The 72,089-nt window shown below is 34.1% G+C and overlaps 2 protein-coding genes across 3 annotated transcripts; both read left to right on the forward strand.

The window, feature by feature from the left end:
* Positions 1-22,500: 22,500 nt before the first annotated feature.
* On the forward strand, positions 22,501-43,316 carry LOC120122085 (E3 ubiquitin-protein ligase BOI-like). 2 transcript variants are annotated; one of them, XM_039141326.1, is made up of 8 exons: positions 22,501-22,629; positions 22,732-22,789; positions 23,643-23,821; positions 23,948-24,309; positions 24,718-25,269; positions 29,437-29,443; positions 34,285-34,288; positions 43,303-43,316. In XM_039141326.1, exons 3-5 carry the CDS (start codon positions 23,710-23,712, stop codon positions 25,258-25,260), a joined length of 1,017 nt encoding a protein of 338 aa, XP_038997257.1. In that variant the 5' UTR covers positions 22,501-22,629; positions 22,732-22,789; positions 23,643-23,709; the 3' UTR covers positions 25,261-25,269; positions 29,437-29,443; positions 34,285-34,288; positions 43,303-43,316. The 2 variants fall into 2 exon arrangements, with proteins under 2 accessions (XP_038997257.1, XP_038997258.1); XM_039141327.1 differs by lacking the exons at positions 29,437-29,443; positions 34,285-34,288; positions 43,303-43,316 and having other exon boundaries at positions 24,718-25,418.
* Positions 33,789-35,810, forward strand: LOC120122160 (protein GAMETE EXPRESSED 1-like). Its single transcript, XM_039141383.1, has 4 exons — positions 33,789-34,252; positions 34,352-35,253; positions 35,333-35,480; positions 35,552-35,810. Exons 1-4 carry the CDS (start codon positions 33,819-33,821, stop codon positions 35,808-35,810), a joined length of 1,743 nt encoding a protein of 580 aa, XP_038997314.1. The 5' UTR covers positions 33,789-33,818.
* Positions 43,317-72,089: the final 28,773 nt, after the last annotated feature.

The following is a 72,089-nucleotide window of genomic DNA, read 5'->3' on the forward strand; positions in this document are numbered from 1 at the left end:
TTAATTAATGTCCAATATGTATTAACATTATATTATTATAAACTAAAATATTTTTTTATTATAAAGTTCTTATCAACTTTATTGTTTTATATCATAACTTGTCTATTAAATGTATGTAATAAATATTTTAATAATTATATTAAAATATAATTATTTAAAAACTATTATTTATCTCTATTTTTAAAACATAGATGCCGACTATATTTTAACTATTTTCGTTTTTGAATTGAAATTTTCATTTATATTAACCAAATTTGTTTCTTAATGTTTATAAAAAATGAAAATTATTTTTAAAAATAAAATAGAAAACAAAAAAAATATTTTTTAGAACTGAACGAGCATTTAGAATTTCAATTTATTATTTTCTAAAATATCAACTCATTAAAAATTTATTCTAAACTAACGGAAAATTTTCTTTAATCAAAGAAACTAACGAAAGAGTAATTCTTAACGATTCTCATAACAAAGCGTTTGTTTATAGAGATTTTCTTTTAATTTTTTTTATCGTTATATTGTTTATGATTTTTTTGTTTGGATTATTTATATATATTTAATAGATAATATTATTCAAACTTAAATTACAGATTAAAAATATATCACTCTGTATCAATTGAGATCACTCATTAGATTTCAATTCATAGAAATATTTAACGTTGTTGTCATTTTTTCTCTATTGTTAAGTTGAGATATAAATGAAATGTTTATTATTTTTATTGTATATATTAGATTTTATCATATTTATATTATAAGTGAAAAATATTCTATATGAAAATATATTTATTAAAAATTTATTACAAAAAAATCTTTGATAAGGTGATGACTAATTTATATCCAAATATATTAATTTCATATACAATACTTAAATAAAAATGTAGTTTATTTAAAAATAAAAAATAAATTATCATTAAAATATAGATTATATCCTTAAAAATAATTTCATGATATAAAATTAATTATGGTTCAATTAATCAACGATCTAATTAAAAATATTGATCATGACATTATTTTAATTGAATTTCAATTGTTTTACAAATTTTTTATTAATTTAAAGTGATTACTAAGTAGTATCTGTTCTAAATATTCAACCATTTGACAATGATTTTTTCTATAAAAAAACCATTTGACAATGAACGCTCAATCATCTTGTTATAGTTGTTGGTGCTCATCCAAAACCTCTAAAAATAATAATCATTCCTTTAACTATTGAAATGATTAAAAGTAATAACATAAAACAATTATCAATTATAATTAAATTATCGTGATTTTAAGATAAATATTAATTAAACCATTTACTTTTTATGACACTAATATAACAATTCATTGAATTCGTGATTTAAAAAGTCAATTTATTATAAAGTAATACAAGTTAATTAGATTATAGTATTGACAAGAATTAATTTAAAAAAGTAAGAATAAAGTAAAATAAAAAATGACCAAATTAATAAAAACATAAATCTTGAGTATTAAACTTATAATTAAATGTTTAAAAAAATGAATTCGAATTGGCGAAACAACTGTTTAATCGATATTTGGTTTAAATAAATTAATCCAAATAAAAACGTTTAAAACTGGCAGTGTTTTCTTTGGTAACTTCAAAAAAGTTGTATTTACTTAAAACAAAAACTACTTTGCTTCCCCACTCCCCATTGTTTCTACCACCCAATATTTATTTATTTTTAAATAATTCTATGCCCTCTCCAGCTTCCATCATCTCCTTTTTCCCCTTTCTCTTTTTTTTTTTTTTTTTGGCTTAAGAGTCACAGATACTTTTATAATAGTCTAAATTTATTGATTTCGTTCCTATCATATTTTCGCATCAATTTTATACTCGAAATTGTTAAATGTCATCAATATATATTTGATCGTTTTAACTAACAGAACCGCTAGTTTATATTGACGTGGACACCAATTGTTTCTACCTCAGATAAGAGTGTTGATTTGTCTAGTTGATGACGGATTGTCGTGACCGTATTTCGGGTGGGCCCGGAATTGAGCTTCGACTTGAATGAAATATGTTAGAGTCTCCACCAATCATTTTGAAAACACTTAGATGGATCGGACACCATCTTACATGATCTGCGTTTTACTAGAAATGTGTCGAGTTCGGGAGTCGGTTATAGTCAAGGAAGGATTAGCACCCTTGTACTGCCCTTTCGGTACCAATTAATTTATCGGATGTCTTAGTTGCGAAAATTAAAATTAAAATTGAAATTTAAAAAAATTCAATTCAAAATAATTACCTTTATAACATCCCGAAATCCGGGTCAGTGACTAAAATTAGAATTTTTGAAATTTGGAGATTAATTTAAGAAATATTTAAAAGTTCAAGGACTTAAATAGTAATATTTCATAATTGGATTAAATTGTAATTATGGAAAGATTGAAAGGCTATTATGGTCTTTTTCTTTTAAAAGATATTTTCCCCTTAAATAAGAGTTAAACACGTGGGGGAGAGTTATCTAGAAGTTGTCTTCTTCTTCTTCTTGCTTTCTTCTTCATGTTCGCTCCAGCTTTAAAAGGTGAGTTTAATTTTGTTGTTTAATTCTTGGAATTCTAGGTGGGTTTTGATTATTTGGGTGTTATATAAGCTTAAGGAAAGCTTATATATGATTTAAACAATAAGATGAGTGAATTATAAAGGGATTTGTAAAACGAGTTTTAAGATGAATTGTTGATATAGTTTGGTTTTTAGAGTTTTGATGAGATTTTTGACTTGTCATAAGAAGGATTAAGAAGTCTAAAGTATTAGAATTGGATTTAGAATACATGCAAAGTTGATGAAAATATTTGATTCAAGAGTTATGGTGAGATATTAAAGATAATGAAGTATTATAGTGTTTAAAGAGGGTTTACATGTGTATGGATAAGTTTAAGGGCACGAGGAGAGGTAAATAATTAGAATTTGGGGTAAAGTGTTGGAAATTTTTGGGCTAAGAAGCATTTTCTGGGTAAGGGGTATCTGTACCTGTTGAATGGTTATCGATACTACAAGGCCATTTATGAGGAATTGATGCATAGGGTATCGATACCTTTATGAACAATATTGATACCATATGGAAGAGGTATCGATACCTATGTGGAGGGTATCGATACCAGGGAACATCGAATCTAATTTTGGTATCGATACCTAAGAGGGGTATCGGTACCTAAGAGGGGTATCGGTACCCTAGAGTAGAGGTATCAGTACTGTGCTTGTAGTACCGATAACCCTTAAGTTGGAAAGTTGAATTGGAGTTTTATTTAGTTTGTATTGATATGAATCGTATCAAGTAATTCAAATCTTGACATTCATTAAATTTTGTATTCGTGTAGGCATCGATCGGAAGCAAAGATCGGATAGGTCGTCAAAGTAAGATTCACAAGAAAGAACAAGAGCTTGGTAGTGTCCATTGAGACCAAGGTGAGTACATGATTTTAAGATTTGGTTATGTAAGGGAATAAAGACTTGTGATAAGTCTAATTCCGATTTTAGGCTATATGGATACTGGAACATAAGCATGTAGTGTTATGATGTTAGATGTATATAAGTAAATGCATATGTCTAGATGTTAAGTGCATATGTATATGTGGTCTATGTGAATGTATGTATTTGTGATAAATGATGTGACTCTATTAGAATGTTACATGATATGCTATGTATTTTAAATGAGTTATGTGAATATATATCAGTGTAATAAGCTACGTTAAATGATATAATTGAATTATGTGATTGTATAAGAAATTATCTGAATTATATGAGAACATGTATATGTGAATATATGTTTATGAGATAAGAACCATGACCATGAGCTATGTGAAAAATAATACAAGTAAATGTGAGAAGCTATGTGATACGTGAATGTGAAGTATATGGAAATGCTCTACATGAAAGTAAACTATGTGCCTATGTGAATATATGAAATGATATAACAGATAATGCCCATGTTATGTGTTATGAGTGCTATAGGTATAGTTGGCATGCCAAGATTCGAGGATTCTATGTGGTCCTTCGGTACATATGTGTTATATATGGTCCTTCGAGATATAGTGGTCCTTCGGGACAAATTCTATACGGCCCTAGTGGGAATTATACGAGCTGTGGTGACAGCATATGTGCACAACCTCTATATACTCACATATCTTAAGTTCTCAGAAGTATACATGGGCTTTAAAGATAATAAATAACTTGCTATGATATTATGTGTGTTCCTTTGTGAAATGGTATATGTGTTATATGATATGTATAAATGATAAGCTCAGGTCATATGGTAATAGAAATCAAAATAATAATATAAGTGCATATGTGTATTTCTTATATGAGATGATATGTGTTTGTGTATGATATGATAGTAGTAAGTGTTCATGCATTATTGTGATTTAGAGTTTACATTATATGTTTATGTCAAGTATATGCTCATATGATAAAAAGAAATCAGTGATTGATAATAAAATAAGTAATGATAGACATATTAATGGTGATTTATGTATGTATACAAGAATTGTGTTGTGTTACATGATATGTACATGCATCTGTTAATTAGTTATAGTTCCATTAGTTATTTACATATCTCACTAAGTCTATGACTTAACGTGTGAGTGTTTCACACATAGGTTTCGAGAGGTAGCAAAGAGAAGGTAGATAGCAGAGATAGCATAACCTCAATGAAGATCAGATCAGAAGAATTGCTATCAATATGTCTTTTTGTTGTAATATGTACATATATAATGTTGGTTGTATAAGCTCTGAATAGTTTTGTAAACTTTTGAGTAATATATCTAAATTATTTAGTATGTTTTAAATTGAGTTTGAATATTTCTTCTATTTTGATATAACAAATAGTTTGAAAAGTTGATGCGATATCTCAAACTCGTATTCGGGTCAAATAAGAGTTGGGGGTGTTACATTTAATGGTATCAGAGCTAAGGTTTAGCAAATTCTAGGCTTAAACTGAATTTTAAAGTGTTTTGAAAAGGTATACATGCCAACAGAAAGTGAAAGTTTTTGATCTGATAGAGTCATGAGTATTATGTCTTCTAATATAGTTATACAGTTATGTCTTAGATGTTTGATCTGGAGAGTTCCCGAAGTGAAAGGAGAAGTGATAGACCTGAAAGTAGTAGCAATTCACCTGCCCTGGCCAGGCAGGGTGAAGAGAGAACACCTCCAGTAGTGTCAGGGAGAGATCAATGGTTGTTTTCCGAGATGTTAAACGTTATTTTGTTGTACTTTCAACCTCCTGTTCCCTCAACTCCTCGAATGACTATAACTAAGGAATTGAAATGTTTAGGAACACCTGAGTTTAAGGGTGAAGCTAAGGAAGATCTGATTGTTGCGGATCTTTGGTTGAATGATGTTAAGATAATGTTAGATGGACTCCATTGTTCTAAAGTGGAAAAATTAGATGGAATAGTTTCTCTGTTACGTGGTCAAACGAGAATATGATGGATAAATGTCACCATGATATTGAGAAGTGACCAAGTAACATGGTTATTCTTCTTGGAAGAATTCAAGCGTAAGTATATTGGTAACAAATTTATTAGGTAGATGAAACAAGAATTTCTGAAAGTGAGTTTAATAAGTTAAGACGTTTTGCTGCTGAGCTTATTCCAACTGAGAAGTATGTATGTGATTGGTTTGTGCCCTAGGCTAAGAGAGTTGTTGATAGCCTTGAATTTGTCATCGTTTCAAGAAGTGGTGAATCGAGCTAAAGCTTTGGAAAGAGCTCAAAATAAGAGATTTAAAGAGCATAATGTTCAGAAGTCTAAGAGAATGGGTACTTCGTCGAGTTACTTGCAATCAAAGAAAAGTAGAGAATTGGATTCTCCAACTCAAGATATGTTGGAACCAGCTGCTTCTACTGCTAGAAGATCAAATATAAGTCAATCCAGGCAATGTTCATATTGTGGAAAGAATCATATAGGAGTCTGTAGAGTGATTTCATAAGCCTCTTTTAGATGCGGTAATGTTGGACAATTTATTCGAGATTATCCACTTATGACTGATGAGACGGTATAGAGAGAGAGGTTTGTTACGGTATCTCAGAGAAGTAGAGGTAGAGGTTGTTTGGACCGTCGGCGCACCCCATGGCGCAGCAGAAACAAAACTCGACGGTCTCACCAGCGATCCAAGTACGAAAAACCAAAATCGGGAGGAAGAGATGCAAATACTTACAATGGTTTCCTTTTAAAATAGCAAGAACAACAGTGAATACGGTGGTGTAGATCGATTCGAATCGAAAGTCTCCATAAAATCACGTCTCGGCCTCTACTCAGTTCACCCGATTGAGAGCAATATTTGTTTTCCCCAAAACTATTTTGAGAGAAAACGGCTGAAGGGTTTGTGTGTGTGTTGCAAAAACGGTTGCTAGACCTAAAACACCCTTTTATAACCAAGTTACCCTAATCATATTAGGGTTTTATTATTTCAAATTAATTAATTTCAAATTAATTAAATCTATATTTAATTAATTGAAATTTAATAATCCTCTTATATCCAAGTTACCCTAATCATATTGGGGATTTTATTATTTCAAATTAATTAAATCTATATTTAATTAATTAAAATTAAATATTCAGGATTATTAAAACATATATATTTAATTAACTCTAGATATATATTTTAGTAACGTACAACAAATTGTACATTTTTGCTCATTTCAATCTTAGGGTGTGACCTTGTAGGTTTTTGTAACGTTAGCAGTAATTATTAGAACAATTATAATATCACATACAATGAGTGACATCTAGCAATATATCATTGTCACCTAAGTTACAATAAAATATGATTCGACGTATCATCTTGGTGATTACTCTTTTATGTATTACATCCTTATGTCCTTTATATCTAGAATAGGCACAAGTCTTGGAATAGTCATACTTGTATAACCCATCTATTATTTCTTGATATCTAGAGTAGACTTTAATTAACGAATAGTTTATGATATCTCATATCAGTTTATACGAGCATGGCCATGCGTTTCTATTCTTACTCAATCAAGTGGCATGTGATATATTTTCCTATTATGTAGGAAGGACAAATCCTATCTTAATCATACACACCCACTACATATATTGAGATATATTCAATAACAGTCTTTATAGAGCAACCAGTTACGGAGCTTGTTTAGCTCCATCAAAACATACAACAATATATGTTGGGATAGTATTGATCTCAAGTCTGAGGATCATACATATAGTCATCACCATGAACAATGTTATGACTGTCACATAATAATCCAAGACATATGCTCATGGTCGGTCAATCCAATACATTGTTCTCTAACAATATAATCATGTATCAATTCTGAAATCTCTATGTCAATGACAACTCATTGTCATCAATCAATAACATGTTAGTCTTAAGCATATTATTATTGTCCATGCCCATAATAATACTTGACTAGGGATCTTTTAATAATAACAATTATGTCATTATATGGACTTTATTATCTTCCAGTTTATGTTAAACACATATATATAAAATGAAAATAATAGCGACAATGCCTTTATTCAATAAAATCGGTAAATAAAAGTATTATTACAATCATCATATGATTGGTCTTTGGGCATACTCTAACAGAGGTAGTAGAAGAAATTAATCTAAGTCATTCACTCTACATGATATGCAACCAACTGCACGAGTTTATAATTTAAGGACCGATGAAGATTTCGAGGATCTAGAGATTTTGGCAGGTAAATTTCAATAATATGGTAAAGTAGTTGGTTTTAATAGATTTCGGAATTAAGTAGCAATTAGAAGGACAATTAAAAGATTTAGTTTGAAGCAATAAGTAATGAATTGTTAAGAATTAATAGGATATGGTTTCCAAGTGAATAGGTTGTGTTGAGTTTGTATATAGTATGAGTAGAAGAGATATGTATTGAATTTCGAGGGATGACTATATATGAGTATAAGGTTAATAGTAAAAATAAACCGAGATTTGTAGAATATCATAAAAGGATTGCTTCATCTTGCTATGAAGTGAAAATTTGAGGACGAATTTTCTTATAGGGGGAGATTTGTAACATCCTAAAATCCAGGTCAGTGACTAAAATGAGAATTTTTGAAATTTGGAGATTAATTTAGGAAACATTTAAAAGTTCAAGGACTTAAATAGGAATATTTCAGTATTGAATTAAATTGTAATTATGAAAAGATTGAAAATGTATTATGGTCTTTTCCTTTTAAAAGATATTTTCCCTTTAAATAAGAGTTAAACACGTGGGGGGAGAGTTATATGGAAGCTCTCTTTTTATTTTCTTGCTTTCTTTTTCATATTGGCTCCAGCTTTAAAAGGTGAGTTTAATTTTGTTGTTTAATTCTTGGAATTTTAGGTGGGTTTTGATTCTTTGGGTGTTATATAAGCTTAAAGAAAGCTTATATAGGATTTAAACAATAAGATGAGTGAATTAGGAAGGGTTTTGTAAAATGAGTTTTAAGATGAATTGTTGATATGGTTTGGTTTTTAGAGTTTTGATGAGATTTTTGACTTGTCATAAGAAGGATTAAGAAGTCTAAAGCATTAGAATTGAATTTAGAACACATGAAAAGTTGATGAAATTCTTTGATTCAAGAGTTATAGTGAGATATTGAAGATAATGAAGTATTATAGTGTTTAAAGAAGGTTTACATGTGTATGGATAAGTTTAAGGGCATGACGAGAGGTAAATAATTAGAATTTGGGGTAAAATGTTGGAAATTTTCAGGATAAGAAGCATTTTCTGGGTAAGGGGTATCGGTACCTGTTGAGTGGGTACCGATACTACAAGGCCATTTATGAGGAATTGATGCATAGGGTATCGATACCTGTATAAACAATATTGATACCTATGTGGAGGGTATCAATACCAGGGAATATCGAACCTAGTTTTTGTATCGAGACCTAAGAGGGGTATCGGTACCCTAGAGTAGAGGTATCAGTACTGTGCTTGTAGTACCAATACCCCTTAAGTTGGAAAGTTTAATTGGAGTATTATTTAGTTTGTATTGATATGAATCATATCAAGTAATTCGAATCTCGACATTCATTAAATTTTGTATTCGTGTAGACATCGATTGGAAGCAAAGTTCGGATAGGTCGTCAGAGTAAGATTCACAAGAAATAACAAGAGCTTGGTAGTGTCCATTGAGACCAATGTGAGTACATGATTTTAAGATTTGGTTACGTAAGGGAATAAAGACTTGTGATAAGTCTAATTCTAATTTTAGGCTATATGGATATTGGAATATAAGCATGAAGTGTAATGATGTTAGATGTATAGGAGTAAAGGAATATGTCTAAATGTTAAGTGCATATGTACATGTGGTCTATGTGAATGTATGTATGTGTGATAAATGATGTGACTCTATTAGAATGTTACATGATATGCTATGTATGTGTAATGAGTTATGTGAATATATGTCAGTGTAATAAGCTATGTTAAATGATATAATTGAATTATGTGATTGTATAAGAAATGATATAAATTATATGAGAACATGTATATGTGAATATATTTTTATGAGATAAGACCCATGACCATGAGCTATGTGAAAAAGAATACAATTAAATGTGAGAACTATGTGATACGTGAATCTAAAGTATATGGAAATGTTCTATGTGAAAGTAAACTATGTGCCTTTGTGAATATGTAAAATGATGTAACAGATAATGCCCATGTTATATGTTATTAAAGCTATAGGTATAGTTGGCATTCCAAGAGTTGAGGGTTCTATGTGGTCCTTCAGGACATAGTGGTCCTTCGGGACAAATTCTAAGCGCCCCTAGTGGGAATTATAGGAGCTGTGGTGACAACGTATATGCACAACCTCTATGTACTCGCATACCTTAAGTTCTCAGAAGTATACATGGGCTTTAAAGTTAATAAATAACTTGTTATGATATTATGTGTGTTCCTTTGTGAAATGGTATATGTGCTATGTGATGTGTATAAATGATAAGCTCATGATCATATGATAATAGAAATGAAAATAATAATATAAGTGTATATGTTTATTTGTTATATAAGATGATATGTGCTTGTGTATGATATGATAGTAGTAAGTGTTCATGCATTGTTGTGATTTAGAGTTTATATTATATGTTTATGTCAAGTATATGCTCATATGATAAAAAAGAATTGGTGATTGGTAATAAAATAAGTAATGATAGGCATATTAATGGTGATTTATGTATGTATACAAGAATTGTGTTGTGTTACATGATATGTGCATGCATTTGTTAATTAGTTATAGTTCTATTAGTTATTTACATGTCTCACTAAGTCTATGACTTAGCGTATGAGTGTTTCACACGTAGGTTCCGAGAGGTGGCAAAGAGAAGGTAGATAGCGGAGATAACATAACCTGATTGAAGATCATATCAGAAGAATTGTTATCAGTATGTCGTTTTCTTGTAATATGTACATATATAATGTTGGCATGTATTTCAAGTATTAAAATTATATAAGCTCTGAATAGTTTTGTAAACTTTTGAGTAATATATCTAAATTATTTAGTATGTTTGAAATTGAGTTTGTATATTTCTTCTATTTTGTTATAACAAATGGTTTGAAAAGTTGTTGTGACATCTCGAACTCGTATTCGTGTTGGATACGGGTAGGGGTGTTACAACATTTGATAGATTGAAAATAAATATTACATAAATCGAAGAGAGGAAAAAATAAATAAATTGAGAAAATAAAAATAAAAAATGTTAAGAAGGAAAAAAATAAAAATAAAAATGAAGAAAAATGTTCAGTCTTTAAAAAAAATAAAGGGTTAAAAGATAAGGAAGACCTATTTTAAAGATATCCCATGCGCAAGATTTGCTGACTGGACCTCCATGAAAAGGCATCGTTTTGTGCATGTTATATAAATGATAATCCACAACCAAAATCAATCTCATTCCCCATTTGTTTCATTTTTCAACTGAGAGGAGGGATAGAGAAAAAGAGAGTTCTAGAGAACTCTCAGGAAACCGGTGAGGAACCGCCGTGCCGGTCACGTTGATCGACGATAAATGCCACCCGTCAACACCGAAAGAGAAAGAAAATGACATTGTCAGGAGCGTCTTTTGGCCCTGAGCATGAATCGGGCATTGTTTAGCCTGAAAATAGCCCCAACGCCTTAGATCTAAAAATAAAACCCTTCGGTTTCTTCGACTCCAGTGACCTTTGTGAGTCTCCGATGCCTCAACAGAGGTATGTTTTTATTTTTATTTTTTTGGTTCGAATGCTTCTGTCTGAATACTTCCCCTCATTTTTCCTCATCTCATGCTTGCTGCCGTTGGGTATGTATTTATAATGCTCCAAAAACCTATTTTTAGGTTCGGTTTAGAGTCATGTTTGGACCGATATACTTCGTTTGTTTGGTTGTTTTTGACTTGGTTGTTTTCTGTTTTGAGTTGGTATCAAGAACTCTAGGTTGTTTTGTTGCGGCTGGAAGAGGGAGTCTCCAAGGTTGAAGGTGTGGCAGCAGAGAGTTGATGGAAAGCTAGGGTTTCAAACCCTAGCTAATTCGGGTCTAGACCAGTTCAGGTTTGGACCTGTTCGGGTTGCTCCAATGTATCCGGGTCGGCTACTACTGGGCTATGGGTTACTGGTTTCTGTTGGGTTAGACTGCTGGGCCAACTAGGTTTCGAGCTGTGAATAAAAAAAGTAAAATAACTAGATATGTGTTGTAAATGTATAATGTACATATGTAATATACAGGCGCAATGTACATGCCTCGCATAGTATATTATAATATATAGTATAATATATATAATATAAATGTAACACATATATTTATACAACACAAAATATTATATAATATAATAGATTAATATATTTAAATACAATAACAAGGCGACGAAAATATGTGTCTACAACTGCCCCTCTTTGTTCTTTTTTGTGTAACGAAAAATAGGACAATGATAAAAAGGACACAAATTTTCGTTCGGTATGAAGGGGTTTATGAGTCTAATATCCTCCCTTGTGGAGTTGAAAATTGACTCTTCTATTGCAATTAGGAATAACTCCCTGTTAAATTGAGTTACGAATGACTCCTCCGTCACGAAGTCGAGTCCGTCTTGAAATGATATGAAATTAAAGTCGTAGTTCAAAATTTGAATCAGAATGTGGCTTCTTGTTGTTGAATCGTAGCCAACTTGGGTTTTCTTCTTGATTTAAATACCTCGGTTTAGAAATTTAACCGGAAAGTAGTTCATTTACAGTACCATGTGGTTAATAGGCCCTCGAGCTTAATGGAATCTCTCTGCTGTGAACAACCTTCTTATTGACTATATCCCAAAGTCAATAACTAAATTCATCCTTAGGTGAACGAAGGTAGATGCATTCCTTCATTTTTACGTCAAGCTTAGCTCTCTCATCTTTGGGTATATGAAGAAATGCCCTGTACCCGAATATATTGAGATGATTGTATGAAGCACTTTTACCCGTTCAAACTTCTTCTGGGATGCCCCCATTCAAGGGAACTGATGGTGTGAGGTTGACATTGTTAATCACTGCCATTATAGCTTTTCCCCAAAATGATTTGGGTAACTTATCATGAGAAAACACACATTGAACTCTTTCTTTAATAGTTTTATTCATTCTCTCAGCTAGTTCATTCAATTATGGTGTTTTGGGTGGAATCTTCTCTAGTCTAATGCCATATTTCTTGCAATATGTTTCAAAAGGACCTCTATACTCACCTTCATTGTCAGATCTTACACACTTATTCTTCCGTTCGGTCTCACACTCCATTAGGGCATGAAATTATTTGAATGCGTCAACCACTTGATCATTTGATTTTAATAGGTGCACCCACACCTTCCTTGCATGGTAATCAATAAAGGTGACAAAATACAATGCACCACCTATTGATATCTCAGACATCGAACACACGTCGGTGTATACGAGGTCTAGGATGTTTTTTCTCCTTGTAGGAGGAGAAGATCTTTGAAAAGTAACTCTATATTGTTTTTTAGCTAAATAGTGAGCAAAAGGATCAAGTGGTTTACCTTTCACGTCAGGTAGGAGTTGTTTCCGAGCGAGCATGTGAAGACCCTTCTCACTGATGTGCCCAAGTCGTTTATACCATATCTCCACATCTTCAGTGGTGATATTTACCTCTCATTTGCAGTGCTTAGCTTGCATCACGTTCAATGACCATTCTTTCTTTCCTCTAGCCATTATTAGGCTTCCTTTAGTGAGTTTCCACTTTTTTTTCACCAAAGTAATTTATCATACCAGCATAATCTAGCTTCCCAGCAGAGATAAGATTGAGGCGTATGGCCAGAACATGCCTCACATCTTTTAAGATAAGCTTGCATCCAGTGCTTGCCATCAGGATGATGTCTCTTATCCCGATGATCTTGCTCCTATCTTGATTTCCCATTTGCATCGTACCAAAATCACCGCTTCAATAGGATGAGAATAAACTTTCATGTGGAGTAACATGGAATGAAGCACCATAATCGACAATTCAAGAGTTATCATCATAAGAAATGTTCAGGATATTACCTTCATCAATGAGATATAACAGATCTTCTTTTGATACTACAGCAGTAGTACTATTCTCTTCTTGCTTCTTCGTTGGGTTGATTTGGTGTGGCTTAACATTACCGGCATTCTGGTCTCTCTTGAAGGATCAACATTCCATTTTCTTGTGGCCCATCCTTTCACACAATAGCAAGTAATCTTATAGCGTGACTTGGATCTACCCCGAGATTGATGCGGATCTCAACTTTTGTTGCATCCACGAGTTTCATTCCTATTCCTATTCTCAACAATATTAGGTTCAGGATAAATAGACTCACCTCGTTTCATTCTCCTTGCTTCTTCATCGAGGAGGTTATCACTAACAGTATTCATGGTGAGCTTTCCTTCCGGAGTTGAATTACTGAGTGTAACAACGAGTGTATCCCAACTTCCAGTTAGGAACTAAGGAGTAGAAAGGCTTGCAACTCATCATCAATTTTCATCTCAGTTTTTGTTAATTGATTTACGAGCCCCTTGAAATTATTTAAGTTCTCAATCATACTTTTACCATCCTTATACTCCAACTTCTCCAACCGTCGTACTAAATTGGTTTTGTTACGAGGCGTTTTCTTTTGAATCATGGACTCAAGCTTTGTCCATAATTCATAAGCATTTGTATAAGTAGAAACATGCTCAAAGAGGGTTTTATCAATGTACTTACGAATCATAGCAACGGCCTTCCGATTTAGTAGCTTCCATTGAGCATCACTCTTGCCTTCTACCTTGTTTTTGTAGATGATGGGCTCATGCAAATCCTTACAGTACAGGTGGTCCTCCATCATGGGCTTTCAATATGAGTAGTTATTGGTTGTGAGCTTGAACATGTCTGCATCATGAGCAACGTTATCCTCCATCTTGAACTGCACGAGCTAATTACGGCTACGGATGAACCTGGCTCTGATACCACTATTGGGAATCACGGTCTTTTCCGCTTCGTGAAGTTAAGATAGGCACTTAAATATTAAGGAAAGTAAAAAGAACAAGAGTATAATTCTCGAATTTGGATATTCTTCCACTATACAAAAGAATAGTAGGATTACAAGGACGTGCTTACAAAATTTGACTCACACTCAGTGGCTCACTCAAGCTTGAGGATAAAGACTTTTCAAGTTATCTCTCTTCTCTCTCAAAGAGGCTCTCTACCTCTCTAGTTTCTCACTTTAAGAAGTGGACTCTTCTAGTATTTTTGGAACACTTGGATGGTTAGGAATGAAGTCTCTCACCCTTATTTATACTACTCCACCTCCACAATGAATGGTGGATATTACTTACATTCAAGGGTGGAGATTAATTATCTAGAATACTCCACACAATCTAAGAAGCTCTACACTCTTCTATATTCTTCCATACTCTTATGTAAGGTTCTACATATCTCCATAATATTCCAGAGGATTCCACACTCTTCCACAAGCTTCTAGAGAGTTCTACAATTCTCTAGAGTTCTCTGGAATGCTCTAGAAAATTCTACACTTCTCTAGAAAACTCTAGAATTTTCTAGAATCTCTCCAATTAAGGAGAGATCCAACAATTTCATTGTGAGAATGGAAGCAAACGGAGGAACGAGCCCATTATTCCCAAGCGAGTCTGCCCCAGTTGTTAATACGGAGTGAACAATGAGATGAATCTTGAGGAAGGGGATTAGATAAAAATGATCAATAGAATAAGATGAAGAACAAGGCCAAGAATGTTGTTGAGATAAGGTGTGTGCTTTAGCATCAAACATGGATGTTCTTTCCAAGATTCAAAACATAGATTTCTTTTGAAATTCAAGGGTTTTGAAAAAATAGGAAGTTTCGATTTGAAGATTATTTCAGTTTCTCTTTAGATAGAATGAAGAATGAGAATCTTTTGATACCTTCAATGAGTGATTTTTTGTCTTGTCGATGGTTTCTTTAGGGTTTATATTCTAAATTTTTCCCATAATTTTCATAAAGAAAGAAGAAAAAAAAGAGAGATCAAGATTTGATTTTTGTGTTTGAAAAAAAGGTAGTGAAGAGAAATAACGAAGAAGAAAAATCAAACTATTTTTTATCTACGTGTAATAGGTTAGATAATATAAAAAATATATTTTTTTATAAATGTCACGTTATTAATTAGATACGTTGACACATTTATTTGAGATAAAAATAATTAGTGCATTTTTCCCAAAAAATCACCGTTGATCGGTATATTTACCGATCTAACACCGGTCAGACTATATTTCCTGATCTAACACCCTTTGCAGTAAGGTGTGCCCCCTGTAATGGGCTATACGCTGATTTGGCGCCACGTGGGGTAAGGTGCGCCCCCTACGACACACCTTATCCTGACATGGATACACGTGATGGTAATTAAGGGTATAGCGCGGCGCAGAGGCTGCGCCTTACCTGTGATTCTGACACGCGTCAGAAAGGCGCGCCTTTGGACCGTGCTATACCCTTAATTACCAAATTACCCCCGCCCATTCACACCCACCATCCCTCCCTATAAATACCCCATTCTCAATCATTTTCATCACACCAAATCCTCTCTCAACTTCTCTCAAATACTCTTATATTCTCTTATTAAGGTATATTTTATTATATTTAGTATTTTTTAGTAATTTATTTAATTATTTTAATTGTTTAATATTTTATTTAATTAATTTTTTTTACAGATATAAAATGGAAGGAGGTCTACTTTGGTTGGATGGAAATCATATATCTTGACACTTTACTGATACGGTAACATTTTAACGTTTTAATTTAATTAATTAATTAATTTATTTCATGATTATTAGTTTAAAAATTAATTTGTGTAATTATTTATATTTTAGGAGAGAGACCATATATTAGATCTTTTTATAAGGAACCTTAAGTTAGTTATACCTACTCGTGTAATGTCGTATTTAGTAGAGGCTGGATTCGATAACCTAGGTAGATATCAAGGTCACTGTAAGATAGAACCAAACCTTATTTCTGCCTTAATAGAGCGGTGGAGGCCGGAGACCCACACATTCCATCTTCCGTGCGGAGAGTGCACGATCACGCTTGAGGATGTTTCTATGCACCTGGGGCTTCCGGTGGATGGAGGTGTGATATCAAGGATAGCTTCCGGTTCTTGGACTACTTTGTGCTGGGTTAGTCTACGACGTGTCTAAGAAAATTTTAACGGTGGACATATACCGTTGAATTGGTTAGATGTCAATTTTCGGGAGTTGAGCGAGGAAGCGTCTGACGATGAAGTTAAACAGTATGCATGGGCATGCATACTACAGCTGATAGGAGAGTTGCTGATGCCGGACAAATCGCGCAACCAAGTTCACTGTATGTGGTTGCAACATCTTGGCGACTTTCATCTGGCCGGATCACTCAGTTGGGGCTCGGCAGTATTGGCTTGCTTGTACAGGGAGATGTGTCGAGCCATTGACTACAGGCGTAATGCTATCGGCAGATGTCTCCTGCTCCTGCAGTCTTGGGAATGGTATCGATTGCCCTTTTTATGTCCCGTTGTCAAAAACTCATTCGTATTTCCGCTACTCCTGAGGTAATTATAAAACTGATTTTTTATATTAATAATTTTATACACTTAATAAGAAATTATTTTTCTTGAATAGGTGGTCTACTGATAGGAAAAATCATCAGGAGCTACCTGATGATTTAGAAAAAATTAGGGTGTTAATCGATCAGAAGGCTGGCACACAGGTATGAATTTTAATGTTTAAAAATCGATTTTAGATTATAGTTATATAATTAGATTATTATTTTGATAAAAATTATATATATTTGTTTTAGTTTGAATGGGTCACATATTCTACTGATGATGTGAGGGCAGTGATCTCACCTGAGTTGAGGGGCCCATCAGATGTTTGGATGGTGACGGTCCCTTTGATCTGTTATGCGACCGTCGAGTGGCACTCCACTGATCGCGTGCTCCGGAAATTTGGTTGTTTTCAACCAATTCCGGAAGCACCTCGCAATATGGACGAGTTGCATAGCACAGATAGACGCGACAACACATATATAGATTGGCTGGTGAGTCATCATGCGTGGGTCGTGTTGTGGGAGGATCGACATCGGTGCCTTCCCCGTAGAGAGCCCATTTTACTTGACCTCTTGATGGTTGCTGACGACTATTATGAGTGGTTCAACAGTAAAAGGAAATCGTTTCTGCTTCCCGAGGATGCACGAGGGCAAACCTTTCTGTGACGTCGATAGAGACGTTCACCGACACAGCACCATCGTCCATTGACTCGTGAACGGAGAACAGGTACTTCCAGGTTCATCATCAGCTGAACCAGTAGGACCTTCACAGCAGCCACCGTATCCAGCGACTTACATACCGCAGCCATATATGATTTCGCCACCGCCTTTCCATTACCAAATGCCGCCGCCGCAGCGGCCATCGCCACCACGACCACCGCCACCATCACAGATGACCCCTCCTGAAGGCTATTATGGGTCTATGTTTGCAGATCCCACTTGGGGTTCATATGCTGGATATTTGGCGGGTTCAACCTCATCACCCATGGCCGCAGCACAGACACCTCCTGTACAGTTTTCATACTCAGCGATGTCTGGGTTTTATGAGTTTTCCCAGTTTTCGCAGGCCGGTGGGATAGCCAGTCATACACCTCCAGGGTCCTTATTCTATTGAAGTGCTTCATCGTCATCAGCTCCTCATAAACCTAATGTATCTACTAAGGAAGACGACAACGACGACGACGACGACGACGACGATGATGGTGATGATGATGACAGCGAGGAGTCACAACCAGTGATAATAAGAAATCCTCCTCGAGACTGACAGCCACCGCCCTGCGGAACACATTCGCGTCGCAGGCATCGATAGATTTTGTTTTTTTTATTATATTTGTATATAGTTTATTGGACTTTTTAATTGTAATTTTTTATTATTTCTCATTTAATACTTACTTTATTTTGTTAAATTTGTTTGACTTTTTTTTAATGTATTTCAGTTAATTTTGTTTATTACTATTTAATATCAGTTATTGTAATTTGGTTATCATTTACCATTTAAGACTTATTGTAAGTTTGTTTTATTTAAAATTATTTTGAAATACCAAATTGTTCGATAACTTTCATAAGTTTGTCACTTATTATCTCTTTTATTATAATCACATATAATGTAAACGTCCAATCTCGTATTATTGTATCATTTTTTTAATCTTCATCAGTGATTATCGAATGACATTAACTTGAAGTAAATGCAAATTAAAGTACAAGAATTATTATTTGATAAACAAATACATCATTTCCTCATCAAATGTTACTTGATGGCAACAGACGTGGACATGTTTTTCTAGTGTGTCCTGGGTTTCTACAATGCCCACATCTTCTGTCTTGTCTAGATCTTTCTCAAATATCCATATCGCAATGAATTCAATTGGATTTTGGACGACCACGCTTCCTCAATAAACTCATATTTGGTACAATCGAAAGCCAATCTTGAACCTCATCAGGGTCTTTGTCATTACCTATGGGGGAAACTCAAATTCGTATACCTTAAAAACTTCAGATAGTAGGTATACGGGATCCACAAAATGGTTATAGTCTTGACATTTATGCAAGCAAGCTGCTATCACATGAGAGCATGGATACTTAAGAGCTTGAAAAAACCCGCAGTCGCACGTTCTGTCCCTTAGATTTACTCTTAAAGACACAGTTTCAATCCCTCGAAGAGGTCGCGGTAACTCTGTGACACGAAACATTTCATGCCTTCTAGAGAAGCTTGTTACAGACATTCCATTTGATGTAGAAATTTTTTTTCTGTAGATCTGCAACTAATCTAGGGTGATAGACATGACCGCCTTGAATCAAGGTTTGAGCTTGTCCCCCAGGCTTCGCAAAAAGTGCCCCAAACAAAAATATGTAGTCTTTACCAAAGCCGCTACTGGTAAGTGACATGCACCCTTTAAAGTTGAATTGATTGCCTCTGCCAAGTTAGTCGTCATGTGTCCATATCGATATCCACCATCATATGCGTTCGTCCAGATTTCTTTATTGATGAGGCTGATGTAATCGTATCCTTCCTCGTTCTTCGCCCGCAAATCTTGAAGCATTGATTCAAACGTTCGAGGAAGTAGTTCGTAACCTGATCAAAAAATGTATAACTTACTAACTTGCTTTCTTTGCAAAATTAAAATGATCGAAAGAAAACAAACTACATCAATTTCATTTACCCATGCGCACAATTAATTGACGCACATCATTCTTCTTGTACCTTCCATGGTAGTTCGCAGCAATGTGTCGGAGACAATACCTATGTTGGACAAAGGGTGGTTGCCACATTGGACCCAAAGACTCCATTGCTGCTTTGATCCCAGATCCACGATCTGAAATGACACAGATGTTTTCCCTCGTGATAACACGTGCACGTAAATTTCGAAGGAAAAAAGCCCAAGAATCTGTATCTTCTCCTTCGACAAGAGCAAAAGCAACTGGAAGAATGTTGTTATTGCCATCTTGGACAATTGCCAATAATAAAACTTTCTTGTATTTTCCATACAAGAAAGTCACGTTGATCTGGACCACAGGCTTGCAGTATTTGACAGCATTAACGCACTGTGGGTAAGTCCAAAAAACCCGGTATAATTGGCATCGATCGCAGAGAACTCGATCATTATGGTATGCATAGGAAGTTTCGAAGTCCACAATTATCCTAGGATTCAACCTCCGCACCAGCCTAAACCAGCATGGAAGTTCGTTGTAAGATGCATCCCATTCGCTATGAAGTTTGACAATGGCATTTTGTTTTGCCAACCAAGCTTTTTTATAGGAGACAGTGTACCAATACTGCGATTGTATAGCTGAAATCAACACAGCAACAGCTATATGAGAGTTTTCTTTTACCATGGGCATGATGGATTGGCATATCACTTCACAGTCCAAGTTAAGATGATCTTGGTTGACCCCTCCAGCACAATATGTGTGAGGACCGTTATATACTGTTAGTTCTCATCTGTTGTTTTTCTTCTTCCTCTTCGATACGCAAACTATCCAATTGCATCCGTTTTCGCGTCGGGCACAGTAGCATACATATTTTTCGGTCGTGGAGCGGTCGACTCTGGACTGAATAGAATTACGGATATTGTAATTTTTATAGCCATCATCGCTTCTTCCTTACTTGAAAACTACATGCCTAAAGATAACTCACCATTATTTATTGATGAGTAATATCCATAGTCACCGAGATGAGGCATATCCGCAAATTTTGGCCCGTACATTGCATCATAATCAGCTTCATACATGTGTGCTGGAGGGTCAGTTTGTGCCACATTTGCTGGAACTTCATCTACATCATCATCACCATCGGAGTTGAATTGCGGTGATTCTGGATGAATGAATAGTCCAGTCTCAGCACTAGGCTCACGAAGCGGTTCTTCTGGTGGAGATGATGGTTCCTCCATGCTCTCCACATTTAGGTCGAAGAACCTACTACTTGCACGCCTTCCCCTTGAACTGGAAGGCATATCGACATTTAGATCGAAAAAGCTCGCAGTCTAATGCCTCCCCCTGAAGCTTGAAGCCATCGTGTCAAATGGAAACTACACAGATGGTTGCGTCAATGACATCTCCATATTAAGGTCAAACGGATTTGCAGATGAATGCATTCCCCTTGAACTGGACGCGATATTGCCATACGGATTGTTCGTCGACCCACCTCGGTACATATCGTAAGGAGTTGCAGATAAATGTCTCCCCATTATGGCATTAAAATCATTACACATTACTGTCGTCGGGCTGTTAACTTGATCAACTTGTTCAGCCAGCCCATAGTGGGAGCTTAATGATTGACCCCGAACGGCACGCACTTGAATAAAATTTGCATACATCTCAATATCGGCGTCTGAATAATTACTTTGAGCTTCAACCATCATTTCAATATCATCATTGTTCAAAAGTTCGAACGCTGTATAACTTAATGGCAACAATGATGTTGGAAATCTGTACTGCAACGACGACATTCTTCTACTACTTCCAACATGAATCTTCCTCAAAATCTTCGTTATCAACTCGTAAAGAGTTATGTTTTTCTTCAATGATATTTTAACACGCTCATTTAATACGAAAACAAAGTCGGTTTCATCTTCTCGAATTTCACCATCATAATAAACAATAGCTGAAAGTCATGCCATTCTTTGAGTTTAAAAGTGCGGCAATGTTATATCTGCAAAAAAAAAAACAACTGAAACAATGTTGATTAAATAAATAATATATGAACGAAAATTTAACAGAATAAATTTTTTACACATAAACGTAAATAATTTAAATAATATAATTTTATATTATTACATGTACCGCAAAACTATTTCAACGTATATTCCCGCTTTCTAATTTTACAAACACAGAAATTAATTGAAAACAATTAATATAATATTTTTTCAATAATCATAATAAACAATAAATATAATAAAAAAAATTATCACAAAATTACCTTATAACGAAAAATCGCACGAACTTCTTAATAAAATATGAGAAAATTATCAGAATTATTGACTCGTTGACGGAATTGTTGTATTAATTTATAAGTTGAGAGGAGAGATGTGAGGAACTTAACCCGGGAGAGAAATGTATTTATAGTTGAGAAAAGTTATAACAATTATACAAGGCGCGATACCTGCCCCGCGCTATATATAATTATAAAAGTCAGGCGCGGCCCCTGACCCGCGCTATATCCTACGTGGCGTAAGGCTCGCCTCAGGTGCCGTGCTATACGTACGTGTATCCATGTCAGCATAAGATGCGTTGCAGGGGCGCGTCTTACCTCACTTGACGTCAAATCAGCGTATAGTGCGCTGCAGGAGGCGCACCTTACTGCAAAAAGTGTTAGATCAAAAAATATAATATGACCGGTGTTATATCGATAAATATATCGATTACTGATAATTTTTTTTTGTGTGAAAAAAATACCATAACATAAAGGTTATGTGAGTTAAGACAGTAAACGATAAATATTGATAAAATTAAATAATTTTAAAAATAAAATTAATACAAAAATATAATAGAAATGAAATTAATAAATTTGATCTACTATTTTTTTTCTTCTGCCTTCTCTTGCCGTTCCTTTCTTTGCTTTGCAATCTATCTTTGATGAGCCAAATCCTTTCAGATCCTAAATGATCGGTTCTTCTCTTTGACTTCTTCTCTCCAAGCGTTACATTTTGAGGTGCGTTTTTTGTTTTTCTTTTTTGACTCGCTATTTATTGTGTTTTGTTTCTGGGGTTTTTCTTCTTTTCTGGCTACTTCAAGATTGGGTTTGATATTTCAGGATATGGGTTGTTTCTGTTTTTTGGAATTGAATTCGGCAGTGCGTTCATCTCCCCCAGGTAGTTTTTTTTTTATTGTTTGGGTTTTTTATGCCTTTGATGATGATTTGTTTTGATTAGGGAGATTCATCTGAATCGTCAAAGAGATCTAAATCTCGCTGTTTGTCTAAATATTTTCACCTTTTAAACAAGTTCAAAACTGGATTTGTGCACAAATAAACCCTTTTTTCTCCGGGTTTTACCTTTGCTTATCTATGTTTGAATATCAAGGATTTTTTTGTATAAAAAGAAACCTTTTTGTTCTTGAAGATATCTGTATTTTTCTTGGAAGCAATATCCGCGATTTCAGTATTGTTTCTTTTGAAGCTTGATTATTGAGGCTATCACCAAAGCATTGGCGTGATCTTTTATATACCCTTTTCATTGTGTAGAATTACTTTGCTGAGGTAGATTAAAACTTTGTAGAAGTGATTTCCCCCCTCTAAATTGTTTGTTTGATACCTTTGTGTTTGAATTTCTAAAGATTTTTTTTAAAGATTATGGGGGTTGCATATATTCATGTGCTTGAACTTTTGGGGGATTAACCATGAGGGTCATTGTGGTGTTTGATATAAAACTGGAATTAGAGTTTCATTTATTTTGAACCTAATGTAAGGAAGACAAGTACATGACCACTTTGTTTCTTTTTTACCTGAATCTATCGATTGGACATGTATTTTTGGTGACAAAAAATTTGAATGGTATCACATTTCTCATAAATGCAGATTGCAGAGTATAATCGGACATTGCGTAATGTTGATATTGAAGATCTAGATAATGAACTCATATCTTTTACTCATTGTGCTGTATTTCTACTTCGATAATTCATTATTTTTATGTGGAGTACAACTGTATTTTCCTTGTTTTTTTGCAGGCAAATTCTCAGTTTTGGGTGTTCCTCAGAGAGCTAAATCACAGTGATTTAGGTTTTATATAGGAAAATGTTAGGAGGCAATAACAGTAATCCTGTGCTTCCTATTTCCGTTGATGAGAATCACCTTCAATATCAGAATCAGACTAATGCATCAAACCAACTGCAGTTATTTGGAAACTGTAAGTTATATTTTTTCACTTTTTTTTTTTTGCAATTAGAATCTTTTTTAATTATTTCTTTCACTTCCCTATTTTGGTATCCTCTTAAATTCAGTGGTAACGGGTTCATACCTTTTTAACCTGCAGTGCCAGTTGGGTGCCAAGTTGATCCTGTCAACTATTTTGGAAATGAACATCTCACTCCCATGATTCAACCCAATAAAAGAGGCAGAGAAACTGAAGATATTCAAAGGCAGCAAAAGCTACAAATTTCCTTGAATTATAATGCTTGTAAAGAGGAAGCTGACTGTCCCGCTAGCGTTCCAAATCCTAATGCTGTGTCAACTGGCTTACGGCTATCGTATGATGATGATGAGCGAAATTCAACTGTGACTTCCGGTAGTGGAAGCATGATGCAAGGACCATCGATGATCTTGTCGCTTGGTGACCATGTTAGAAGAGAACTGGATCGTCAGAAAGAGGAGTTTGATCGGTACATAAAAATTCAGGTATTATTGTGGTAAAAATAAAATGTCTCAAGGTTGGTTTACTGGTATGTAGCATGTTATTACTTTATAGCGCATATATATGTTGATGCATTAGCTATTGGCTGGCCCAAAGGCACTTGATATTTTCCTTGTTTGCAATAATTCAGATTAATCTTCTGTTTGGATCTAAGATCCGAAGTTCTGTCATGATAATGACATAGCATTTGCATTTCATGGTCATGACATTTTATACGCTCTTACTTTGTTATGTTTATGTTGAGATGCTTAGGAAGCTTGCTCAGTTTTTTGTGATATTGATATCTCGTTGATTATCTGTCAGTTATTCTAATAAAAAGGTTTCTAATAGAACTATGTAATCGGATATTGGTTTAAATTCGTTGGCATGATTTCATTTTATTCTCTTAATAGGAAGAGCACCTGACAAAGGGAATAAGAGACATGAAGCAGAAACACATGGCTTCTTTTCTTGCTGCTATCGAGATAGGAATCAGCAAGAAGCTTAGGGAGAAAGACAGAGAACTAGAGACTGTGAATAACAAGAATAGGGAACTGGTCGAGAGAATAAAGCAGGTGACCGCAGAAGCCCAAAATTGGCATTACAGAGCAAAATACAACGAGTCGGTTGTTAACGTGCTGAAGAACAACCTTCAGCAAGTAATCTCGCCGGGGGCTCAACTCGGGATGGAAGGTTTCGGAGACAGCGAAGTTGATGATGCTGCCTCGTATATCGATCCGAACAACTTCCTCAACTCCCCCCTCGGTGCCGCAAAAGGTGTTTCCGGGGGCACAAAGGAACACGTCATTTGCAGAGCATGCAAGGCGAAGGAGGTATCAATTTTGTTGATGCCGTGTAGGCATCTCTGCTTATGTAAAGACTGTGATTTATCAATCAATGTCTGTCCTGTATGCCAGGTAATTAAAACTGCTGGTGTCCAAGTGTACTTATCCTGAAACTTTGAAGTGTGTGGCAGAAGTCTTTGAAAAATATACCCCTTCCATTGTGTGTGGCGTCCAGCAATTTGCTCCCTTCTTTTCTCCTAAATTGAGACACTGTATGAAAAAGTAGAACATTTTCTTGAAATGGAGTTTGCAAAAAAGTATACTTTGTTTAGTCTCCCATCTTACTATTTGTGTGTTGGTTGTGTTTTCCGTGATGTGTATGCTGGGGGCGATTTTATTTAACGGAATATTTACCTTTTTAGCACCGGTTAATATATATTTCTCGAAGTGGTATCTTTTCGGCTGAGCTGGCGAAAGACGCGACGTGTTTTATCCGTGTTTTCGTTGAGTTGGATGCCACATGTGGAAGGCGCATTCCCGGGGACGCGCCTGCACTGGATTCTGATGACTCGATTGCTACGCTGGTATTTTGTTTAATAATAAATATTTTATTTTTATTATTATTATAAATTAGTAATATATTATGTAAAGTGTTTCGATTATAATGTTAGAATTATCAAATGTATTTTGTTAATGTGTGTTAAAGGTAGAGTGAATTATTTACATTAATATGATAGAACAATATATGAAAACCAGTTTTGATTTTATTGTAGTTATAGGAAAAATGTATGAAATTATAATATTACACATAAGGTTATATTATTATTTTTGATTTTGATTATCGATTTATTAATTTTATCAGTTAATTATTTAAATGTTATCAATCTAGTCATCTCTTATTAATATTTAACGAAAATATTGATGCATAAGTTAATAAATTAGTATAATTACAAATTTAATCTTCAAGACTTACATATTTTATAAAATTAGTCTTATTGAAAATTTAATTTAATAAATTTAATCCTCCAATCAGAACATAAAATGTGTTATCATATACATAAATTTTTTAATAATTTTTAATTTGTTTAATTTAATATTTTTTTCTAAAATTTTTAATTTGTTTAATTTAATATTTTTTTCTACTTAGAAGGTGGAATTATTATTATATTTTAAAAAAATTTATAACTAATAATATTAATTATTATATTAAATAAAGATTTGCTTGTTCCTATGATGCATTTTCATTTAAAACCTCAAAATTAACTTTCAACCAAGATAAAGCTATTCTACCTCCATTAAACTCTGGCGGAGCAGCTCCAAGATAATCAATGCACATTGACTGCCAATCACCATCCGCCATACCATACATCATATTTCCGTCGACGGAAGCCCCAGATGCATAGAGACATCCTCCAATGTAATTGTGGCCTCTCCACATGGAAGGTGAAAAGTGTGTCTCGGGCCTCTACCTCTCAATCAGTGCATAAATTAGGACAGGTTCGAGTTTACAACCGCCAATAATTGTTGCAATATACTCGAACCCGGCAGAAGCCAAATATGGCAAAATACGTTCCGATGTCGGTATACGTAGATTTTTAATAAAAGTCTCTAAAATAAGATCAGTATCCTAAATAATATACATTATAAAAATTAAAATTAATATAAATTCATAATAACTTTAAAATAAAAATAAATTTAAATATTAACATTAATTATAAAAAATATTATCATATCGCTAAAATGTCTGGAGATATGATCAATATCCAATCACAACAACATTTCGTTTTCCATTATAACTGTAGACAAAACAATATAATTAGCACAAAAAATTAATAATTCTAAATAAATAATAATTATATAAATATTATTTTAATAAAAATAATAATATTTACATAAATATATTAATATAAAATATAATAACTATTTAAAAAATACTAACATAAAAATAAATTTCTTACCACTAATAACAAATTTAAAACTCAAATAGTTAGAGAATTTGAGTTATATAAGAGAGGAGAATATGATTTTGGTGCGAAGAATGAGGGAGGGTTGAGGGGGTTTATATAGGGGAGGAGGAGGGGTAGTTAGGGAAAACGGGTGTGGGCATTTATGACATTTAATGAAAGGATGCGTCTTCCACACGTGGCAGTCGAGTCATCAGAATCCCGTGAAGGCGCGTCCCCGGGGATGCGCCTTCCACACATGACATCCAACTCAACGAAAACATGGATAAAGCGCGTCCCCAGGGACGCGCCTTTCGTCAGCTCAACCGAAAAGGTGTCACTTCAAGAAATATATATCAAACGATGCTAAAATGATAAATATTCGATAAATATATATCAGTTTGATCAAATCACCTATGCTAGGCGGTGTTGCCTGTGCTTTTTGTCTATTAACTAAGAAAAGTGGTTTTAAAAAATATTAAATGGTTTATAAATTATTAGGTTTAAATATAAAGCCAAAGGTGGGTGAAGAGTTTGGCGGAGTTAAATGATAATAGCAGATAGGGAAGTTCTACAGCGCGGTGCATCTTTAATATATAATTAAAAAAAGATATTATCAATTTTATTAATAAAATTGATAAAAAAAAATTACATAAAATATTATTATTTTTATTTAAAATATCAATATTTTTTAATATTTTTGGTAAAGTACTAATAATAACAAAACTGATAAAATAATAATAAAATCAATAGAAATAATAATATTTTTGATAATATTTTATTAATTTTATTATTTAAATAATAATAAAATTTATAATATTTTTTAATCGTATATTAAAATTGTCGCACGTAATCATTTCTCTAACAGATAAGTTGATGGGGGTGTCCTTGTCTTATGTTATCAATCAAAAATAGGATAAACTATCTCCCTGATGACCCGTTAATATTTAATAGAATGATTGATGTGGCAGTTAAATAAATTAGTATAACAAATAAGTTAATGGGGGTGTCCTTGTCTTATGTTATCAATCAAAAATAGGATAAACTATCTCCCTGATGACTCGTTAATATTTAATAGAATGATTGATGTGGCAGTTAAATAAATTAGTATATTTATATATTTGGTCTTTATCACTTATACATTTAACCATTTTGATTCTAGTTATAATTTAATTTTATAAATTTAATTCTGATTTGTTTAATCATTTTGATTCTAGTTATAATTTAATTTAATAAATTTAATTTTCAAATCAAGTAAGTGTAGCCACTTAATAAGAAGAAACAGTTTGTAATTTAATAAATTTCACTCCAATTATAAAGTGACACATGTCATCTAATGAATGGAAGCTTATAATACCATTATTAGCACTTATCCATTAACCTGAAGCATGGGTTCGGCCCAGCTCTACCGCTTCAAGCAAGCAACATAGTAGGTTTTATTTTACAACATAAAACTATATGTTCTATTATGCTCATTAAGGAAACAAAATTGGTTGAATTGGCATTAACGCATAAAATATTTCAAATTTCATAAAATTCATACAATTTTATGAAATATTTTAAAAAAATAATAGTACTAGTTTTTTTTTAAAAAAATTGACACTAATGCATATACGATTTCAAAATAAATGTAAGGATGTTCATTTTTTATGCTTTAACCGAATTAACCGACCGAACCAAATTAGTTTGGTTAATTTGGTCAGCCACCGAATTAATTCAGTCGGAAAACAATTAATATTTTTTTTAATATTCGATTAATTCGGTTCGAAATCAATTAATTAACTGAATTAACCAAAATTATCAAATAACCGAATCAACCAAAATTATCAAATATTAAATATATTATATATACTAAATACATATTTTAAGCTCAAACTCATTAAGAATTAAGACCCAAATATTTTTTAATCATACTAGACTCATTAAATTATCACCACCTAATTAAATTTTAACCCAAATAAAAAAAATCTTCCACTATAGTCAAATTAATCTAATTTAAAAAAAATTGTTTCGGTTAACGATTAATTTGGTTAATGGAAATTCGGTTCAATTGGTGGTCGAATTAACCTTTTGAACACCCCTAAATATATGGAATTCATACAATTTCATAAAATATTTTGAAAAAAATGGTATAAGTTTTATTTTAAAATAAATTATTACGTATATAATTCTTAAATAATTTAAAAAATATAATTTTTAGTTAATAAAAAATAATATTTTTTATTAAAAAATCATATAGGTAGATACTTTTTAAAAAAGTAAAACTTGTAAGATTATTTTTTTCAAGATATGTCATAAAATTGTATGAATTTTGAAATATTTTATTCATTAGTGAAATTTAATTATTTTTTTCCTCATATTTCTGAAATTGAGCTTAATAGAATATATATACTACATAATTAAGGCAAAATGTTTTTGGACTTGATTGAATTTGTTCAAAATTTTCAAAAATAATTAAAGTCCATTAAACTAGAATTTAAGCACAAAACAATTTTCTGGGTACGTAGTACCGATACTGTTCTTACAGTATCGATACTATATGAATAATATCGATATTGTTCGTGTGTTACCGATACCAAAGGTAAGAGAAGTATATTAGACTTGGATGGCTCTCTAACAATTGATATCAATTTTTCAAATACATAACATTTTTTTGATAGCTTTATGCACATGCACTTAAATACAAAAATTGGTATTGCATTAAGTATATTAGACTTGGATATATTGAATTTCTTGTGCTACTAACTTGTTTGTTCATCTTTGTTGAAATTTAATGTCTTTTAAGTGTCATGTTTTTAAAGTCATTTTTTTTGTTTGGAATGCATTTATTGAGGGTGGCTTTGATTTTCCAAATGATTTTATGCTAAAATTTACCACTTACTCTCCATTGTTAATTTTGAACTTTAAATTTGAATTAATTTTTATATAACAAAAAGTGAGAGAAGTACATGTTTGAAAAATTCAATTTCAAGAATAAAAAAGAGATGAAAAAGGGGGAGCTTTAATATTTTCCAAATATTTATCTTTTTCATGAAATATTTAATTAAGAGAGACTTTTGCCAAAACAAATTTTCAAATGTTTTGTTATATTAGAAAGAGAGAGATTGTTTAACTATGTTTTATAATATTTTGATATAACAAATTAAGGCAAAATGTTTTTGGACTTGATTGAATTTGTTCAAAGTTTTCAAAAATAATTCAAAGTCTATAAAACTAGAATTTAAACACAAAACAGTTTTATGAGTACGTAGTACCGATACTGTTCTTACAGTATCGTTACTACACGAAAAGTATCGATATTGTTTGTGTTGTACCGATATCAAAGGTAAGAGAAGTATCGATACTCTCTAGGTAGTATCGATACTACCAGTTATTTTCCAAATTGATTCCATAATGCAAAATAGTTATTGGTACCCTGATACTACTTTACACAATGATATTGATACCATGAAGCATAATATCGATATTGGTCAAGCCCAACGGTGTTTAACGACAAGTTTATTTAAAAGGTAGTACCAATACTCATTAAAGGAGTACCGATACTCTTTGCACTAGGCATTTTTATTTTGCAGAAAATTATTCCCCAATGGCTAGAAACGCCACAAACTCATTCCAACATATAAAAACAAGTTGAGGACACTTGAAGAAGGTTGGACATCACCTATCCAAGCAATCAAACACAAGAGAATATATTTTCATTCTTATTTTCATTTCTCTTGTAAATATTAGTGTTTTGAGCTCATTGCAAATCTTTTAATTGTTTTTCTTGTGAGCTTAAAATTTGTAAAAACCTTCCTTTAGAGAGGTTTTTCTTGTTTACATCTTATTCCTTTTGTAAAGGGGATTGGTTCTAGCTTAGCCTTTGAAAAGCTAGGGAGTTGTAAATGTTATCTCTTTATCCTAAATGATGAGCTTATATAGTGGATGTAGACTTGGTTGAGAAGTAGAACCACTATAAATCTTTGTGCAAATTATTTCATCTTTTTACTCCTTACTCCCTAAACTCAAAAAGCCAATTTCCCTCATCTTGGCAAATTATTTAGTTGTTCAATTGAGCTTCATTGAAATTCTAACAATTTTCCCTTTAAGTGACACATGTCACAATATGTTGATTTTGAAATGTATTTTTTTTTAAAATATTATGATATTTATAAAAAAAAACTAACTTTCCTTTTATTATAAAATAGCTCCAAAAATCCCATATCCAAACTTTAATCCGTCGCCGCTGCCTTTCGGGCCACGACCACCACCACTAACGTAGTCCCTACCATCCTCCTACTCATATGTCGTCATATTTTCCTTCGATTGGTCGTCGAAATCGCATGGGATCGCGATTTTAATCCTAGGGTTCGAGTGGTTTAAAATATTGTTTCATCGTCGATTGACCGTCGAACAGTCACGAATTCATGGGGGTTTTGGTCAGTGGGGAGAGGGGAGGTCGAGTGGAGGCTCGTCGACAACAAAAGGCGGCAGCCGATGTGGGTTTAGGAGTTAAAATGAATGTTTTCAAAGTTTTGGGTTTATTTCGAAATTTGTGTTTTTTTGTTTTTTAAAAATATGTAATTTCAATTTTTTTTAATTTTAAATAAAAAATTATCAGGTTGTGACACATGTCATTTAACTGGAAAATTAACACCGTTATCGGGCCAGGAACTTAAATGAGTAACGTTTGTAACATTAGACACCTAGATGAGACGAAAATTAATTTAAGCACCTATTTAAAAAAATGATATAATTTAAACACTTATTTTAATATTAAACCTATATAAAAATTTAAAATCTTATACCCAAGCATTCATCGGAGCAGTTGGACGTACTGCTATATTCACGGATCTATCGGAGCAGGCACCCAACACGTGACTCCATTCAAACCTCAGGAATTTACTACTCTGACCCGACACAATAAATAAATCATATAAAAATACTAATAAAATCCTATGAAAAAAACCCTAATTTGGACTACCAGTTCAAAATCCCTAAAAAAACACAGATTTGAAGATTTTGTTTAGCTAAAATTTGTACTAATGGCTCCCTTTTTCTCTTCATATGTAAAATATATTGATTTCCTTCATTAAAATTTTAAAATAAAAAACAAACCAATCCATATTTTATAATAGGAATTCATAAACTACAAAAGAAATAATAAAACTTTATTTTCTTATAAACAAAATGGATATTATAAAGAAGTTTAGACCGGAAATCTAAAAAAAAAACCCTGAAAACTCTCGTCTTTAAATAAAATAACAGTGAAAGTTCAGATTTTTTCTTTGAACGAAAAGGGAGCAAAAATAGAGAGAAGATCATTTAGATAATGAAAACAAAAATCAAAATCTGTTAACGTTCAAATTAAAGTGTGAGAGAATAGGTTTTAGGGGAAGCAATAAAGAGAAGTCGAGATAAGAAATCAAAGGAGGATAAAAACGAAAAGATCGAAACCGTTAGGGTGGTGTTTCTGTAAATAAGCTAATACAATTTAAAATATTTTTAACACTAAATCAGACTCTTAAAATATTGCATACTAAATCATTTAAGAATGGACGCTCGAATACCTTATAGTTGCTAGTGCTCGAACATAAAACATCTAAAAATAACAATAATCCATTTTATCACTAATATCGTTTGGTTCATACACTCTAAAATATATTGTAATTATAATAATCTGTATTAGACATGTTATGTACAATATTAACATATAATAATATTTTTATATATGCTAACCATAAGATTCAATAAACATTTATCCAACAATTAATTGGTCCAATGGGATGATACGCTAAATTCCTTAAGGAATGAAGGTAAGTTGATTCTCATCCAATGAATCCATATGAAATTCATTGTACTGTTCTCTACTCCCCTTGGTAAACCAAATCAATTTCCTTTTTTGAAATAAACTAAATTAAACCGATACATATTTATCATTTAATGGATACTGTTATGGTTACAAATGATTAATGAGACATACCTTTAAAATATTATTTCCTTTTAAAATTTTAATCTTTTACATAAATACGTAATTTTTCTTTTAGATTGATATAATTTTAAAACCCTAAATCAAATTATGAAACATTACCTCTTTTATTAGTAATTAATGATGCAAAATATTGTAAAATAAATTCGCAAAAATATATCAGTAAATTATACGTTTACTATCTAAACTATCAGTTTTAGTCCGTTTTAGTATTGAAACTTTCAATTTTAACGGACCAAAAATTAATGTTAAGTTTTGAATTTTTTTTGAAAGTTTAGGTACTAAAACGGACCAAAAATATTAGTTTAGGTATTAAATGCATTAAGTTTTTAACGGTGAGTACTAAAATGAAACAAACACTAAACGTTAGGCATGATTTTGAAAAAACTGAAAGTTTAGGTACTAAAACAGACTAAAATTGATAGTGTAGATACTAAATACGTAATTTATCCCAAATTTTTTTTCTTAAATTATGTCATTATTTAATGAATAAAACTAAACCCTTTCATGAAACATTAGTTCTTTGTAAAAAGAAAAAGGGAATTGCGAGAAAACTCATCGTTTCGCATTCGGTTGTTTGCTTTTTGTTTTCATATTTCCAATATCCTGTCTTTTTCAACCGACTGTCTTTGAGTGAGATCTTTTAATAAAACCAACTTTTTTGTATTTAACGTTGCTTGGCCTCCAAGTTTGTGCCCAGTCGAGGGTATATAAACACAACCGAGTCAGGGTTTTCTGATTTGCTTGAATCCAGAGTTACAGGTTTCCTATTCTCGGAACCATCAATGGGTTCTCATCGGAATATTCACTTTCTGGTAATGCTGCTCTCGGTTTCAACAACATGCCAGTCCTGGGGTTTTTTCTCTTTCTCTTCCAAACCATCTCACAGTCCAGAAGAACTCGCCCATGGAGACTCGGTGGCCGAATTCTCCATGGATGGTTTAAACGACCAGAAGGGAATGAGGTTGCTTCAAGATGCTAAAACCAGGTTGGTCGGGACAAATTCTTGCTGGAGAAATGCCTACGGGCATCTCCTTTCCGGCTGCAAAGACATCGTCGCTACATCCGAGAAACGTTCGAGATTCGCCTGGCATTTAAGCGATTGTTTTCAAAAGGATTCCGGCAGACCACCTTTCCCGTTTTGTCACGCAGATTCCGCCATGGTTGATTGTCTGAAGAAGTTGAACGACTTGGAACACAAGGTTTATCTCGACTTCTGGCTTGAGACCAATTCAATCTGTTATCAGTTACAGTTGAGTAAACCCTTTTTCTTACAAAACCCAGTCTTGTTTTTCTGATGTTTTAAATTGCCGACATGAATTTGGGTCTGTTTCTTGTGTTGTTTTATCAGGAATCAGGCGTTCAAGATTGAAACAGAGAGACTCGTCAACGAACTCAAACACTCTGCTCAATATGCACAGGACAAACTAGATTCCATCGAGGAAACAACAAATGCCGTGCTACGGAGTTCGAATGAGATCAGTGATTCCTTGAACGATATCGATGTTCGAATCCAGAACGTTGATCAAACGACTCAGGGTTTAGAAGGTTACATGGAGAGTTTGATTGAGCATTCAAGGACGGTTTACAAGCAATCTTCTGAGATTGCGGATTCACAGAGAGAGTTGCGTGATGGTCAAGCAATGATGAATGAACAACTCAAGGAAGGAATGTCGATGCTTGATGGTGCTTACAAGAATTTGGGGTATCAAGTAGATAGCCTGAGAAGTGAGGCCATTGCAATAGAGAATGAGATTAACAAAGTTGGAAATACAATGTCTTCAAGCATGAACAATCTCAAATTGACAGCAGATGATATTAGAAACAAGGCAGGTGCCTCGCTAGACAAGCAGCAGCAGCTTCTAAATGGGCAGTCGACCGCACTCGAGGGTCTTCAGTTTCTTACTCGATTCCAATCCGAAGCTCTGGAAGAGAGCAGGAATACTCTGCAACGGTTAGCGGAGTACGGTCGAAAACAACAAGAGGAGCTTCTTAAACGACAAGGACAGCTTCAGCAAGTCCATGATCATTTGGTGGAGAATTCGAAATCAATATTGGCAGCTCAGGAGGCATTTGAATCAAAGCAAGCAAGCATGTTTATAGCACTAGACAAGATATTTGCTCTGCACAATGCCATGCTGCTCGAATCAAGACTAATTAAAGCTTTCTTTGTCTACTCTATGTCAACCTTCATCATCTACATGTTCACCAGCACAAAGCAGACGTATCCCGTAAGAACAAGGCTATATATCGGTACGTCCACATGCATTCCGCTTTACTTGGACATGAAATCTAGCTTAGTTGTAAAGCAACTCACTCCCTTTGGTTGCAGGACTATGTGCTACGTTCTCGATAGAAGTCGCCGTCATTCGCTTCACGGAAGATGATATCGAACAACAGACATGGATGATAAATCTGGCTAGGTCGCTGTATGTGCTCGTTGCTTGTATTCAGATCCTATATGCCGTTTGCACGTACAGGTATGGCCAATAACAATGGAAGTACGTGAAACATACATGGATTGCAGGATTAAAGGATTTGTGTTATGCAGGGACTATGAATTACTGAACCATCAGATGCTATTGACATTGATGGAGAAAGTTGACAGAATGCAGAGGAACAAAGTAGCATTGTCATGGGAAACGGAGGATAGTGACGTGGAGTGGTCTTCATGGGTTGATGTAGACTTACCGGAAGATGTCGATAAGCTGAAAGATCCAGACTTTGTAATTGGAGAAAAAATGGAAGAGAGTTGGGTTTCAACCTCTTTCAGCACAAGAAAATATAATCTGCGCCAACGCAAATACTGACGTATATGGTTTAACCTTATCCATGAATTGGATTGGTGTTATTAAAGGATAGATTTGTTTATTCACCAATAACTTCTTGATTATATAGCTATAGGTTCACAAGACTGCTTCTATATTTGTATGATATTATAACTGAAAGTTCTACTATGTACAATTTTACTCCTCCCATGAATTAGTATTAAATAAAATTTATTTGTGGATGGCAAATTATTTCAAATTTATAGATATAGATTTATTTATTTGTTGACGCCTCTCCCCGACGTCAGAGACTAGTCGTGAGAGTACGTGAACTAATGATATTGTTGTTGGATGAACTGTTGACTGATTTGGTCGTATATCATTGCTGGCCGGAATAAGGATTTTGGGATGGAAAGCTAGTTTGTCTCCTTTCTCTTAGGGTTCATTTCGACTAATTCTTTCAGATTGGGATAAAATCTACGCTCACCATACCAAATGGTAAAGGCAAATTTATGATAATTATTCGTAGATGGGTAGAGCTTGTTGATATTTCTTTCTAATAGTATATGATAACTTTGATTGATTATATGGGCCAGCTAGTGATCATGTAATCACATTGTAATTGTTCAGAGGATATGAAACTCCGAAGACTCTGATAAGTGGAAGTTCCCTGTACAAATAATTAGTTAAAAATACAATACACTTCCATAATTACAAATAAATTCTTCTCATACCGGAAATTTCCTTTGAGGTTTTTGGGTCCTCTCGATGAGAAAGCTGCCATCAATGGTGCAGGTTTAAGAGAAGGGAACGAAGAATGGAAATCCGCAACATGGCATATTTTCTCTTGGCACACATTAGCAGGGCTAATGGAATCTGAGGAATCTACTGTTGTGCTTCTGGTGAACCGATCGTCTCTGCAAATCTCTCCCTTCACTCACTCATCCTCAATCTGTTTTAAAGTAACTTACGGTTAATCGATGGACTGGCGCAATCTATTCCCATGCTCTGCTGGAAATCAACTTCACTATTTCCCCCCAAACTCACGAGATGGGGTTCAGATTGTTCATCCACCGCCGGGAGTTTTCGAAGGTGGAATTGAAGAATTGAGATTCTCGCTTGTTGGGCAATTTTTGGGGGCTGCTCCCAAATTTACTTCTCTGCAACAGATTATTGATTTCCTGTGGAGAAAGCCTCTGCAAGGAGCCAACGTGCAGGTCAGCTACGCAGGTAACAACCTTTACCTATTTTCGTTTAGTTCAGTTGGAGAATGACCCTTGGCATATCTTCAACAAACCATTAATCCTTAGGAAATGTGTTCCGAACATGAAAAAACTGCAGCTTGATTTATCAAGAATACCTATCTGGGTACACTTATATAACGTTCCCCTTGAATTGTTTTCTTGTGAAGGCCTCAGCTATATAGCTAGTGCCATAGGCTTCCCCCTTTCAATGGATTCTATCACTGCATCTAAATCTAGGTTAGAATTCGCTAAAGTGTGTGTTGAAGTTGGGGCATCTGATGTGATCCCTAAGGTTATTGACATTGTGCTTAACAACGGTCATACAACTTCGATTGTTGTCAAAATACCGTGGTTGCCTCCTACCTGTAAAAACTGCAAAGTGTTTGGTCACAGTGTTAAAGGATGTAAGCATAATCTTGCCTCTCAAGTCTCTACTCTGGTCTGGAGGAAAAAAGACCTCGCCTCCCCATCCACACTGGATTCTGAAACTGCTAACACTGCAGAAAATCAAAATTCTAAGACTGCCAATCCTGAATCCTCTTTGAACAAACCTCTGAAGGATAACGACACAAAGAATCAATCTCGCTTAGAATCACATCTTTTTCAAAATGATTCTGTTGCTTCAAGTGATCCCATAAAATCAGATTTCTCTAATTCTACTATTATTGATCAAGGAACCACTTCTGAACTTAATGTTGAAGAAATTTCCAAAATTCCAGATCAGTTGGGTAATTTAGCAGATAGCTTTTATGTTCCATCATTACCTAATAAAAGGGGTACTGCAAGATAAGACAAAGCTCACAATACATTAACAGGGTCTAGCAACCGTTTTCAAATACTGAACACGATGGAAGAAACACATACTACCTCAGAAAATCAAGGAAAAAAAGTAAGAGCAGGATCTTCTGGTGTTGCAGAATTGATCAAAGAACTCAAAGCTAAAAAGAGGGATCATGTTGACAAATCCAAGCATTCTACTTCAGGTAGTCAAGGAGGGGACTCGGGCTCCTCCCCCAAAGGAAAATGATCATTTCCTTCTGGAATGTAAGAGGATTAAATAATCCTCTTAAACAAGGCCAAGTCCTACGAAGGGCAACCAAGAATAATGTAGAAATTCTTTGCTTGATGGAAACTCGAGTGAAATTAGAGAAATCAGAAGATTTATTAGCTACCTTTTTTGTGAATTGGAATGTTCTCACTAAATATGATTTTGCAGTTAATGGCAGAATATGGATTTTGTGGAGGAAAGGTCTGGATTTATCATTATGTAATGCTACGGATCAGAGTATCATTGTCAAAGGTATGTTTAATGGTGTTCCATTCATTATTACTGCAATATATGGTAGTAATAATGGTATTACTAGAAGACAACTTTGGCAAGAACTCTGACACCTTGAATCAAATTTTAGTGACCTTCATTGGCTTTTGGGAGGTGATTTTAATGTCATCTTGAACAATTATGAAAGTTCTGATCAAGAGCTTACGGGTATGATTACTTCCTCTGATATGATAGAATTTCAAGAAATCACTCATGACCTACAGTTACAAGATCATCCTTTCTTTGGTCCTACATATTTCTGGAGCAATAAACAAAGTGACAACTACCTTGCTCGAAAACTCGATAGAGTACTCATTAATCTTATGTGGTTCGAATCTTTTCCTCACTCATGTGTGGAATTCTTAGCTCCCGGTCCTTCTGATCATTGTATGGAAGTGGTGGATCTCCACAAAGAGGCTCATTTAAATGGTCCTAAACCCTTCAAATTCTTCAACTACTAGACTATTCATCCAGAGTTTCTTAATATTGTTAGTCATTCTTGGAATATGGCAGCCCAAGGCAACCCAATGAAGTCTTTATTCTTAAAGCTCAAACGACTCAAGGCTAGTCTTAAACAACTCAACAAAGACTACTTTAGTGACATCTCGGCTCGAGCTAGACAAAAAAGAGAAGAACTTGAAAGGCAGCAAATTCTTACCTTAAGAGGAGATGAATCCATTGAGAAAGAACTCGAGTTGCAGAAAGAGTTCAATTCTTTAGAAGAAGTTGAGACCATGTTCTTAAAACAAAAAGCTAAAATGCATTGGCTAAAGGATGGTGATAAATGCACAAAGTTCTTTCACTCAGTCATTGCTACTAAGAACAAGAGATAGACTATATGGGTCCTTGTTAACAATCGGGGGGAAAGACTTGAATCATTTGAGGAAATATCCTTGGAAATAATAGAGTTCTACAAGAATCTTTTAGGTTCCAAGGATCCTATAGTAAAAGATTGCTCTTCTACACTTCTGAAAGGTCTTATGACACAAATTTCACCACTTGAAGACTCTGAAGCTCTTGTCAAGGAAGTTACTAATGATGAGATTAAAGATGTTATTTTCAGCCAAGGCAATGACAAGGCTCCCGGACCTGACGGTTTCACCTCTCTCTTTTTCAAGAAAGCTTGGCCAGTGATTTGCAGTGATGTTAATAAGACAATAAAATACTTCTTTCAAGAATCTTTCATTTATTCATCCTTTAATGCAACCACTATTGCTTTGATTACAAAACAGCCAAATCCGAGTAAAGTTTCTAATTTTCGACCCATTTCATGTTGCTCGGTTATCTACAAGACCATTACAAAGATTCTTGTCAATAGAATGACAAATCTGCTACCTAAGATTATTGCTCCTAATTAGTCTGCTTTTGTGAAAGAAAGGAGTATAGTTGATAATACCATTCTCGCTCAGGAAATAGTCAAAGGATATGGGAGGAAGACCATTTCACCAAGATGTACTCTCAAAATCGATCTTCATTTAGCTTTTGACTCCATAAATTGGGACTTTATTTATGCAGTTCTTAAAGTACTGGAATTACCTCCTAAATTCATCGATTGGATCGTCTCATGCTATACAGATGCTAGATACTCCATTGCTCTCAATGGAAGCTTGGTTGGATATTTTAAGGGAGCCAAGGGAATCAGCCAAGACGATCCGCTTTCACCTATTTTGTTTGTCCTGGTTATGAATGTTCTCTCTAACATCCTCAATAAAGCCGCTCTTAGAGGGATTTTTGCCTTTCATCCTAAATGTAAGAAAATATGACTCACACACCTATCATTTGAGGATGACTTATTAATTTTCTGCAAAGGAAACCTTGAGTCTGTTATGGGAGTCATTACTGTTTTGGACTGCTTTTACAAATATTCTGGGTTGAAGCTTAACGCAGGTAAATACGAGATCCTCACTGCAGGTATTTCAGCTTATACTCTTGGTTCTGTCATCAATTATTATGGTTTCAAACACAGTAGATTGCCTGTTCGTTACCTGGGGATTCCACTTGTAACCAGAAAGCTTACTGATAAAGACTGTCAATCATTGCTTGATAATATCAAGAGCAGACTTCATCAATGGTCTAGGAAGAAAATGAGCTATGTAGGCAGGGCTGAACTTATTAAAACTGTTCTCTATAGCGTCACTAATTATTGGTACAAGCAGCTTGTATTAGTACAGTCCATTATCAAAAAGATAGAGCAATTATGTTCCAGATTTTTCTGGAAATGATTGGACACCCCTGCTGTTGGCGCAAGGGTGAGTTGGGAGAAAGTTTGTAAACCAAAATCCGAAGGAGGCCTAGGTTTAAAGGATATTAAATCCTGGAACAACGCCTACCTAATTCATCTCACCAGGAAATTACTCGCGGGGGAAGGTTCTCTATGGGTAGCGTGGATTCATAACTACATAATCAAGCAACATGACTTCTGGACCATGGAAGAACAGCAAAGCGCAAGCTGGAGCTTCAAGCGTATGCTGAAAATCAGAAGAGTCCAAACAGTGCTTATAACATCAGTAAAAACCACAAAGGATATTTGGAACGAGATTCGTCCTAAAGATATTAAAGTCCCATGGCATAAATTAATCTGGTTTTCCTTTCATGTACCGAAGCATTGTTTAATTTTCTGGTTTGTTATTCTGGATTGGCTACCCACTAAGGATAGACTGCAACGCTTTGGCCTTATTACCAATGATCTCTGCATCTTCTGTTCGGAAGCAAAAGAAACTAGAAACCATCTCTTCGCCGAGTGCTCGAAGACAACTTCCATTTGGATATCAATCATTCAACTTTCTGGTTTGAGCAGGCAATTATCGACTTGGCCAAACCTGCTGGATTAGGCGACATCTACATGGAAAGGTAATTCATTGATCACTTGCATTCTGAAGCTATCATGGTGCGCTTTTAATTACAACATTTGGGAGGAAAGGAATCGCAGGATATTCAAAGGAACTTGCAGAACCGAAGAGAGAATTATTAATACTATTAAGGAGATAGTTAGATCTATTCTAAGTAATAGGAATATTAATAGATTAGATAGTATAAATTCAACTCTTTGTAACCACTGGGGTATAATCTAATTTTGCTGTAAATTGATCCCAATTCTTGTTTTTTGATTGGACTGTATTGTTAGTAGCTTGATGCTATTTTTGGGTAATAAAATCTTGATTATCCAAAAAAAAAAAATCTTCTCCGCAAAAGCTTTAACAGTTCTTTTGCACGCCCTAATTTCTGTACACTCAATACTTTCTCCTCTCCCTATTTTTTCACCTTCAATTTCTTATCCATTTTTACAGCATTTAATACACACATATATATCCCCTACACACCACCCGAATGAAATTGCTTACTTACTCGCAGGAGTTGTCTAACTTGTCCGTTTGAAGCACGTAAGAGGCATGCATGAGAGGGGAAGTAGCCGACTCTTCTAGGTGATTTCGATGGAAGAAGATACCATCTTTTTTCGACAACTTGCAAATATAACCTTTAAATCCACCATAACTTAAATTTAAATTCTATTTAAATCAAAATTAATCATAAATTATACCATCTCAGATTTTAATATAGTATAAATAGAATATAATATATAAAAAGATTATAAAATTAAAATTATATCACATCAGATTATATATATATTAATAGTTTTATCAACTTACTAATGAATATACATTTATAATTTTAAAAAGTAATTAAAATATGTTAAAATTTGAACTAATTTAGAATCAATATTTTTTAATAACATGGGAGAACAACTGTCTTTTTAATCATATGATAGGTTTAAGAATTAAGGATAAACTATGCATTTAGTAAATAAACTATCAATTTCAACCCATTTTAGTACCTAAACTTTAATTTTTTTAAAAACCATATCTAACGTTGAGTTTTTGTTTCATTTTAGTACCCGACGTTAAAAATTTAACGGACAAGCTGACGTAGTATAGTTTCGGTGGATGGACAACTAATCTGAACCTGTACACCACAAGAGAATGACGAGTTAACCAATATAGTCCCATTGCAGGCTCATCAGAAGGTGGATCATGGACATCGGAGGATGAAGAAATCAAAGTGACTATTATCGATTCGGGTATACTGAGGCGTTTGCTGGTGAAACAGATGCTAGAATTGAGTTCTGGGGATAAAAAAAGGTACGAGATGAAAAGTTTGAGCTTCACTAGTCGACAGATGCAACAACCGCGTGATTATAGACGCGACGATTGACAAGCCCATCCGTTGAATATTTAACGAAAATGTATTAAAATGAAACATAAACTAAACATTATGTATGATTTTGAAAAAAAAAATTAAAGTGTAGATACTAAAACAAACTAAAATTGATCATTTATGTACTAAACGCGTAGTTTATCCAAAAATCAAAGATTAACAAAAAATAAAGGGTAAACTACAGAGTTGATCATTTTTTTATTTCGATTTTATAAACCTAGGGTCACTTTATTCAAAAAACATATTTTGCAATCACTTTCGTTTTGTTTTAATTAAGATGTGATCACTTAGACTTTAAGTGTCGTGAGTTCGATGATGTGACACGTTAGTAAAATAGTTTAATTTTTATTTGAACCAATAAACTTAAGATAAATTACTAATCATAGATTTTTTTATAAACCCAAAATAGTTCAGAGATAAAATATCAATTTACACTTTTTTTCCATGTGTTTTCTTCACCAAACCTATCTTCTCCATCGCTTCATGACTATCTAGCCTCGATGGATAACTAAACTGGACACCCCTTAGCTCAATTGTACCTTCCACATTTGTTTCCCTTTTAGAAGATCCAGATCCAATGCCAAAGTTTCTCCCATGTCTAGTGCCGTTATAATCAAAACAAATGATTTCATGACAGATTTAAAGCAGAAACATACCTGAACAAATTAATAGCAATGTACTAGTTATTACAATGCTCATTGGCTCATTGATTAACTATTATGAAGCTCAATCATTATACAATAAACCGAGGCCATAAGAGGATAAGATGAAGAACTGGGAAATGCCATAGAATATACCGACGATTTGGCCACGGTTAAATGAACGCTTTGAAGGCTCCACCAGCTCACGGGCATAAAGATCAAGGATCTTCTCCTCGGCACAAAATGCAGCAACGGTTCGAATATTGCCGACGGCCTCAATGGCACAAAATGATTTCATGACAGATTTAAAGCTAGCTAGCTCGGAATCGATCCCGAGAGATTATTATAGCCAATATTAAGCCTTTCGAGACGATAAAGCATAAGTGTTCGACAAATTAGCACAAGTATTCGACAAATTGTCCCACTGAAATTGTTACGAGACAAGAATAACTTCAAATACTCCAACTTTTGAATCCATGTGCTAATCTTTCACGATGAAGCAGGGGGTTTAGAGATGAAGCAGAGAAAGCGACGGAGAAGATAGATTTGGAGAAGAAAATAGGCAAAATCCTTCAGATAATGCATCGGGAAAAAACCCTCAAATATTGCATTTGAGGAATTATTTACTGAAATGGGGTTGTTTCTACAGTAATCGACAAGGTCACCAGGTAGTCCAAACGACCTGTGCAAGTCACCATACAATCCATGCGACATTTAGGTCGCCATGCAATCCACACAACCAAGCCTAATGCCACTGCTCATCCATTTTGTAAATAACTTTTTAAATAAACTTTAACTTTATATATTAAACACCTTTAACTTTATTTCTTTCTCATGATTAAAGTAAAAGCCAAATGATTGCTCATTATTACAACCTTCAACATAATTTTCACGGGATAAGAAATAATTGATACATGGGAATAAAAATTGTTGCATTATTGTAGTAGGATTTAGGGTTATATATTAAATAATTTTTTAAATATTACTGTTTAATTTTTTTTACAGATTCATTCAAATTGCTGATCAAAATACACTGCTGAGACTTGACAATCAACATATTTCTACTCATTTGGGAATAATGGTTTTATTATTATTTAATAAAATAAAATATTTGTTTAATTAATTATTATTATTATTAAATATTTGAAGATTATTTTAAGATTTTGATGATTTTTTTAATTATTTAATTACATGAGGATGAGCAACGAGTCTTTCGTCATCTGTTAAATATTTCGGCCAAGCCATACCAATTGATAGAAGAAAACTTGCAACAGGTCGTATTTTACTATGTAACATTTGTGCGAGAATACAAGTTATAGAACACAAGTTCAACTTAAATATGAAAATTTAATAATTTAAGATAAAAAAATTACATAAATTTTTAAAAAATATATTAATTATTACAAAATCAAATATATAAATACATAGAATTCAAATATATAAATTACATATATGATTACTAATGAGGCCTATATCTTGGTAAATTAGGACATTTTTTTCCCGAATGACCTTTACCCCTACATATTCCGCATTTCTTTGGTTGACATCTCTCTCTAGCATGGAAATCCATACTGGTATGAATACGACTGGACTCAGGTCGACCCTTTGGACTTCTACGAAGCATTGGATTTGACAGTCATTCGTCATGATCTTTTTCGGGCCAATATGATTCATTTGGAATCTGCTTGAACGCATAGTTGTAGATATTTAATATCCTATGTAGGTGAAAGCATTGATCAACATAAGTGTATGCGCTTACACCAGCATACATACATGCAGCGAATGCATGAGCACATGGATATCTCCATGCCTGAAAGCGACCACAATCACACCATTTTTGTCGTAAATCAATTCTAAATGTTTGGTCTTCTCCTTATTCGTTACGGCGTATGCAGAACACAACAAAAGTATGACCAACTCGGTCAAAATTATGAACAAGCATTGAGGTTTCCAATCGCTCATTTCCTTCCATTGCTTTCACCACTATAGGAGCCTAAGTTTGACCTCTATTTATGAGAGACTCAATTTCCCTATCTTTATCCGACCAAACCTTAGCCAACCTAAAGTACATCTCTTTCACCACACTCGCTATTGGGAGATGACGTGTACCTTTTAGTACTGAATTAATGGCCTTAGCAAGGTTTGTGGTCATGTGTCCATATCGCCAACCTTTATCGTATGCTTGCGACCATTTTTCCCGTGGTATTTTTGAAGCTCACTTCTAAACACGCTGATCATCATAAAATACCTTCAAATTCTCCAATCTCTTATCAAAATTTGGTCGACGTAGTTCGTATCCTGTTTTATAATATATTGTGTTAAACCTCAATTACAAAAACTACATAAAAAAGCACACAAATTTAAAATAAACTTACCCATGCTTACTATCTCGCTACGAATGTGTACGTTATGAAATTGATCGATACTATTCTTACCAATATGATGGATATGCATACGGAGGTATCCAACGACTTCCTCATCATTCAATTGCAGCCAAAATACCCGTTCCTCTATCGGATATCAAGAAAACTACATCTTCTCGAATGACATATTGACGTAGATTGGTCAAAAATAAATCCCAAGCCTCTGTTGTCTCTCCCTCAACAATGACGAATGCAATTAGGAAGATATTTCGCTCACCATCTTACGCAATTGCCATCAAGAGTACATGTCTATATTGACCATACAACCACGTACCATTTACTTGGATCATATGTTTGCAAAATGGAAATCCTTCAATACATGACTTGAATGCCTAGTCTATGAAATATTTTCTTCCCTGGAACAAGTTGACCTTCTTTATCATATGCTGGAATGGTTTGAGACTTCACTATGGTTCCTGGGATAAATCAATTCATTGCTTGTAGCAAATATGGTAGCTCATTGTACGATGTATCCCAATCTATATACGTCAGCTTCATTGTCTTCATCTTTGCATTCCACACCTTGCCATATTTTACTTGGTATCCAAATTATCTTCGAATAGATGCAGCTAACACTGAACAAGAAATTATTGGATCCTTTTCAACCATCTTATTCACATATTCACATATTATATCGGAGTCCAATAGTTGGTGGTCTTGTTCGATGGAGTTTCGCAAACATGTGTGAGGATCATTGTACCTTGTGATGACCCAAGCATCGTGCTTTCTAATTTTCGACACTCTGATCTTCCACTTGCACTCGGGGCCATATTTAACACACTTCGCATATATGGTTTTCTAGATGGACTCTGCAACATGGACATCAACATGGCTTTTGATGTAATACTTTTTAATCGCCAACGTAACTTCATTTTTTCCTCTGAATTGCACCTCAACTGAAAATTCACCAGAATTTTTGAATGATTCAATCATTTGGTACGGAGGTAAATGTAACATGTCTGGGAATTCAGGTGCCCTCATCGCATCATAATTGTTGAAAACATTTTGATATTTCGATATAACAAATTAAGTTAAATGAATTTTAAGATTTTACAAATGATTTTCTAAGGTATATTCGAATTAATTAATCGGATATCAAATTATTACTCCAAGTTTTTCAAGATCAATTTTAATCCTTACTAAATGTGTAAAATTGTGATTTGTACTTAAACTATTTTTGAAACAATTTTCACAAAGTATTTTGAACCAAAATTAAGCCTTAAATCAATTTTTCAAAGGCATGCACCAATGCATCAATCCATGCATCGATGCACCATTGAATAAATTGAACATCTAATGCATTTCATGCATCGATGCACTCTCTATGCATCGATGCACTTGGGTTTTATTAAAACATCGGATGCATTTCATGCATCGATGCACAAGCAATGCACCGATGCACTCAGGCTATTTTCAAACATCGAATGCATTTTATGCATCAATGTACACTCGGTGCACCGATGCACTAAGTGTTCCAACGGTCAAAATATTTGAATTTTACACTGATGCACCAATGCACTATGGTCATGCATCGATGCACCGATGCTTCCAACCAGTTTTATTAATTGTTTTCACACAGTAACAGCTCTATTGACTCCACAAATCATCCCCAACATTTAGAATCATTTGAAGGTGTATTTAAACAAGCTTAAAATCCATTGATCAATAACAAGAAACATCAAGCAACTAGAATCAAGAGAGAATCAAAGAGAAAGCATCAAACCTCAAGTTTGAGCATTTTAAGCCTATTTTTCATTCAATATTCATTTTGCTTTCAAGAACACTACTTGTACTCAATTGTATTCATTCTTGAGTGTTCTTTTTTTTGTTCTAGAATTGTGCAAATAATCTACCTTGTGAGGATTTCCTTGTAAGTTTGCAAATTTGTATTGTTCTCTTTGGGAGAGAGTGTTCTCAAGAATTTGGGGTATAATTCTTAAGGGTTTGTAAGGTTACTCTTTGTCCTCAAAAGAAAGACAAATTAGTGAATTTATGGAAATCCTTAGTGTGGATAGCTAAGATAGTGGACGTAGACTTTGGTTGAGAAAGTCGAACCACTCTAAATCGCCGTGCAATTACTTTCAATTTTCTGCAAAAGCTTTCACCAAATTTTTAATTGTCAATTCACCCTCTCTTGGCCGATTTCGTCAATCGATTAACTCAACAATTGGTATCATAGCCTCACTCATTTGAAGGTTTAATCGCCTCTTGAGTCGATTCGGGAAGAGTTACATCAATTATCAAGTCATCAATGGCCTCGGCTTCAAATTACGACTCCGGTCTTGATTCGATGCCCGTCAACAAGCCTCCTTTCTTCAATGGAGCTAACTATGCCTATTGGAAAAATAGGATGATGTACTTCATTCAAGCAAGTGACATGGGAGCATAGAATGCCGTAGAAGAATGATACATCAAGCCTCTCACTCATCCAAGGTTGTGGAGTGAATGAGAGACAAGAATGTTCCAGCTCAACTCCAAAGTCATCCATATCATATTTTGTGCTCTTGGACCAGATGAATACGCAAGAGTTTCATCTTGTACAACCGCCAAAGAAATATGGGACAAGCTTCAAGTCACTCATGAAGGTACCGATGAGGTAAATAAATCTAAAATTAGCATTCTAATGCATAACTATGAAAATTTCAGGATGAAATCAAATGAATATATCAAAGCTATGACGGATAGATTTTCAAAGATTTTCAATGGTCTCAAATCATATGGAGAGATCATTTCAAATGAAAAGCTTGTGAGGAAGTTAGTCTACTCCCTTCCAAAATCATGGTAATCAAAGAAAACGACAATCATCGAGTCTAAGGACCTAACGTCCTTAACTCTTGAAGAACTAATCAGTTCCCTCCTCACTCATGAAATGATGCTTGAAGATGAGGCGGACCTCGATAAGATTGATGAGACACCAAAGGAGAAGGAGAAGAAGAAAAACATTGGAGTTGCTCTTAAATCCACAAAAGATGAGAGTGATTTGAATGAAGATGATGATAACGAGGAAATGGCATTGTTTGCCAAACGGTTCAGAAAAAATGATGAGACCTTACTGAGGAAGAAAATTCAAACGAAATGAAGGCCTCAAAAATGAACCAAAAGAGAAGGACTCGATCATTTTCTATGAATGCAAAAAACCGGGGCATGTCAAATATGATTGCCTACAATTGAAGAGAAAGGGTCAATCAAAGAATAAGCACAAGGCTCATGTGGCTACATGGAGCGATGAAGAAGGTTCCGATGAAGAGGAACAAGAAGTAGCAAAATTGTGCTTGATGGCATTCGAGGAAGATTCTAAGGTAACCTCTAACTCATCTGATTTTGATGATTTATCCTATGATGAGCTATTAGAGGAATATAATGGGTTGAATTCGGATTATGATAAATTGTTTTTAAAATATAAAAATAATGTTTCAAAATTGAAAAATGAAAATAAACTCATATCCAAAACCAACAACGATCTTGAAAATAAAATCAAAGATTTGCAAATCAAACTAGAAGAGTTTGAAAAGAAAATTTTGGATTTGCAAAATTTACTTTCAAAGGTCAATTATGATCATCAAAAGAAAATTGATGATCTTAAAACTTCTTTTGATAAAGTTGGAACAAAACGTTTTGAAAAAGGAGAAAATTCAAAATCCAACTTTGTTAGAAAAGGTTTTAAAAAACTACAATCATAGAGGTCCCTAAAGAACCTCTAATGGAAAAATTGTTAGAAGTATGTGGGTTCCTAAAGAACTCATTACTACTAAACATAAAGATATCCTACACAAATGGATACCTAAGGGGACTAGGATTTTGGAAACTAATGAATATGGACCCAAAAGAATTTGGGTACCAAAAATAAAAAATTAATCTATGTTTGTAGGGAAATGAGCATTGCTACAAGGCACGGGAAACAAATTCAAATTCATGGTACCTTGATAGTGGATGCTCGAGACACATGACCGGGGACAAAAACCGGTTCATAGAGATTAACGCCAAAAAATGGAGGAGAAGTGACTTTTGGTGATAATTCAAAAGGTCACATTGAAGGTATAGGTACAATAGGTAATACCTCTTTCATACAAATTAAAAATGTTTTATATGTGAATGGATTAAGTCATAATCTTTTGAATATTAGTCAATTATGCGATAAGGGATTCAATGTCATGTTTGAAATTAATGGTTGTAAAGTCATTGACATTGCATCTAATCGGATTATGCTTGTTGGTTATAGAATAGGAAACATATACATGGTGCATTTAGATTCTATTGATATGACTAATTTGTGCCTAGTTGCTAAGGATGAATATGATAGTTGGTTATGGCATAGGAGACTAGGACATGCTAGTATGAGTGTTTTGCAACGGCTAATTCAAGGAGACTTAGTAAGAGGGTTGCCTAAGCTTAAATTTGATAATGATAAAATTTGTGATGCTTGTGCTAAAGGAAAACAAAAGCGAATTTCTTTTAAATCCATTAATGACGTATCAACTAGTAGAGTATTATAATTGATCCATATAGATCTTTTTGGGCCAACTAGGACTACTAGCTTGGGTGGAAAACATTATGCATTTGTCTTGGTAGATGAATATTCTAGATATACTTGGGTTCTATTCTTAAGTACTAAAGATGAAGCATTAGAAAATTTCATCACATTTTCAAAAGTAATCCAAAATGAAAAAGTTTACTCTATCACTAGTGTTAGAAGTGATCATGGCACTGAATTTGAAAATCTTGGATTTAATGAGTTTTGTAATTCTAATGGTATTAGCCATAATTTTTCAGCACCTAGAACCACTCAACAAAATGGAGTTGTTGAGAGGAAAAATTGAACTTTAGAAGAAATGGCTAGAACCATGCTTTGGGAAAACAATTTGCCAAAATATTTTTGGGCGAAAGCCACAAATACCGCTTGTTATATTATTATTCGAGTAATGATTAGGCCATTTTTAAAGAAAACTCCATATGAAATTTTCAAAAATAAAAAGCCTAACATTAGTTATTTTCATCCTTTTGGATGTAAATGTTTTGTTTTAAACAACGGTAGAGAAAATCTTGGCAAATTTAATGCTAAAAGTGATGAAGGAATTTTTTTGGGTTATTCCCTAAATTCTAAAGGTTATCGTGTATTTAATAAAAGAACTTTAGTTGTAGAAGAGTCTATACATGTTGTTTTCGATGATAATCCCCTTCCGAGGAAGGATTCTTGTGTTAATGATGATGTAGGTATTGTACAAGCAAATGACGTTAGACATGACGTCGGAGAATCATCATCATCAAAGGAGGAAACGAAAGATGAGGAAACTTATGATTCTTTAGAGAATCCAACCATTGAATAAAGGGAAGTTTCTTACCCAAGAGAGTACAACTATGTCAAGGATTGTGAAATTATAGGTGATCCATCCAAAGGGGTAACTACTCGATCTTCTCTTAGAAATATTTGTAATTATGTTGCATTTATTTCATGCATAGAGCCTAAGAACATAAAAGAAGCATTAAAAGATGACATTGGATTATGGCTATGCAAGAAGAATTAAATCAATTTGAGAGAAATAAAGTATGGACATTAGTTGAAAGGCCTAGTAATAAATCTACTATAGGTACTAGATGAGTATTTAGGAATAAGCTTGATGAAAGTGGTAATATAGTGAGAAACAAGGCTAGACTTGTTGCTCAAGGGTATACTCAAGAAGAAGTATGATAAAACATACGCTCCCGTAGCTAGGATAGAAGCAATTATAATGTTATTAGCATTTGCATGTTTCAATGAATTTAAATTATATCAAATGGATGTTAAAAGTGCATTTTTAAATGGTTTTATAAAGGAAGAAGTGTATGTGGAACAACCTCCTGGTTTTGAAGATTTAAAATTTCCAAATCATGTTTTTAAATTGACAAAAACACTTTATGGTTTAAAACAAGTTCCTAGAGCTTGGTATGAAAGATTGTCAAACTTTTTAATTGAAAAGGGAAGGTTGACACTACATTGTTTTTAAAGCATAAAGGTAAAAATTTATTATTTGTTCAAATTTATGTTAATGATATAATATTTGGTTCTACTAATGATTTTCTTTGCCAAGAATTTTCTAAGCTAATGCAAAGTGAGTTTGAGATGAGCATGATGGGGGAACTCTCATTTTTCTTGGGACTCCAAATCAAGCAAAGAAAAGATGTCATCTTCATCAATCAAGCTAAGTACGTCAAATATATGCTCAAGAAGTTTGGATTGGAAAATGGCAAACCTCATGACACTCCAATGAGCTCTTCAACAAAGTTTGCCTTAGATGAAGGAGGTAAATGTGTAGATGTTAAATTATATAGGTCAATGATTAGATCTTTACTTTATTTAACTGCAAGTAGACCGGATATTATGTTTAGTGTTTTCTTATTTGCTAGATTTTAATCATGTCCTAAAGAATCACATTTACTAGCTGTTAAGAGGATCTTTAGATACCTTAAGGACACTCCTAGTATAGGACTTTGGTATCCTAGAGACTAGCTTTAGCTTGCATGCCTTCTAAGATGTGGATTATGGAGGATGCAAATTAGATAGGAAAAACACCTCTGGTACTTGCCAATTCCTTGGAAATATGCTGATTTCATGGTTTTCAAAGAAACAAAATTGTGTTGCATTATCTACCACTGAAGCAGAATACATTTCAGTCGGTAGTTGTTGTGCACAGGTTTTATGGATGAAACAACAACTTTTTGATTATGGAATTGAAGTAGGTACTATTCCTATCAAGTATGACAATACTAGTGCTATTTGTCTCACTAAAAATCTCATCCAACACTCTAGAACTAAACTTATTGAAATTAGACAACACTTCATTAGAGACAATGTCGCTAAGGAAGATGTAGTTCTAGAATTTATTGATACTTTGCATCAATTAGAGGATATTTTTACAAAACCCTTAGATAAGGAAAGATTTTGGACACTTAGGAGAGAATTAGGTTTAACTGACCTATCTTCACTTAGTGTTTAAAATAATTTTAGCACTTTTAAGAATAAATGAAAAATGCTTATAATAATAATTTTTGATTGCATTCTTTGTTATTAGTTAAGGGGAGTTTATGTTCTTTGGTGAAAATTAATTTTATGTTCAAATAAAGTTTAAAGATTGATTTGATTGATTGAACATAATTAATTTTTGATATATAAGTTGCCATTACCACTAGAGCCAATTAATTTAGCATTTTGAGTGTTTAAAACGGATTTTTGATATTTTTGTGCTTAATGCATCGATACACTTAACAGTGCACCGATGCATCCCTTTGAATGTGCATCGATACATCAGCTGATGCATCGATGCACGCCCTTGAATGTGCATCGATGCACAAGAGCCATGCATCGATGCATCCGTCAGGTTTTAGGTTAAAATGCCTTATTTTCTTCATTTTTCTCAAACCCTAAAACTAAAAACTCTCCCACAATTCATCCTTCTCTCACTCTAAATCCTACTCTTGCTCAAAATCATCGGAAAATCATCGGTTTCTTCGTGCTTTTTATCTTCAAAACCTTCTTATATCATTAAATAGTGAAAACCAACTCCTCATCCCTCTCAATCCGAATTTTCAAGGTAATATTTCAAAAACCTCTATTTTATTGATTTTTGATTTTTGAACTAGTTTTGATTAGTTCTAGGATGAACATTATATCGGGCATTGATTGTTTGTTGGTTCTAAACTAGATTTTACTACCAATTTCGTTAAAAACAAACAATTTTTCAAGATTTTTCTTTGAATTTCGAACTTAAAAAAATATGATTTCGAAAATTAGTAATATTTTTTATTTAATTGTGTTGTTTTCATGAAAACTATATTATGATTATCAAATATTATTAAATAGTTTTCAAAACATGCCCATTAGGATATGGTTTAGAGAACCTTGAATTATTGAGGACTCATTTGAGTTTTGGGATTGATTGTGCATACATGTGTTTCAAATTACAGGTGATATTCCTTATTCTGATTTCCTTTAATCATGTCAAACCCTAAACAACCTAGGTCATCTTCAAGTCGGTCAAACCAAAACTGTCCTCCCGTTCCTCAACCTTCTAATAGCCTATTAGGATCTTGCTTTAATATGCCTGAACGTCGGAGAGAAGAATTGTACCATAGGTATATGAATTCTTTTCAATCTTATAGAATTAGGGAAGAACGTATTCCATCTCTACAAGCCATGATAGACTTTAAATTTGAATACCTCCCGATTCTTAGAACATGGAAGTTTGATAAATTGTTCTCTCTTAAACCTGTCGTCTTTCATCAATTAGTCAGCATTTTCTATTCTAATGCGGTCTGTATTCAAAACGAAACTCAATGTGGAACTATAGGAATTAGATCCTACCTTTTAGGACAATATATTCTTATTGATTCCACAACTATAGCTTCAAAATTTGGGTTAGATGATGATGGTGTCTATGACGAAAAAGAAACTGTGGATTATCCATATCTCCCAAATGGTAGTGTTAGTACCCTTCGATCTCATCACGATCGTTTTCTTCATTTCATGATCTCATGGTGGTTTCGACCATCAGCGGGTAGGTACTCCACACTACATATTAGGGATTTATGGTGGATGCACTGTATAAAGAATAAGAAGAAAATAAATTTTCCGCATATTGTGCTCAACGAGCTTGTCGATACCATAAACATTATCTTGTCCAAACATGTCAAAACCTTAGTTTATGGTTGTCTTCTAAGTAATCTCTTTATCAAACTGGGTCTAGATGTCTCCCTTGACAATCCTATACCACTTCAAAACCCTATCAATATCACATCCTTGAAGAAATCAGATTGGAAATTGGATGAGGTAACTAGTTTATGGGCTTTTAAACCCGGTAAACAAACTCCGGGAGCTAGTTCCTCACGAGCTACTCCTAGCTCATCTCGTGCTCCTCCTCCTCCTGCTTCTGATGATGATCCTAAATTTTAACAGCTTATGCAAGACATTGATGATCACGTACCCGATGACGAGCCTGCACCGGAACCAGCTTCACAAGAAGATCAAATGCCTCCATATTTTCATTCATTTTTGGAGACATTTGATTTACGGTATGCGTCCATGGATTCACGCTTCACATTCATTGAGTCCCAGCTTTCTACCTTGGGAGCTCGACAACAAGATATGAATGATCGTTTGGATGCACTCACGCTTGAGATGAGAGCTCGTTACCCTCCTCCTCCTCCCGATCCTTCGATGGATGAATAGACTTATCTTGCTTTGATTGTTTTTGGGTTTGAACTTGAATTTAAATTGTTAAAACATTTTGGATTATCTTTCTTTGATTGTTGGATGTTTGTTTGATGGATATTTGAACTTTTATTTCATATATATTTTGGTTTATTTCAATATATGCATCATTTACTTTTTAGTTGAAATATGACCAATTTACAATTTCACATGAATATTGATTTATGAAACTAATGGCTAATCTCTTTTTTGATTGTGATCTTAGCAGCTTAAGCTTTATATTAATCAATTGGCTTATGTTTTTCAAAATTCTTGTTTAAAAACATTTTATAGAGTCTTTTTGATTTAACAAAAAGGGGGAGAAGTGTTATAGTAAGGGGGAGTAATAGTAATTTTGATTTCAAAAATAATTTTCTTAAATAAATCTTAAAATTACCCAAGTGTTTTGTTATATCAAAATGGGAGAGATTGTTGAAAACATTTTGATATTTCGATATAATAAATTAAGTTAAATGAATTTTAAGATTTTACAAATGATTTTCTAAGGCATATTCAAATTAATTAATCGGATATAAAATTATTACTCCAAGTCTTTCAAGATCAATTTTAATCCTTACTAAATGTGTAAAATTTTGATTTGTACTTAAACTATTTTTGAAACAATTTTCACAAAGTATTTTTAACCAAAATCAAGCCTTAAATCAATTTTTCAAAGGCATGCACCAATGCATCAATCCATGCATCGATGCACCATTGAATAAATTGAACATCGAATGCATTTCATGCATCGATGCACTCTCTATGCAACGATGCACTTGGGTTTTATTAAAACATCGAATGCATTTCATGCATCGATGCACAAGCAATGCACCGATGCACTCAGGCTATTTTCAAACATCGAATGCATTTTATGCATCGATGCACACTTAGTGCACCGATGCACTAAGTGTTCCAACGGTCAAAATATTTGAATTTTACACTGATGCACTATGGTCATGCATAGATGCATCGATGTTCCCAACCAGTTTTATTAATTGTTTTCACACAATAACGTCTCTATTGACTCCACTAATCATCCCCAACGTTTAGAATCATTTGAAGGTATATTTAAACAAGCTTAGAAGCCATTGATCAATAACAAGAAACATCAAGCAACTAGAATCAAGAGAGAATCAAAGAGAAAGCATCAAACCTCAAGTTTGAGCATTTCAAGCCTATTTTTCATTCAATATTCATTTTTCTTTCAAGAACACTACTTGTACTCAATTGTATTCATTCTTGAGTGTTCTTTTCTTTGTTCTAGAATTGTGCAAACAATCTACATTGTGAGGATTTTCTTGTAAGTTTGCAAATTTGTATTGTTCTCTTTGGGAGAGAGTGTTCTCAAGAATTTGGGGTATAATTCTTGAGGGTTTGTAAGGTTACTCTTTGTCCTCAAAAGAAAGATAAATTAGTGAATTTGTGGAAAATCCTTAGTGTGGATAGCTAAGGTAGTGGACGTAGACTTTGGTTGAGAAAGTCGAACCACTCTAAATCGCTGTGCAATTACTTTCAATTTTCTGCAAAAGCTTCCACCAAATTTTTAATTGCCAATTCACCTCCCTCTTGGCCGATTCCGTCAATCGATTAACTCAACAATAATATATCTCGTACATGTAAGGAATAGCTTGATACGGTGTCAGAACTTCATCAATGGCCAAGTCAAGTGCACCTCCACCGAAAAAATTATCATCGTCGCCTAAAATGGGTTCTTCAGTTTCTTTATCTTCGCTTAAATCATCATGAATTTCTCCCTATCGATTTTCAGCATCGATATCAACAGTCAATTTCGAATGGTGTATATTTCTCGTCTCATACTCTGCTGTTGTGGATGTCCCACTGACTTCATTTCCACTTTCCAATAGTGCCACAAAACTGTTTGGGCACCTGTATATTGGGTCCTCAAACTCACTATCGAAAGTCATTTCATATGGATTTCAAGCCACATTTCTTGATGACCCAGGAACATCATATATGTTACGCACATCAACAAATAACTCAATAATTGCAATATTTGTTGACTCATGTAATCCAATCATAGTTCCAATATCATCATCTTCTTAAGTGATATTGCACCATATATGTCTGGATTGGGACATATCATAAACCTGTATTTCAAACCATCAACTGCAACTCAAATTTTTGTTTCTATCTTCTGCTTTATTTTTGCAAATGTGATGTCTCTTTTGAACATCATATTTATTGGTTTTTCAGACTGAAAAATAACTCCGACCTCATTTTCCATAATCTGTCCATTATAATGGACAATCGCGAAAAAATTGTTGCTCATTTTCTCTACAAATAAAAAATATATTAATTTAGAATTAAATATTTTGATATAATTTAATATAATTCAACAAACAAATTTAATATAACTTAAACTAAAAAATTATCAAACTAACAAAACTAATTTATTTAAATATAACTTCAATTAATAAACTACTTTTTTATAATATAACTTAAACTAACAAACTAATTAACAAAATTTTTGTCATAAAATATAACTTAAACTAACAAACTAATTTAAATATTAAAAAAATACCTTACTGATTGCCTATCTCTTCTTCTCCCTTTCTTTCCTCATACCCAACACCAATATATAACCCTAAACCCTACTACAATAATGCAACAATATTTGTTCCCATGCATCAATTATTTCTTCTTCCGTGAAAAATCAAAGGCTGCAATAATGAATAATCATTTGGCTTTTACTTTAATCATGATAAAGAAATAAAGTTAAAGGTGGGTGGGGTTAGTGTTTAATATATAAAATTAAAGTTTCTATAAAAAGTTATTTACAAAATGGACGAGCAACGGAATGGGGCTTGGTTACATGGATTACATGGCGACCTAAATGTCGCATAGATTGCATGGCGACATGCACAGGTCGTTTGGACTACCTGGCAACCTTGTCGATTACTGTAGAAATAACCCCATTTCAGCAAATAATTCCTCAAGTGTAATATCTGAGGGGTTTTTTCCCGATGCATTATCTAAAGGATTTTGCCAAGAAAACATATGGAAAAGATGGTAAATTGATATTTTATTCCTAAATTATTTTAGGTTAAAAAAACCCATAATTAATAATTTATCTAAAATTTAAGAGTTCAAATAAAAATTAAATTTTTTTATTAACGTGTCACGTCATTTAAGGTTTGTTTATTTCACTTAAAACATTTTACGAAAAATGAAATCTGTAAAACATTTTCCAGAAAACATTTTCCAGTGTTTGGATGGTTCATTGTAAAATGTTTTACATTGTTTTGGTAATTTTTCTGAAAATTGTTTTCAGAATCTGTTTTAATGAAGAAACTGTATATATTGAATATGTTTTATTATTTATTAATTTTTAAAGGTTAATTGTTTTATATATAATTATATTTTATAAAAATATGTATTTTAGATATATTAATACTTGATTAAAAATATATTATAAAAGTTTATAAATCCTAAGAATGTTTAATTAATAGTACACCAAATTAAAACAACAATAGTACATAACATTGTACTAATAATAATAATGTCAAATTAAAACAACAATAATATCCAACCGTAATAATAAATAGTCTAATTCATAATTAGTGCTACAACACATCAATCCAACAATACAAATATTGAAGTCTATACTACAACACATTAGAGTTAACATGTTGCCTAAGTCATAAATAATTATACACCACATTTAAAGTTCACATCTTAACCTTGGGTAAACTTCTGAAGCCAAATTTTCCTATGCTTTGTTTTTTTAGCCAAGAAAGCTTTGGCTTCAAGCTCATTCTTGGCTAGAAAATCAAAAACCTCACAAAGAAATTCGTCACCAAATCCTTCTTTCTCCATTGACATAACTTCTTCGTAAAGATATGGTGTCATATCCTCGGTAAATGTTTTGAGTGCTTCAGCAATCTCACCAAGTTTCTCACCTACAAACTGAATATGATCATCCTCGTTGTTTTCTTGGACACTCTTCATTTTACGTTTTGATGTACTAGATGAAGATACATTTTTTCTTTCCTCATAGACATGTTGAGTGTTGACATTTAACAGCATTGATCCTTCATTAATATCATCCAAGTCTATATTGGGAAAAGTTCTAGCAAAACTCCCTGTTGCCATATCTTGACTGACAACAAGAGCCATCTAATCATAAGAATCAATTTTTTTGTTAACAAATTGACCATATTTCAGGTGTGCCTATTAAATATTATACACAATTAGAATAACAAGTAAAATTTAACTTTCAAGTAAAAATAGTATATAGAAATTACCGTCACTATAGTGTCATATGTAACTTCATCACAGGTTATCATTTTCATGTTGTCGTCCCATCCTAATTCACTGTTTTCACGAATTGTACATATAGTTTTCCATGTGTTTTTTATAGTCCTCAAATGATTTTCGACGTGTTTAGAATCACATTGGACTCCAAATTTTTTGAAAATAGCTGTTGCAACTCGCTTTATAGAAACTGATTTAAAGGTATTAGATGGCTTATTACCTTTTTGCGCCTCCTTTGCAAGTATTTCGAGGAAATGACGTTCCATTGGTTTCGTCCACGTAAATTTTTTTTGATGTGCTCATTGCTAATAAACATATAAATATAAAGCAATTAGATGATGGAACGCAAAATTTTAAAACTTACAATAATAATGATTAAATTTCAAACATAATTGGAAACATAACATTATCTATTCCATAGTATAAAAAACTTAAACCAACAACCTAAAAATAAAATTGTCAACGTCCATAAAATTTAACTTCAATGTTATATGAACTTAAAACAGTAGCAAGTTCAATTTCCAACAAACTAAAAACAACAATATCCATCATGCGTAACATACAAATACTTGGAATAAATATCAAATAATTAAATATTTCTATTTATATAATCAATCCACATAGCTTCTGCAATTTCATCTCTTTTACTAGCCCATTCTCTAGCTACTTCTCTATCTTCTCGTTGTGTAAGCATTGTTGTTATCGAATAAGGCCCAGGTTCCTCATGCATTCCTTCATTAATTATATCATTAGGATCAACTCTCATTATATGGTTATGAATGATAGTACAAGCCAAGACTACGTCTATCTGTGTTTGAAAATCCCAAAATGGTTTAGCATCTAACACACGAAAACGTTTCTTTAAAATTCCAAACACTCGCTCAACAGTTGTTCGCAATGATGCATGAAGAAGATTAAAAAGTTCCTTTGCATTTTCTAGACGATGATTACTTAACTCTTTTAAATGATATCAAACACCATGATATGGAGAGATAATTCCATTTCGGATGCCATATCCAGCATCAGCAAGATAATATTTACCTACAATTTAACAAATTATTATTATTACTTAATATATTATGCATTGAAATTAATTAATTTATATTATTAAAGCTAATTATTACCTTATGGAATACTAAATCCTCTTGGGCGTGTAAGTGCATCAGTTAAAATATGAGAATCATGCGCACTGCCTTCCCAACCAGCTATAACATACGAAAATTTCAGGTCAAACTTAATGGCAGCTAATACATTCTGTGTCGTTCCCCCTTTACGACTACGAAACCTTCCTTGAATGTTAGGTGGAACAGATGCACGAATATGAGTTCCATCTAATGCTCCCACAAAATCTTTAAAATATGGGTAAAACCTTGAATTGTTTATTATTTTAGGAGGAGTTGACTCATCGGGTAACATAATAGCTAATTTATATAACTTCATAATAGCCCTCAGCACAATCCTAAAGTAACAGTGAATTGTCTCAATTGGTCTATAATATCTTGATCCAATCACTCGAAATCTTACATTATGACCAATTATATATAAAAATATGATAACTTGCTCCTTAATATTCACCGATCTTGTCGACTATAAAAAATTGTTCCTAGTAAAGATGTCACACAAATTAAAGAACGCAAGTGGTCGCATTCGTATTATGTCGATACAATTCTGATCACCTGTATATAAAATACTATTGATGTAATTTTCTCTTTCATCATCTCGATTCACCTGACATTGATGACTTATTTGCTTTCTAGATTTTATTATGTGAATCCAAAGAGCCCCAAAAGCTAATGCTGAAACAACAACTCCCACTATTGTTTTATGAATAGGATTATGTTCCATCTACAAAGAAATGATCATAATAATTTATGAATACTTGAACTGTAAAATAAATACTTGAGGTAGTTATGAAAAGATTATCTCACATTATTCTTGAGGTAGTTGATAATGGTGATTGGAAAGTTTTAAAATTGTCTAGAAGAGACACTAATGTTAGTCATCTATTTTTTGGAGATAACCTTCTTTTATTCATGAAGGCTAATACAATACAAGTTAGCAAAGCCAAGGAATGCCTAAACATATTTAGCAAAGATTCAGGTCTTTCGATTAACCTACAAAAGTCAAAATGTTCATCTCCCCTAATATAAATCAAGACACAACATATTACTTGAGCTCTCTGAGTGGAATTCTCTCTAACGAGTCTAAGGTATGGAATTCATTTCTACGAGTTCCACTATCAATCCCTACACACAGTATCTTACAATTTGGCAAGTTCGTAACACAAGGATAGATAAATATCCAAATGTAGTTGATGCTGTGATGCTCATTGCACGAAGCTGCATTTTTATTCATGTTAAATTTAGGTTTAAATTGCTTAACATGATAATACTATAAGAATTTGTGTATTACTGTATTTATATTGTTGACATGTAAATGAAGTTGTGCAAGTCAATCATGTTTGAATTAAACGGATTGTGTCCGGTTTCATTAAGGATTAGGAGTTATGTATGGTTTGTTAAGCTAGAAGCAAAAAAAATGATGTGAATCTTGTTTTGGGGTGGCCATGGCCATACCCTTGGGTGTTTTCTGAAGTTGACATTGACAGAAACCCTGTCACTGTCCTCACCTTTACTAGCAAATATTGTGTAAGTATCTATATGTGAGTTGGTCTTAGTTTATTGAGGTAGTTATGGAAAGATTATCTCACATTATTCTTGAGGTAGCTGATAATGGTGATTGGAAAGTTTTAAAATTATCTAGAAGAGGCATTAATGTTAGTCATCTATTTTTTTGGAGATAACCTTATTTTATTCATGGAGGCTAATGCAATGCAAGTTAGCAAAGCCAAGGAATGCCTAAACATATTCAACAAAGATTCAGGTCTTTCAATTAACCTACAAAAGTCAAAATGTTCAACTCCCCTAATATAAATCAAGACACAACAAATTACTTGAGCTCTCTGAGTGGAATTCCTCTAACTACCGACTTTGGAACATACTTGGGAGTGCCAATTATTCAAAACTATCACTGCTCAAATGTCTATATTCACCTATTGGAAAAGGTTATGAATCTTTTAATTGCCCATAAAATTTACCATAGGTGTATATTCTAAATATTCAATGTCATTTTTTTAAATCATTTCACGCTTAATTCAATTAATCAATGTCTAACAAATTGAATTCATAGTATTTCTACAGCTAAAAAAAACATGTTTAATGGGAAAAATAATAATATTCTTGATCCAATCAGAATGCCTAAACATATTCAGCAAAGATTCAGGTCTTTCGATTAACCTACAAAAGTCAAGATGTTCATCTCCCCTAATATAAATCAAGACACAACAGATTACTTGAGCTCTCTGAGTGGAATTCCTCTAACTACCGACCTTGGAACGTACTTGAGAGTGCCAATTATTCATAACAATCACAACTCAAATGCCTATATTCACCTATTGGAAAAGGTTATGAATAAATTAACCGGTTGGAAAGGAAAAGTTCTCTCTATGGCTAGATGACCTACTCTAATTCAAACGGTCACAACAACCATTCTAGTCCATACGATGCAAATGACTCAATAGGAATTCTATGTTAAAACTGCTTTCAAGATCATCGTGAATAGAAGTGTGGAAAAATGAAGCGACCTTCAAAGATAAAATCAAGAACCCAAACCATATTTTTTAATATGGCCACAATATTGTACAATATGAAGCGACCTTCAAAGATAAAATCAAGAACCCAAACCTTCAAAGAAATAGGATGGGATATCGTTTTTACCACTACAAAACACGTCTATTGGGAATACAAAACATCACAAAGGCTCAAAACACCACGTAACAAAACAGAACAATTCTCGTGTCTATTGTAGACACAATAATAGATAGGTTGAGTTGATGGCACCCACCCAACTAACCAACAACAAAAATAACACTAGAAATTAAAGTTTCATAGCTTCCGATAAGCAGATTGAGTACCAAAAAGTAAAGGTAAAAATGATGACTTCTCAATTGAGATTAAATTCATGCAAATGGGATTAGCTAACATAATAACCACTATAAACAAAATCAGAAATCGAAGAAACCATAAACAAACCCAGATTGAAATTTCACAGAAACTATAAACAAAATCAGAAATCGAAGAAGTTAAATAGGAAAAAGAAAAGGGAGATGAAGAAACGAGACATACCTGAGAAATCGTACCGCCTGCCTCGCCGGTGAGAAGGATTTCAAACAATCGTCGGTGTGGAGCAAGGGACGGGAGAAATCAATCTTGGACTTCTCTGTGTGGAGCAAGGGCTGGTTGGAAAACAACTTACCCTTTTAGAAACAATAAGTTGAAATATCGTGGATTTGCCTAGTTTTCCCTTGACCGTAAAATGTTTTACGTTGATCGGGAGTTTTACGCGAATCAAACACCCAAAAATGGGAAAAATATTTTTCGTAAAATGTTTTCCCCCTTCCAAACAGACCATTAACTCAGCTAACGTCTCATTAACTACATCTTAAATAAAACGAAAAGAAAATATCATATATTATGTTTTTGAATCTAGTAATTATATCTTTTTTAAATTGAAACAAAATTGATCAAACTATGCAGTTTACCAAAAGTAAAAGATGGAGGTATTGTGGTGGTGTTCATCACGAAATGACGTAGTTTCGAGGCAATGTATTTGATGAAACGGCTGCACCACCTAAAGGCAAAGTTGAAATCCAACGAGAAGGTTCTAGTGCGAGGAGTAGTAAAAAAGGAAGGTGAGTAACAGAGAGAGTTAGGGCAAACTTCATAGTCGAGACCTACCCGTAGCGGAGGAAGATGATCATCCCAATTCATTGCTTCAACTGAGGAAAGGTATTTTTCTTTGGTTTTATTCCTTTCCAACTGGACTTTAGCGTTTGTTTTTTTTTTCTTTCTTAAATTGCTATTTTGTTTTGGTTATTTTATAGGTCATTGGCAACAAATGGGACACTTATCTTGATCTTCTCCAGGCCGATTATACCGAAGGGTTGGTGACACTGACAACCTCGGCCTCTCTTTTTTAATGCTTTTGAAGAAATTTAGTCTATTCTTTGATGATTAATCTTCTGTTCCCGAAACTTGTTTTCTACCGGTTTCCTATGGTTTGTGATTGTTGTTTTATCTGGTTCTAAGTTTGTTATCGTCGTTGTTTGATCGATATCTTTAGTTTAAGTTTACTAGACATCTGCTTAAACCTTGATAGTAAAACCTCTCTGACTTTTCCCCAAACTTTCATCTATGTAGGATTTGATGTGCCTTGTCAATTAAAATGCTCGTTCTGTTTAATGGAAACCGGTCCTATTTTTGTTGCATGATAACCTTTTTATTGTGATAGTCGAAGTGGTCCCTCTTGTTTGCCTTCTCAAATCAGTCTAGATAGAAAATAGAAAACCAACAGTAAATGCTCTCATCACATTCTAAATTAGAGTGCTACATTTCTCACTCAAAAGACTCATAGACAAGGATTTGCGTTTGAGCTAAACCCAGAGCCTTTCCCCAAGGTTCTATTTCTTCGGATTGTTTGGATGTCTTAGTGATTTGTGTGATCTAGAAACACTCAAATTAGGAACTTCGTGGCAAGAGTTGTTTAAAAAATTAGTGCTAATTTTTTTTATTAACTCGTATGGAAAACTCTAACAAGGATATGATAGGCAAGTGAACTGGATGAGCGTTCTGGAAGAGGAGGTATATAGTGGTAAAGAAAGAACTGCTTTAGGTTATTAAAAGATCAATTCTAGTTGCTTTTTAGCAATTTGAAATCTGAATCATTCCACAATCATGTGCTGAATTCATTCAGATCCATTGATATTTTTTTGTACCTGTACCATTTGCTGAATTGAACATTAGTGATTGAAAAAGAGGTTGAAGGTAAATGTTGAAACATCAAGTTTTATCCTCCCAAAGTTTATTGTAGGAACTACTAATGGAGTTTTACCTGTTCCCCCCAAATGCAAAATTAATGATGTTGGCAAGTTTTTTTTTATAGATCGTAGGAAATGTATTATGTTGCAAGTTGATATGAATCATAATAAAATTTATGTATCAACGATAGTTATCCCAGCATCAACACGCAGTATGGTGTTTAATAAAGAGTAAACTGTTTGACCCGTAGAGATGCTCTTGATGCTTTGGGATTAGTTCGATATTGGTGCGGGAGAATGCTAATGGCTCATGTTCTGTTTGGATTCTCTCTACATCTCATGTTTAATTTTAGTGCTGGCTTTTTTGGTATTCTCTTTCATGGAAGAATTGATAATATGATGAAAAATTCATGGCCAATGCATCTTACTTGTAACAAGCCTCAACTAAATACATTTTGTGATTCTAATTGAGTATCTTATCTTATGACAAGACTTAGTAACAGGTTAATGTATTAAGTTGGGAGAATTGTTACTATGTTTGAAGTCAAAGAAACAAAACATTGTATCAAGATCGTCAATAGAAGCTGAGTGTTGAAGCATGAGAAACGTGAACTGCTGAGCTGGCGTGTTGGTTACCTCATTCTGAGCTAGCATGATTGTTAGCATTCTGTTAGGGTTTGTTATGATGAGTCATGATCTTATCCTCCAGCTATCATGCTATATATATGTATTGTGTTCATTAATGAAATATGGAAATGGAATAGTTCTCAATTTCTAAAGTAAAAGTCTAAACCAACATGGTATCAGATGCTGGTTGCTCTCTGGTGCAGTTGAACTGATCGTTTTTTAATGCTATCCGTGCCGTCTGCTTCCTCTAGTACCTCTATGGCCGATCCTGGTTCTTCCTCAACGAGTTTTCAGAAAGTTTTCACCAACAAAGGCCTTAGCGTTGTTTTGGATGATAGTAATTTTCTGTTGTAGAAACTACATGTTCTGTTCACTGTTCGGAGTCACCGACTTGAAAAGCTCCTCTTTGGGTTGGTTGCTCCTCCGCCTGCGACAGTCACTTCGGATGATGGTTCGGTTGTTGAGAATGAAGTTCACGAGCTGTTCGTTGCTCGGGATAGCGCTTTGGCGTCCTGGTTGCTTTCCACCAAAAGTCCATCACTTCTTCTGCATCTTTTTGGCGTCGAAATTGCTGCTCAGGTCTGGAGCACCATCAACAAATGCTTTGCTAGCAAATCGACGACTGCTGTGATGAGCCTTCATTATCAAATCAAGGCTGTTTAAAAAGGGGATCTCAGTATTAGGGCGTTTGTAGCTCGCGTCAAAGGAATATGCGATGCTTTGGTGGCATGTGACAGTTCCATTTCTGATCTAGAGCAAATCGCCAACATTCTCAACGGTTTGCCTGTTGAGTGCAGATCGTTCGTCACAATCATATCTGCTAGCTCTGAGCCGTTGACACTTGATGGCATAATATCTATGCTTGTTGATGCGAAGACCCAGCAGAAAAATTTTGAGCGTTTTGATGATTTGACTATCAGTGCTAATGTAGCACATTTTACACATTGGATCTGCTCGCTCCTCTCCTTCTCAGATTGCTTCCAGAGGTGGTCGCTCTTCAACTCATTATGGTGGCTGTGGACAAGGTCGTGTCAAACTCCAATGTCAGTTATGAGGCAAAAATGGTCACCTTGTGGATCGCTGTATGTACTGATTCAACCAAACTTTTCCTGGTGTTACGGCTAGAGGTGGTAGGGAAGCAACTATAGAGATATCACCCATGGCTAACACATGCCAATATAGTCGTACTATGTCGAACCATATTTGTTCTGGTGCAGGCTTTGAACACGTGGATACCGATGGTTCCCCTCTTGTTTGCAAATTACGAAAGGCATTATACGGTCTTCGCCAAGCTCCGAGGATGTGGTATACGAAGTAAGACAGTTTCTAATTCAGTCAGGTTTCAAAGGAACCACTGCAGATGCATTCTTTTTGAGCGACAAACGGGATGCACTCTTACGTATGTTCTGGCATATGTCGACGACATTGTAGTTACAGGGAATTCAAATGATTCCATTGAAGATGTCGTTCTGCTGTTGGGACGTAAGTTCTCCTTGAAAGACTTGGGCGAACTGAGTCACTTTCTGGGTATGGAAGTTCAACGCACCTCTGATCAGTTGGTGCTACAACAACGGCAATTTGTTCGAGAGCTTCTTGCCAAAGCTTTCATGAGTGGAATCAAGTCAGTACTAACGCCCATGGTTATTTATCCTAAGCTCACTCGAGATGCAGGGAAAGAACTCGAAGATGCCACTGGTTATAGAAGTGTAGTTGGAGCACTTCTTTATTTGAGTCACACAAGGCCGGATATAGCATTCAATGTCAACCGATTAGCTCAATATATGCATCGACCATGTGAAGGGCACTGGGTGGCTGTGAAGAGAATTTTGTGATACCTTGCTCGTATTGTTAATTACGGACTGGTGTTTAGAGTCTCACCTTCCTCAGAATCTACTTGCCTAACCGCCTTTGCCAATGTTGATTGGGCTAGCAATGTAGATGATCGCAGGTCTTTCTCTGGTTGTTGTGTGTTCTTAGGCACCAATCTTGTGTCTTGAAGCTCCAAACGACTAAAGTCTGTGGCTAGATCAACTATGGAAGCTGAATACTGCAGTGTTGCCGACACAGTGTCTGAGGTGATATGGATCAAGTCCCTGCTTCAAGAAATGGGTGAATCTGTTGATAGTGTTCCTATTATCTGGAGCGATAATACAAGTGCTGTAGCAATGAGAGTCAACCCGGTCTTTCTTGTGCGCTCAAAACATATAGAGCTCGACATTGATTTTGTTCGGGATAAGGTGGCAAATAAAATCCTTCAAGTGAATTATGTTATTGGAGCTCATCAAGCTGCGGATGGATTGACAAAACCATTATCCAAAACACCACCACATTTTGTTTCGACAAAAGTTGCAGTTGCTGATGCTGAAGATGGTCAGCTAAAGAAAGGTGACGATAATGTTGAAGCATGAGGAAGGCCAGCTACAGAAAGGTGACGAGAATGTTGAAGCATGAGAAACGTGATCTACTGAGCTGGCGTGTCGGTTAGCTCAGCATGAGCTAGCATGATTGTTAGCATTCTGTTAGGGTTTGTTATGATGAGCCATGATCTTATCCTCCAGCTATCATGCTATGTATATGTAGTGTGTTCATTAATGAAATATGGAATAGTTCTCAATTTCTACACTAAAAGTCTAAACCAACACCGAGTATAGTAGAATGGCTTCAACAGTAAACGAGTTGGTGTTGTTGAAATGAGATGGGAATTAAACACAATAATTTAGCAATAGTATTTTTGAGATAATAAGCATCATTACATATTGCAACCAATTTAATTTATGATGAAAGCGCAAAATATATGGTGATAGATTTTATTTTATACGAGAAATGATTTAAAAGGATTTTGTAAGGACGTATTATGTTCAAACAATTGATCATCGGGAAGATATACTAACTAAAGGTCCTGGAGATGGTCAACGTAAATATTTATTATGCAATGGGGGGTAAAAGATGCATATTAGATGCATATTAACCTTTTAACTTCATGGGAGGAATTATTTAATTATTTTATAGACCTTCCTTATTGTATAGGATATGATCCCAACTAATAAAAATAAAATACGTCAACAATATTTTTTTTTAAGAAAATAACCTCAAATATCGAAAATGCCTTATAATATAAGATTTTAACCAACTTTTTTTTGGATTTGCCAAAATGACCAACTAAATCGCAATGCGATCGATAATTCGCAACGCAATCTCCGGTATCACAAATCAGTTTCCAGATTCGCAACGCGATTCTGACTATCGCATTGTAATATTTTAAATTCGCGTTGCGCTTTTCCGACTATCGCAATGCGAATATGTAAATCGCAACGCGATTCTGACTGTCGCAACATTGAATTTCAAATTCGCAACAGGTTTTAGTTTCGCAACACAAATGTTTTGGGTATATAACTACGCAGCAGAAACAACTCATAACCTAAATCCCTAAATCGCAACTCATTCCATCTCCATCTATCACTCTCTCCGGCGACATCCGTTCCTATATCCAACGACATCCTTCCTCATCCGGCAACAGGTTTTAGTTTCGCAGCTCGTTTGTTTAGTAAATTAATTTACAATAATGAAATCACCTAATGTTGATCATGTTTGGATAGATTTGTGTTTTGGAGGGTCATGGGAGAATGTTCATGGTGTTTTACAATATGTCTTTACCCATGAATCTTTAACTAAAACTGTCATTAAAAAAGTTAACTTATGAAACTCTAATGTTACGTGTTGCAAATAAATTGAATTTAGAGCCCTTAAGTGGATTTAGGCTATCTTATCAGAGAAAATGTAAAGTTTATTTGTTAACCGACAATGAAGATGTTGAACGACTCATTGCTTACATTAGTGTTTCGCAAGATGATATTACATTGTATGTTGTTGAACCTAGAAGTAGTGAAGTTGGGTCAGTAGCGGGTAGTAATCAACTAAGTTTTTCAACCCCAGTTATGTTGCTCAAAATTTAATGGTACCACCACAATTTCATCACCAAGCAAATTTTGTTTCACCACATTTCCAATACCAAACACAATCTCAAAACCCACAACCTTTCCCTAATCCAAATTCCAATAAACTTTCAGCACCAAATTCCGGTTTTCGTATTAACCAGTTAGACGATGATGAGCCAACAGAAAAAATTGTGAGTACTAGTCGGTATTCAAAATTTGATCTTGGTCAATACCCGGACTTTGATCTTAGTCAATACTCGGATTTTGATGATGTTTCAGAAGAAAAAATAGACCCTGCGTGTAATGATTTTGATATTGGTCAATACCTGAATTTCGATGATGAAACAGCCGCTGCCGAGGAAGATGTTGTTGATTATAATGAGGAGGAAGTTACGACTGTGAATGAACATGTTGAACATCCATTCTGTAATTCATATAACCCTGAAGAAGAAAAAGAAGAAGAAGAAATCCCGAAGAAAAGTCCCCGAAGAAAATGCCACGGGAGTATAACTGGAATATGCCATAATTACTTCAGATACCGGAAGAAGAGTTGGTAAAAATAGCAGTTGATTGTTACACAAAAATTATTCGTATCAAGAAAGATGATTGTTTTGATACAAAGGAAGACTTGAAGATAGTATTGTATACGAAATGTGTGGAAGATGGCTATTAACTAAAAGTTAACAAATCAAGCAAAGATCGTTTCGAAACAAGGTGTATGATTGACAAAAACTGTACGTGGCGTATGATTGCAAAGAGGATAAAAGATTGCGAAATGTTTCAAGTTAGGACTTTTATTGATAAACATACATGTTCAAGAACCCAAGTTTTTCCTCACCATAGACAGGCAAACAAAAAGGTGTTGGGTGGTTTTCTGGCTGAGTTAATGTTTTTGAATGGTAGGGTATATCGGGGACATGAAATTATGACTGAAATAAATGCTTGGTTCAAGATTAGTATCTCATATTCTCAAGCTTGGAGAGCCAAATGTTATGCCTTGGAATTGTTGAGGGGTTGCCAGAAGCATCGTTTGCCCAACTGCCGGCTTATTGTCACAATTTAAAGCTAAAAAATCATGGGTCGGTAACTCATATCAAAACATATAGAGATGGACGCTTTGAGTTGCTGTTTATCGCCATTGGTGCTACGGTTAGTAACTCATTCTTGTTAGTTACATACATTTCACATTTAAATGATTATATTTCTTGTGTATATGATTTTGTAGATTCGTTCGTTTATTACTTGCATGCGCCCAGTTATTATAGTTGACGGAGCACATTTAAAAGGTCGATACCTTGGAGTAAACTTATTAGCAGTAGCCATGGATGCTAACAATGGGATACTGCCAATAGCTTACAGGGTTGGCAAATCTGAAACCTCTGATTCATGGACATGGTTTATGGGGCATCTTAGGGATTGCATAGGTCCTATTAGCAATCTGATAATCATATCCGATAGGGCAAACTCAATTGACAACGCTGTTAGAAGGTGTTTCCCAGATGCTTTTCATGGACTTTGTGGTGTTCATTTACATAGAAATCTAAAATCAAGGTATGTTGGTATAAAAAATGAATATCGCAACGCGAAAATGACTATCGCAACGCGAATTTGACTATTGCAACTTGAATTTGACTATCGCAACGAGAGAATCGCAATGCGATTTTCATTTCGCATTGCGATTCTTTCGTTGCGATAGTCAAATTCGCGTTGCGATAGTCATTTTCGGGTTGCGAAAGTAAACTATTCTTCTTCTGCAAATTGAAACTTGAATGGATTGCATTACTTCAACCAAAAGACAACCAAAAACAAATACTAACTTCATAGGGTTAAAGAATAAACAGTTTAGCAGTATTGGCAGCAACCGAATGAATTTACTAAGCAATCTAAGTGAAATGGTTAATCTAAGTGAAATTACGAGTAAATTTATCATCAAGTTAAATATGAAAAATATTAAACTTACCTCGTTGCATAGAGTATGAGCCTCATTCTGCAACGATGTTACCATCTCACGTAGAGCGGGTACCTCACCACGTAAAGTAGACACCTCAACACACCATGCACCATTGTCATCGCGTAAAGTACTGACCTCCTCACGCAAGGCATTGACCTCATCACGTAACTCCCCTAACTCATCCCGTGGAGGTGGAGAACAGGGAGATAAACGTCGTGGCATCTTTGCCGGTTGCCTATCATGAGGTGATGGTGGAGAAGAGGCTCGATGATGTGACAGAATATGTGATGGCTCTCGTTGTGGAGGTGTATAGTCGGGTCGATCAGGTGATGGCTCTGGGTGAGGTGATGTCTCTCAAAGTAGAGGCTGCTCATCATCCGTGCCATAAAAAAACGCTTACTAGCTTGCCACCAATCAGTGGCAAGCTCAGCTTCCGTGGGTGTCAGCCTCTGCAATGGAGTGTTGGCCTCCTAACAATATAAAAGCTCAAACAAAGTTAAACGTGTACTAGTAATAACTTGTTTATAAACATATGGTAGTATTTGTGTTAACTTACATTATTTATTGTCGTATACAGTAGTAAATCTTTCTATTGCTGCA

Source organism: Hibiscus syriacus, unplaced genomic scaffold (genome assembly GCF_006381635.1).
Source record: "Hibiscus syriacus cultivar Baekdansim isolate YM2019G1 unplaced genomic scaffold, ASM638163v2 tig00110384_pilon, whole genome shotgun sequence".
NCBI classification, from domain to species: domain Eukaryota; kingdom Viridiplantae; phylum Streptophyta; class Magnoliopsida; order Malvales; family Malvaceae; genus Hibiscus; species Hibiscus syriacus.

Excerpts from the sequence above, each read along its gene's own strand:
- LOC120122085 (XM_039141326.1), top strand. The coding sequence starts at position 23,710 with ATGTTAGGAGGCAATAACAGTAATCCTGTGCTTCCTATTTCCGTTGAT. Across the intron at positions 23,822-23,947 it reads ACTGCAGTTATTTGGAAACT|TGCCAGTTGGGTGCCAAGTT; the intron begins GTAAGTTATATT and ends TTTAACCTGCAG. Across the intron at positions 24,310-24,717 it reads ATCGGTACATAAAAATTCAG|GAAGAGCACCTGACAAAGGG; the intron begins GTATTATTGTGG and ends TTCTCTTAATAG.
- LOC120122160 (XM_039141383.1), top strand. The coding sequence starts at position 33,819 with ATGCTGCTCTCGGTTTCAACAACATGCCAGTCCTGGGGTTTTTTCTCT. Across the intron at positions 35,254-35,332 it reads AAGAACAAGGCTATATATCG|GACTATGTGCTACGTTCTCG; the intron begins GTACGTCCACAT and ends CTTTGGTTGCAG. Across the intron at positions 35,481-35,551 it reads TATGCCGTTTGCACGTACAG|GGACTATGAATTACTGAACC; the intron begins GTATGGCCAATA and ends TGTGTTATGCAG.